Source organism: Galendromus occidentalis, unplaced genomic scaffold, assembly GCF_000255335.2.
Source record: "Galendromus occidentalis unplaced genomic scaffold, Mocc_1.1 scf7180000076951, whole genome shotgun sequence".
NCBI classification, from domain to species: domain Eukaryota; kingdom Metazoa; phylum Arthropoda; class Arachnida; order Mesostigmata; family Phytoseiidae; genus Galendromus; species Galendromus occidentalis.
Genome location: NW_003804940.1, coordinates 862495 through 933044, shown reverse-complemented (window position 1 = coordinate 933044; position 70550 = coordinate 862495). Strand labels below are relative to the sequence as shown.

The following is a 70550-nucleotide window of genomic DNA, read 5'->3' as shown; positions in this document are numbered from 1 at the left end:
GTGCTCCTTAGGTAAAGTGTAAAGCTCGGCATCCAACGATACAATGTGCTCCACAGAGTTTGGATATTTTTGGACACAGCGGTTTCGACCGGTCATGTGAATTTTTCCCTCGGCTGTGGGAGCCAAGGACTCCCTGTTAGGTTCTTGAGCCTCTAGTTCCGCCGTCTGGACTCGCTCAAGAAACTCCCGACCTCCCCAATGAGCTTACAACAATGATGTTCTGAATTTTTTAAGTAACAATAAATCTGAATCGGACTCCGAGGTGTCTCGTCGCTTGCCATTCAATTCTCCTAGTTCTCGGGAAGCTCGCCAATCGTTGTGAAGCCAAATTCTGAGCCGACGACGAATTCATGAGGGGATTTCAGCTCCAGTTGTGAGCAGAAGGGACCTCCGATCGAGGGGCAATCATCGATGATGCTGATCAAATCTCTCTGTTCTCTGATTGTGAACCGCAGTCGACCGGGAGTGATTCCATTTCCGAGTAAGTTCGGCTCCACTATCTTGTGTTGCGAGACATCTAGATCATGTCTCCACTTGAACTCCTTCTTCAATCCGAAGTTCCAGTCTCTCTTTTGAGCGAGCGACTCATCATGCGATTCATCTTGATTTCTGCACTGGATCTATCCTTATCGGAATTTTATCGAGCATCGATGTTTTCCCAGGTTTCGGGACGTGAACAAGCTCCCGTCAGATGCAAAGATTCATGCTCTCCGTAGAGCGCGGGTTTTCACCGGACAAGACGATCACAATTTCGAATACCCGAGGGGGACCCCTTCACCCCAGGGTGCCGGGGTCTGCAACCACACTTAGTGAGGTCCGAGTGAGGAGGAGAAAATGTGTTTTTTTCTGATGCGGGAGTATAGGTTCCTTCAGGATGAGTCCGTCGAGCACGTTCCGCCGCACCAGGCGTCCTCCGGGCTAGTTCTCCCGCCTGGTTCACTGCCCTTCCGTGCTGAAACAAGAGAGTACCGCCGTAAGCCCTTTCGAAAGATAAGGCATCTTCGAGGTCTTCCGCAAACTTCATTTGCAAACGTAAAGTCAGCCATCCTGTATGATCTCTTGCTAGTATAATCCCGAGCTTCCGACTCCCAGGTGGGCGGCCCGGCGTCAGCATCGCATCCTAGGGGTCCGAGGAGATATTTACATTTCACTTCTGTTATCAGAGAAACGAGCTCATCCATCTCATGCAATAGCGATACGAGTCATTCTCGGAACTATCCGTACACTTGAAGCTACCTCGAGGGGGAATTAAGAATCCACACGTAGTGGGTTTTGAGCAATGATTTGAATTGCCCGCCACGCTTCTGGAACAGGCGGTCAAAGCTCCGTGACTCCGCGCGGAGCGCTAGCCCCGGTTCCAGGTGCGCGTAAACATCGCGCCTCGATCAGAGTCGATCTTTTCTACCACTGTCACCTGGAGAATACGACAGGTTCGGCGGGGATTCGAGACCCCCACCGAACTGCGCAGTACGCGGCGTAATCGCATAGGGCTTTCGCCAAGACAGCTCTGCCGTTGGGGATTCGCCATGGCACCGTATAACCCCGAGTCCGGTTCGACGATTGTCAGCGTCGATAAATGCCCCAAACGCTGCGAAACGCGTTTTGAGGGCCTTAAACGCGATTCAAACTTTGGCTCTCGGGGCATCCCGCCGGGCCTAGCGGAGCGGGGAGGGCAGAGCGCTGTTCACGGGCCCCATGTGACTCGTAGCGGCCGCTTAGCGCATCGATCCTTCGAGTTTTTCCCGCTGGCGGGTGGCGTTTGTCGCGTTTTTCGTCACCCCCAAAAGATATTCTGACATTCTGAGTGGTGTCGAGTGTTCACGTAGAGCTGCCCCTCAGAATAGAGCGGCCTCAGCCCAGTGACCTACTTTTATGCGCTCAGCGTGGTCGGGCCCGTCTTGGAGACTGCTCCCTATACGCCGCTGCTGGTGGTGCTGCTGCTGCTGCTGCTGTTGGCACTGCCCGGCCAACGGAGTTAGCCAGCAAGCCAGCAGGCAGGCAGCGAGACGGCTGCTGTGAAAGCGGCCCACCGCGAAAGTGGGCAGCGTGAACGTTGAATTTCCACTAGCAAACGTGCCTCAGTTAGTGTTTTCTGTCAACTAGAAGTACTCGGTATGCTCTCGCTTGCGGGAGGTGCAGAACAAGCGGACTCTCCGGATTCTTTAATGCCCGCTCACCAGCGGAACGCGGATCGAGCAGCATCGAACGAAGAGCCGAACAAGTGTGTGGAGTCGACATCACCAACATCTCCTTCGACCACACTCACATCAACGACATCGTCGACGACGACGACAACAACAACGAGGACAGCAACACCTGGGGACAAATCGGATCGTCGTTCGTCGATTCGGAATCCTGTGACCCACGACCAGTTCTATCCAGGTAAGTCTTCGTTGACCAAGGAGAATATAGTCGCCTGGCGGACAGACATCGAGCGAGCTACCCCGACGTCTGTCTGTCTGTGTGTCTGTGTGTCGGTCTCCGCGGGGCAACCTGAAACTAGGTCGGGACCCATTTAGTATTTGAACGCTCACTTTGTGTGTGACAGTCTCGGTGTTCGACAGCGAGACATCTGAAACGATCCCGAGAGTGAATCCCCGATGAAAAAGGGCGATCGCCGCGCGTTATTGTAATTATATTGCCGGAAAACCGAGCGCCGTCCTTGGTGACCCTCGGAGACGACAACTTAACCCAGTCCGCCCGCCTGCCCGCTTGCCCGCATACTCTGCTGGCTCATGAGCTCGTCGCTCTGTCTGTGTGACCGACATAGTGACCAAGTGCCTTACGTACGAGGTTTGATACCTCCGAACGGGTTGAGTGAGGTCCGAGGGATCGATCTGGCCTCTGGTTTGTCGCTCCAGCCGCGACGTGGATGGGGCTAGCTCGGAGAATCGTGATGATTTTCACGAGCCTCGATGCCCCGGGAGCTCGCGCGAATATCCGAAGAGGATCGGAAGACAATAAAATCCCGAGGAAAAGGAAGCGACGCCGAACGAAGCTTTCCAGAAATTCCTGGAATTTATGACCGCTCGGCCGGTGATCGCTCGTGTCAAGTAACCTCAGAAATTTTTACTTTCATGATTACTTTCACCATCTGCGCGAGGGCTGAAATTTTGTTCGTACCATTCTGCCGAAACTATCGGGGCCACGTCTGAGTACGTCTGTTTTCTGGCGATGAGAGAGACGATTCGGACCACGGGGATCGACTTAAATCCCGGTTATAATTCGTTCTATCCTTTCGGGAAAGAATAATCGCTTGAAGAACGAAATCGATTACGGCTCATATACGGGTGATTCCTTCACGATACGCCAAGCATTACGGGCGATCTGCCAGTGAGGTCTACGAATTCCCGGGATGCGAACCTTCCTCGGTGTATTTTTAGAGACAATCGGAATTCGAATGGACAAAAACAATGCGCAATGAAAGTGTATCGCTTGTACGTATCGATAGAGTACGTACATACATAGGTATTTGACTTTTCTCCCTCGGCGGTCGCGCTCGAATTTTACAAGCGGAAGCTCCGTTGCAGAAGGGTCGATGTAGATTATTGATCGACCTGCTGCCTCCATAACACAATTCAGGTCTCTCGGCCGCGGTCCCTCTGCATCTAGGTCTGATTCTGGGTGTTTCGGAACTTCGGACGAATCATACTTCGGATCTCCTGCCCGTCTCCCCATTCAGTCGTTCCGGCTCAGGACCGGTATTTCCGGAGCTCCCGATTCCTCGGCAGGACCGCAAGCCTCTTCCGATCATCTGATTGTGAGATGCCTTGGGTCGGGGTGCCAGTGCCGACCAATGGGATAATTGTCCGGGGAGAAGAAATCCTGAGTTCTGCCGGACAAGATAAAAGACTGAGATATTCGGATGACGATCCTGAGTTTGAAGATCCCTCATGGCCCATCAAAGGTTCGCAACGCTGCAACTGCGTATCACTGTCCCGTGTCAATGGTCGTGTCGTTATCTCGGCGTCCTTGCGAGAGGTCGAAATTATCGTACTCGATTCGTTGTCAACTCGGTTATTATTGTTGCTAGTTGCTTCTGCTCTACGGCATCATCAATTTTAATGTTTCCATCGCAACGATTCCACTGCACAAACGAAACTTTCCATTCGAAACGTCAGACAGCTTGTTTCGGACACGCTCGGCGTAACCTTTTATTTTCGTTGTTGTTCCGTGCAGCCCGTCACGTCGTATTGCTAAGCAGTTATTTATTACAAAGGCATCTCATTATGTGGATCTCAGAGATTTTGCGAGCTCTGTATCTGCCGTCGGTAGAAGACATGCCGAGCGGTACCGGTCGATCATTCCGGGAACGCGGAGGGTCCGATTCCGTTTTTCCTCCATCGATTTTCTTGCGTCGCCCGTCTGCGAGCTAGACTCTGCCGCAAATTCACTTCTCACGTTTGACTCTCTGTCGATGCGTTTCCTATTGTTGGTACTGCTCTTGACTGTGTTTTCGCCTCGCCGCCGTCGACGTCTCCCTCTTTTTCTCATTCAACTCTTTCTGTCTCTCGCAGCGCGTAGATGTTGATGCTGCTTGTTTCTGGCTGTTTGGCTAACTCGCCCGCTCGGTCTCTCGCGTGTTCTCCTGCTCGCTTGCTTACTTGCCCGCTTGTTTGGCAGAGGCAACGGCATGCCGCAGTCGGTGCCGCCACCGTCTTCGTTTGTCTCCCTCCGACAGCTCTTCGGCGACGTCGACTTCTTCTTGTTCACCTTTTTTCTTAACTCGATGCCCCTCTCTCAGTTTCTGGTATGGTGACTGGCGACCGTCTGACAGGCGACCGTCAGACAGACAGAGCGAAGGGCCGGTCGGCCGGCCGGCCGGGCCGCCTGCTCGCTCGACGCAGCGACTGCCTGGTCGACTGTTGCCCGCTTGGCTCGCTCGCCGTCGGTGCTGCTGCAAGTCACAATTAAACTCCGTTGTTGCTGTCGTCGTCACCGCTCGCTCACCACTCACTCGATGCGGACTTGAAACGCTTGCTGCCAGCGGCAGCAACAACAAGCGATCGACCAGCCAGCTAGCCGGCGAACCAGCTCGCTTACCGCCGCCGTAGACTGCTGCTACGAGTGTGGGTCCCTCTGCGAGTCCGTCAATCAGCAGAACGAGCCGGAGAACGAACGCGGGGTCGGTCGGTCCGACCGCCTATCCGCGCGTCTGTCTACCGAAGAATAGGGCAATAACAGACTCGAAATGAGTCTGAGAGGTAGTCGAAGACCACGATGACCAAGATATCAACGAACGGTGAAAACTGCGGCGAGAGCGGTAACACGGTTCGCCGGGAACAGTCCCTATTATTCATCCGATCGGTCAGCCGATAGATCGGTTCGTTCGAACTACTCTGTCCTGGATTGGGACTGTCACGGAAAAATACTCCCTGCTCCAAGCCTTTCGGAGCGATTAAGGCTCCGACGGTAAACAACGGCCACGCAAACATCAACAACAACAACAGTGGCCGACCTGATAAGAGGGGCAAAACAGACAATCGGGTTGCCCCACTGCTCGCTTCGCTCGCTTGCAATTCGCCACCCTGTCAGCGCCGTCTGGTGGTCCTACCAGAAGAGTACCAGACTATCCCACACTCACGGAATACTTTCCGATACTAAGCTAACCCTCCTATACATTCACGGAATAGCAGTTCCCTCACTTGCAAGGATTTAAAAGAGTGGTATGGAAATTCCAGACGCTCAGCATGTAGGAAAGAAGGGGGAACTTCGAGTTCTGACGGGAATCGAGACGTTCCGGTGATCCGTGGGTGGAACCACGACAGGTTCGCTCCAAAATGTTTGGAATGAAATGCTCGATCGGATGGCACGGTATGGCGTTCTTTTCTTGCCCGGAGTCAGTTTCGCCATGTCTCCGCTCCTTAAGGACCAGGCTCGGTTCGAGGCTCGGAGCCATGAGAACGCCCTCATTTTCAAATTTCAGAGCTCCATTACGACACCTGCCTGACCTGGGTATTGTCCATGGATGTGTGTTTGTTTTTCTCCAAGCAAGGCAATCCACATGCGTAAGCATTGAATTTTCGGAGCTCGCCGAGACCGCGTCACCGAATTTAAGACCAGAATGCCTGCCGTTTATTTTATTTCATTACATCGACAGCTCCTCGATATTCAGAACAGAGGGCGAAGTCGGCCCGCTCCGGGAGCGGCGCTCCCCAAGCTACCACGGAACTTGTTCGCCATCGAATGAATGAGCGAGCGAACGAACATCGAGCTCGCCGAGCAACCGACGAACTCGGTGGCCGAGTTGGCCACCTGGTCAATATGGGTCAGCAGCCTGCGGCAATACGACAAATCAGCTGTTAGGCTTGTAGCACACGGAGATGTTTGTACAAGGGGAATGATACTCTGAGTCGATTTTGACGTACAACGCCAGAAAATCGAGGCTCGCTCCCTCGGGTTAGAGATAACGGGAGGGAGTCCCGATCGCGCCTCGTCTGCTTGTGTAATTAGAATGAAGGCCATCAAGAAGTCCGCTCGAACATCTGCCTCACGGAAGTGCGATCGAAGATGTACTGCTGTCCGGATCCAGACAAAGAGAGAGAGGAACAGTGTGTGATTCACTTAAGGTTGTTCGAGAGAAATGTCTCAGAGTCCGACAAAGTATCGCATTCGGCTCCGATGTCTGATCCTATTGATCTCAGAATTTACATTCCGTGACGCCCCGGAGAGCTCGGATTTTCACCAGAGACGACATCGGGCTGAGATCCGCGCGGCATGAGCCAACCGGGTATCCGATTCGCGTGCGGGGCAACGGGTACATCGCATTGCGATGTCAAGGCCGCGCTGAAATACGGGGCGTGACGCGCTGACGGCCCACTTTATGGATGGGGGTATTCTTTCGGGTGGGAATACTCGTGCGAAATAGAGGCTTGAAAGTATAACACATCATTATTGTGCAGTGCCGGTGAATACGATTCCGAGTATGGTTCAAGTGCCCTCGGGAACTCGTTCCCAAGTAGCACTGTCCTCTCTATTTCTCCCGTTTCTCGTTCCCCATGTTGACTACGATCGGACTTTGTGTCATGTTCCTCGCCCGGGCTGTACGACGAGTTCTAATTGATTGGGTATCTGAGCATCATCGTGTGTCCTCAGCTGTGGGAGCGCAGAACCAGGTCGGGGCTCCTCGCCCGGAATTGTGCGAAGAGCCGACAAGCAGGCAGTGTTCCCCAGCAGAAAAGTGGAGTCGGTTCGTATCTAGGTCGCGGTACTGCCGCATCCTAGAGTCCGCTCCCGTGGCCTAGTTTGCCTTCCCCTCATGGGAAAGGACATCTTGCTCACCGGAAGGATGTTCCTCGTTCCCGAGACGATCATTCGGTAGATCATTACTTAATTCTATCCTTCGGGGCAATTCGTTCATTAGTTCGTTTGTTTAGCCAACTAGATACTCTCAGACGTTCGACGAGTTGTGTTCCATACCCTAGCACGATCGCTCAGGAGAGGTTTCTGAAACCTCGCAATCGTCCACAGGATTCTTGCTCCTGAGCCAGGCAATTTCCTTCATTGTCATATCGAGCTGAACCCCGCCATCCCATATCGTCTCTTTGTTTCAGAGAGTGCTCTCTGATCGAGCGGCTCTGACACCAGCAATCGCCAGTTTTTTTTTTCCCAGATGTGCCTGATTGAGAGTAACTTATATTTTGCCGGTTTTTCTGCCGAAGTGTTCGATGCTTCGGAGCCATCTGTTGGCGTTGTATTGTATCGCAGGCAGGCTAGCAGGTACCTCTTCTTCTTTCGGGCCTCTGAGAACCCGAACGGTACACTCGGGAGGGGCTCGCGTTGAGGCGTGGAGGAGTGTGGGATAGGAAAGGCCTAGTTTGGGTTTCGTTCTGGAGCGCGGTTCTTCGCAAGATCCCCCAGATGTAACCCCTTGCGATTTGCGATGTGGCAATGCGATTGGTGCTAGCGAGTGTGCGGAACTTCGTAGGATCGAGGTCCTCTATTTCAGAAATGGGGGTATTCGAGAGTAAAGATTTAACATCATCATCAAAATTTATCGAATCCTCATCAGGTACTTGTCTCGAGTTTTCGATTCTCACCGAGTCCGAATTCAACATTCTACGAGGAATATAACCGGCGCCTAAATCCGATGATTTGATATTCTGTGTTATGCTGCTCATGAAACCTACCGAACTTGGAAGTCTCGAGTCTCCCGAAAGAGCTAGAGATTTAAAATTCTGTACTCCTCGGGCAAGCGAGATCCCTCTAATCAAATGGTTCTCGAGAACAGGAGCCGCCCGACTCAACCTGTACTTGGTTTTGGATCCAGAGGCAGACTGGTTGAGAACTGGGTCAAGACAGAGCATGGCGGCGCGGCGCACCAGGAAGAGAGAAGCTCGAGACTTCCTCGGCGCTGTTTTTTCTCGCTTTTCTCTTTGTTTGCTGAAAAAGCTACAGAGCCACAATCCATAAGGGAGTCCAAACCCCAGGAAAAGCTCATTCCGTTTCGGAATCGCTATTCTATCCGAATCCTCAGGGAAGCACAATTATCAAACCATATACTGATCGTAAGATGGCTTCGGAATCAGACGGGCCACCAGTGTCATACTTGACGTCAAGTGATTTGATAATTTACCCTAATCGAGGTTCATTCGGGTCTTCCGTCTCCGAGTTTCCGCAAGAAATCGACCGATTTCTCCAGTCTCGGTCTTTCGCAGACCAGGCTACGCTTTCTGATGTCTCTCAACGCAAATCCATCGGCCGGACCTCGTAAAATAATGGACGTCGGCGTTTCTCGCCACAATGCTGTTTTATTGCCTTTTCACATAAATGTCTAGATGCCTCGAGTTTACCCTTACGCATGATTCCGAATATTGGCATTCATTTCACCCCAGCATATCCATACGACAGGGACTTTGAAGAGGGCCGAATTTCTTTGATTCAACGGAAGGGATCGCTATTACGAGCCATCTCTCTCGTGGAGAATCCGAATCGGCTTCCCAAGGGCCTCACTCTCTGCTTAGTTTTCTGCCAATCTTGGCGGGAGTAACTCATTAATTCATTTCGGAGGAGAAATACTCGAGCAGGAGAAATAACACTTCTTTCGTCTTTGAGATCGAAAAAAAATATTCTTTCGGCTTGGGCTGTGAAATCCTCGGAAAAATATCATTGAAGCTTGTCGGCTCAGCTAAGCCTGATCGTGAGTCCGAAAGTCTCCGAAGTCACCGATGCTTTAAGGGAATAAGCTACAGGGGGCTCGGTTTGTCGGCGGTAGCACGTCCGACCCGGTTGTGTGTTCCCTTTCCACCGAGCCCCAGCAGCCCCGATGCCTTGAAAAGTAGGCCATGCTCGCAGCCGGACTCTGTGTCAGTAGTTCAAGATCACGGGGCGAAAGGCTCCCTCGGCACAGGACCATCGTGACGTCACCGCGACGTCACCGGGGCCTCCGCCGTTTCGGCGGTGGGGAGGGAAGAGCAGTCGGTGTTGTTGGAAAATAGGTCCAGATGCTTGCCCACCGCTACTCACCAGCACTGGCGCCTGGCCGCCTGCGAGGACTCTTACTTTCTCTGCCAGCACGGACCAGTCGGCGTCCGATTTAGAGAAGACACCGTCGTTATTAGATTGATTGTCAATCCTGCTATGAGTTCCTCATCCGTCATGTGGGATGACGTAAGAATGCCGGGATCTTCCTGCGAAGAGATCCGAATCCGTCACGAGTAGAAAACGCAAGAATCGTTTTCGCTGTCACTAGCGAATTCGATTGGAAATCGGGAACGCTTATGCAAAACAAATTGATTTCGAACACAACGTCTTCGATTCGGTCAAGTGTTCGACGAGTCGCGTTGAACCGAAAGAACCAGCGGAGAGGTTGCGTCACCTCAAGATGCTTTGAAAACGAGGAACGGATCTGAATAGAGTTAACCCGAAGGACGAACAGACCCCTAGAGGAATGCCTGGACGTTTGGAAATCAGGATGAGGTCTGACGACCTGACTTGTGAGCGCGTCGATTAGGGAGATCTTATCTACCATCGAGAATTGATAGGGAAAAATCTTTGAGGACGGATCGGAAATGAATGAATGGGAGCATGAACATACTGCATAGTCGTTTGCATACCCACAGAGTAACTGCTCCCCAAGACGTATCCGTCGCGACGGAAATATCAAAAGAAATCTTTTCTTGCTGCTCGATGTCCCAAAAGGCTGCGCCCAGACCGAACGCTCTTAGATTGACAGCTTGTGTACGTACGTAGATTGATAGACGGACGGTCCCCGCAGTTCGCCAAATCTTGCAAAAATTTACACCGATTCGCCGGAGCCGAGATGATCGAAGGCGACGCTACTGCGATTCATGAAGGAGTGAGCATGTTCATACGTCTTTCGACGATTAAGGGCGTACGCAAACAACAATGATATGACGCCCGGAAAAGCGCCCATTGGAAGATAATCATCTCAATCGCAATCGTTCATCGACTCGAAAACAATCTTGAGCAGCGGTCGAGAAAAGCTTGTTGCTCGAAACATGTCAAAAGGAAACTGCAGCATCGGATCTAGTCTACGCGGCGGAAATGGATGATGGCTTTTTCAAGTCCCATGTCGATCGATTCGCGAATATTCGAGCATCATTGAGCGTTCGACAAGTTCCTTCATGGTGGAAGCAGGTTTTCGAAGGACTATTCAATCGCGGAGGGCTCTCGCGAAATTCCCCTATCAGTCTGGTAATGTCGTTGCCGTGAAGGTGGTGGCGGTCGCCGTCATCCTAGCTGCTCTTGATACACATCAACTCTTTATTTCTCGATTCCTTTTCTCGCAGCGCCGCACACCTGTGGTGTGCCTAGAAAGTGTCGAAACTCAAGAGATTTCGCGATAAGGATGCGTAATGTCCTCCGAAGGGAAATAATGAAAACTGCGATAGTCGAGCCATTCCGATATGTTTTCGACAGAAAAACCGTGAGAGATCATCATCAGAGAAACCAATCTTCATCGAGAGGGATCTTCCCCGGTGAGTCCTCTCGGCCTTCCTGGCTCCGAGGCGCATCGCCAAAAATTATTCAACCGCTTTTGGGAGCCTCGCTGCAGTGTTCTTCTGAGTTTGTTTTTTCTCGTTTTCTCGAATCCATTCGAAATCATCGTCTGCGAAGCGGGATTCCACCGATCGCAATCCCTCTCCCTCTCTTTTCGATTTCCTCTGCCCCGCGCTGTCATGTTTTCCTCGATTGCGCCATTCCATTGTTGTGCTGCGGCGCTTGTGTGAGCCGGCCCCAATGATGCTGTCTATGGTAAGCCGAGCTGACGCGCCCGGCGCCAGAGGGCGCCACTGCATTTGACCAAGCGAGTGACCCACTCACGGAGCAACGCGCGCCTCACGTGAGCTGTTCTCCCAAGGTCACTTTCGGTGATTTTTTACAATTGCATGTTGTAGCTGCGGCCGCAGTCGTCGTGGTTGTTGATGTTATGTTATTGCTGTCGCAGAATTATTCGGGCCCTGGCATAAACTGCGGGACGTTTCGGGTGCATTGGATAGAGACGGGATCGCAAGGATCAAAAGGGCTGCCAGATGGAAATCAGGGACCCGGGGCTATCGGACCCATCATTCCGGAGAGCTCCTCGGCAGAGTCTGTCGCGAATCGGCGACAGAACGACAGAAGAGCGCCGTACGTCTCGGATTCCACGCAGACTTCCTAGAGGGTACGAAGATTCGGAGCTCTGCGCTGTCTGAATGGGCGGCCCGACGGGCTTTTCGGTCAGAAGAGTATCCGGAGCTGCATAAAATCTGTGGAACAGATGACGGCTGAGCGAACCCCGTTCCCATCGATACTGCTCCGGCTGCCCGCAGTACTTCACAAACGACAGATAGACGAGCAGTCACTTAGACAGACACCGCAGCCGCGCGATGACTGTGCCGCGGCGGCGGCTGCTGGTGCTGCTGTTGCCATCGTCGTTGCCGTTGCCAGTGGGCCAAGGCCATGTTGCAACATAGCTCACGATGGAATAGCGAACCAACAGCACTGCTAGCCGTTGCCGTGAGCGAGCGGGCAACGATGTAAAGAGCTAAGTCTGCGCCGAATTCTCTGAAAAATCACGTCGCCAGCTTCTAACGGGTTGCGAGAGCAGTAGCATTGTTGTTCCGACTCACTGCGAAAGCTCAGTAGCGGAGAACTCCGCCATGTCTTCCATCTAAACGTTGTTGCTGTTGTTGTCGTCCCCGTCTTCATCGTTGTCGTCGTGGGCATCAAATGCGAATGATAAGAGAAACGCAACGCAGAAAGTCATGAATTCAGGGATTCGAAAACAATTCGTTCGTGCCTGACTCACCTGAATGACCAATCGTTGTCAAATTGAAAAGGTTTCGTAAATGAGGATAACATTTTGAGTCATAACATAACGCAAGCCGGCTCCGTGAATTGGAGCTGGCTCGGATGAAAGACATTCATGACGACTACGACAAGTCCTCCCTTCGAAGAATCTACTCGCGAATGAGACTCGAACACCCCCCGGTCCCCTGTCGGTGGGTAGGGGGTTCGAGCGACTATTGATTTGAGGAAGGGCTTCTCGCATGATTGTATACGTCGCGTCGTTTCGGCTTCGGATATCAGAAGCAGGGGAACTTTCGTAGCACAGAAATCAGAGAAATAAACTTGTGTCATTCGATCTCATTTGAGGATGAGCTCTTGCGCACGATCCAGCTTGAAGCAACGGTGACGTAAGCGGTGAAACATCATAAGCCTGAAGCTCGGAATCAAGAACAAGGACCGGATCGATGCGGCAGCTTTTTGGAATCTCGCGCGCAGAGCCGAAGAGCGGCGTCCGGACGTCTATGTGTCTCACCGACAGTGATTCCTATTTTTCGTAAGATGCTTCTCCCGCTCGTTTCGCTAAGTCACCTGGCTTCCCGGAACAGAAGAGCCCACTGACCCAGTTTCGTTCTCGGAATGAAACTCTTTTTTTTTAAAATAAAACAGTATCCAGTGGTCTCCGCCAGAGCCATGTTTCGAGCGTGAAAGAGTCCGAGGAATGAAGCCTAAAGAAGAGCTCTCACGGTGTCACGCGATCCGCTCGCAATAATTGTGTCCGAGTTCGGCAATCGGGGATGTCGTTGACCGGAGGGTATCCGATCTCTACTCTCATTAGGAGCCTACCTGAATTCCGTACTGACTTTCTGGCGATACCAATGGATTTTCATCGCCCCAGGAACTGTGAGCAAGACGGCACTCACTCCGATTGGCACTATTTGACTTTGAAAATGTGGGTACAGCGTCGAAAATACGATGGAGGCGCTTCAAAGTGATTTTTTTCGCGGGTGATGCAACCCTTGTTGCACTTCATTACTCAAATCAACTTCGCCATCTTCAGCTGAAGCCACTTGTTCCACGTTTACGAGTCGTGTCTCGTCTCCCGTAGGATTTTCCTCTGATTTTCTGTCCTTCTCATCCCGTTGGTCATGCTGCGTCCCGCTGCCGCTCTGACCGCTAGAAATTGCTCTTTATGGTCGCAAAAAGCCGCTCGTGAAGGTGAACCCGTCGCTTCCAGCATTCTTTCTAGTCCCCGAAATCCCCGTCCACAAGCATACGAGCTCCCGAGCTTAGGGTCGTAGGACCTCGCTTAACCGGTCAGACTTCCGATGGTACTCCGAGGAAGACTCTCGTGGTGGTATGGCAGCCGAGAAGGTAGCCCGCACCGGAGAGCGGAACTGGAATCCCGACGCCCGGCGTTGTTGTTGTTGCTGCTGCTTCTACTGGTAGCGTTGTTCTGTCGAGATCAACCTGTGCCCCTTTAGTAGGGGTACACTTCCCGGAGCCAGAACTACGAGCTGACTGAGCTCCACCCTCAGAACTAGGTCACGGATAGATCTTGGACTGACTGACTGAGTGAGTAGATTTCGGCAGCGCGGCTCTAGTGCCGGCGTTCATTCGGTTGGTTAAACCATAAGCAGGCAGATCCAGGCGGACCAGCCGGTGGTTGAAAAAGAGAGCGATGCTGGCGGCGGCAGGTTGTGGGGTGAAGGCCGTAGAGAGAAGGCTCGAGTTCTTCCTCCTTGAGGAACGCGACCTACAACGGCAGACTGCTGGCTGGCTGGCTGCTTGCCTGCTTACCTGACTGCCATCCAGAAGGCGGAAGAAAGAGAAATCAGGAGTATAAAAAATTACAAAAGAAAAAGGAGAGAAAAATGAATACTTCTCAACTTGTGTCAGCTGGCTCCGAATTCGAACGCTGTCCGACGAAGCAATGCGATGAATCAGACAGACGCACCGATAAACGAAAACTAAGACTAACCGACAACTGGATAGGTCGTATGCGCTGCTCGTGAGACTCACTTCCGGCATCCCCTCATTTGTTCGTGTGACCACTTGATGTTGGTCTTACGCGCGCTCTCGCATCGGCTCTCGCTCTTCGGCAGTGTCTCCTTCTTCATTTCCGCGACCGAACGCGAATTGCGAGCTCCGGGAAACTGGAACAATATGGGGATTTTATTTCGAAAATCACGCAGCGTCCAGCCTCGGAGGGAATTCTATGGGGGATTTCGTGAGTCTGGAAGAGAAACCCCATCACGAACAGCACTTTGTAGCGGACGAAGTTTCATCGCTGACTGTCGCAACGCAGTGCGTGGATAGCGATGACGACGACAGCGGCGGCGGCTTATTATTGAAGTTTCAAACTCGCATGTAAGTGAGTCAAGCATTTTCTATCCTTTTGAAATGTGGGCCGGAGCGGATTGTCGTTATAGCTCATGCAACTGTGTTTCAAGCGGCGGCGGGAGCGGCTGCGTCTCGGGATTGATGATCAATCAAGTGCTTGAACACCGTTGGTGGCGACGACGGCGGCAGCGGCAAATGTGAAACTTTCAGAACCTGTCGTATCAAATTTCTTGGAACTTTGACTAAAATTCCCGCTTCGGAGAGAATAAAAAAATAGAGTCCAAAAGTCACAAGAGGTTCTCACCATCCTCAACAACCCTTACGCGAATTTCATGCGAAAATTTTCTTCGCTCCTCTAGATCAATGACTTCGTTTGTGTTCGCTGCAGGCTCCGATTGTCTCCAAGCCAGGAGAACAAGACTTCGAGGACGTATCGAGTTTCCAAGAAGAGAGAGAAAAGATGAGAAAAAAAATTACCTGGTCCAAGCCATTTGGCCGAGAATATTCAGAACCGTTAGATGGCTTGCTAGCTAGCTCTTTCGCTCGCATAGCGGTGAAAGAGGTGAACGAGTGAGTTTCGAGAGAACGGATATTCGCGAGAGAAGAAAAACGAGATTGAGAATGGGGCCCGAATTCTGTCGCTGTTTTTGAAAAGGATTTCGTGGAGATCCTGGTCTCGGCCGGCGGAAGACTCAAACAGCTGGTGTAGAATTTTGGGAGGTAAGGGTGAACCAACCACAGGAGGCGGCACGACCGGCGGCGGTGGTTCTCGGCTCCGGAAGTGAAGAACTTTCTCTCTTAGAAGGAGGCCTCAACAAATTGCTGAGCACCCGACGACGCACCGGATCGCGCGGCAGTACAACAGAGCAGCACGGCTCTCTCGATCCGGAGACGAGCGAAAGAAATAGGTTGCGAAAACAATAACTTTGTGTCATCATTATCGCATGTGGCGTCGGAGCTCCGAATTTCCTTCTCCGACTGTCTGAGTGGCCAAGATTTATGAGCTCACCGCTCCACTCGTGGTCGCCATCGCCGCCGCTGAAACTTAGCCCCGCCTAACGGTTCAGCGTCACTCGAAATGCATACCAGGCAGCCCACCGATTCGCCGGTGAATCGGTTCGGCAGCCAGCCAACCAACCCTTTGATCGATCTGTCTCCCGACCGTCCGTCCGTCTGTCTGCCCGTTCATCGATCCGTCGGTCCGGAAATCCATCTGCCCACGAATTCGCCCTCACTAGCCTCTCGTCTTGCGAGCTCGCATGTGGATCCAAGACTCGTCTCCTGGAGTCGCATGGTAGTTGCCGTCCTGACCGACTGAGGCGGTCGGTCGGGCCTCGGAGCAGGTCAGAAACACTGTAGACCATAACTCGAAAGCGCAGTGTATTAAGTGGGCCAATCCGTTGCTCTAACCAACGGCTGCTTGTCGCGCAAAACAAGCTGGAACCAAATGCCAACCTGTACGCCATCTGTGTGACCCCAGAGCACGGCAGAGTAGCAGCAGCAGTCGGTTGGGCAGGTAGCTCGTAAGGAGTAGCTCCAAGGGACGAGTTCAGTTTTCACATTGGCCTTCCTCCTCTGCAACATGCGAAGGTGTCGTCTGACCCATTTCTGATCATCTGCTATGAGCCTGATCCAGAATGGTTAGATCCTCTCACCGGCTCACTCGCCTGCCTTGCATAAGATTCGGAGTTCTACGCTTCTTTCACGAAGAGAGAGAGAGAGACAAGATGAGGAAGCGAGACGCAGACGAAGAGAGTCGGGGATAGTGGACTCTCGGAACGACTCGCCAGACCGCCACTTGTTGATGTAGGTCAGACGACCTCTTCAGAGGGAGTGCCGAGAAATGCCATCGTGTACTCCCTCCGTTCGTGCCTCCCCCAGATAAGACGCTACAGCTGCATCTTCGGAAATATCCTCTCAATAACCCAGTGGAATAAGGCTCGGGTCGGCGAGAAGTCAGCTGTGAGAATTTTGACAGTCTCTTCTTCGCTTGGAAGAAGACGCGCTTGCGCAAGCAGCTACGGAACCGATTCAATTTGAAGCGCAGTCTTCCTCAGCCGGTGATTGACGGGTTGATCTCGTCGGCTGTGTCTTCTACGATGCTTGTCCAGCTGCGTGTGCTCGCAGGTTGGCTGGCTAGCTGTCGTGGTCAGACCTCGTCGTAGTCGATGCAACACTGGCACTCGTTGACTGGATTGCCCCACCGCGTAAAGTTGACCCGCGAGCAAGGTCATGAGGTGCCAATAAGCTCACCGCTCGACGCCGCGGTCGGCGGAACCCTTTTCTCAGTGCACAGTGCAGAACCCTTTTCTCAGTGCACAGTCCACACGTGCCTACGTTGTATCACGCCGCTGCTACTCCGCCACCGCCGCGTCGCTCATTCACTTACCGGCGTTTGCCGTGTAATTGCCCCTTGAATGGCGAGCTTGGACGCGAGAAGAATAATTGCTGACCGCGGGGGAAAAAATTCGATCCAATTTTTATGCTAGCGTTTAAAAGCCGTATCGTGAAAGTCTGTATTTCACACGATGACGCTCGCACTCTCGACATGAGACCCATGGTATCCGCATCGACGGCTCGCAGCTCCTTAATTCCATCTGATATCTTCAGTAATAATTTCCTTCGGTTTTTCTCGGGTGCCTCGACTGCGGACGGATCCGCCTCACCCTATCGTGCGCTAGTCTGAGGAAGAGATCGTCTTGCTTCGAGACTTCGATGAGACCATTCAGTCCCACGCTGGCTGAGGTCGTGGTTTGGTGCACCGATGCCTCAGACGGGTTGGGGCTCCAAAAGGGGAGGTGCTAAACTGTCTGAAGATGAAAAAACCCAAAGAAGCCAGGATCGACTTTGTACTCGTTTCGAAAAATCTTCTGCACGGGTCGGCTCAGTGGCCGAGGAGAGGGATTTGAATGTTTCATTTAATGGAACACGACCGATTACTCTCTATCAGCGGTCTCCGTCCGTGCTCCCCGTCGAGCTCGATCCTTTCCCGGTTTCGGCGTCAAGAAATCCGACCCCACACGGTTGAACCACCGAACCTTTCGCAATTTTCCTCCTTCCGAGTTCAGGAAAGCTGAAGCCAAGGGCAGGTATCGACGCCCGAGCGTCGCAATCCCGCGTTCGACCCGAGCTGGAAGTTCCGGAAGAAAATCTAGCATACTGGGGTGCCATCAGCGCTCCGAGCGAAGCGGTCATTTCGAATAGGTCACGCATTTGACTCTGAATCGTGGAGTGTCGACTCTTCCTCTATCCTGCGATCGAAACGTACGGCACACAGAACGGGATCGCTGCGCGGCCGTTTTGCTTGCCCGCGCTTGCGCCGGTCAGCATCGGAACGAACGGCATCGACTGCCGCGGCTGAAGCACCACCGGATCCGGACCAGTGTTTCAAAACTCTCCTGCAGTGTCTGTCGGTCCATGTGTCTGTGTGCGAAGCTGCCCACCATGCGAAAAAGGGTCGAGCAAGCGACCAACCAACCGAACAGTCGAGCGTCTTGTGCTGCGAAGGCTTTAACGGACGAAATTTGTTAACACACACAGCAGTCATTGCTCAACAAGGGTTTCCCCTTTGAATCACCGTGGCGACGACAGAGCGAACGATAGCGTCTTTGTATCACGAATCCTGTATTCGTGCGTTTTCCTTCACGGAATCCGCGGCGCTGTCCGGCCCCTCGACAAGTGGTGTCATCAAAACTCGAACTCTTCCTAGAGTTGGCGAAAGTCTCAAAACGTCCCACGCGGCTTTCGTATTCAAGCTTCTTCCTTATCTTGTGATAGAGTTTTTCAAGACCAAGCACAAGTTCCTCGATCTCCTCTTTCCTGCCGGCTGACGAACTTTTTCGCGAGATCGCTATTCTAATGATTCTTGAGAACATTACGCTCGCAGATCCATGTCGTTGCTCTCGTACGGATCCGTAGGTAGACAGCGAGAGAGGCTGAGCAAAACGCAATTGAGCGACGAAGATTCTAACGGAAGAAGGTATCATATAGTGGTAGTGGATTCGTTCAGAATAATAAGCGAAATTTGCATTTTCGTAATGATATCATCAGCAGCAGCGGCAGTGGTGGAGGTGGCGGCAGCACTACCGCCACTCCACCCCACGATTGAAGCCACGACTAACCTTGCGTGACCTTGAAGGCAAGAAACCACGGCAAGGGTGGAGGGTCGCCGGCCTGCTCCTTCGATCGAAAGAAACAGGGAATCCGTTATCTTCTTTTGGCATGAAGATAAATACTTTCCCATCGAACCGGGGCTCCTATGGCGGACCCGGAGGCGCAACGAGACGGCGCGGCGCCAACTGGGAGCCGACGGAGAGGAACTTCGACCTGCCGCCTGTCCGTGCGCCGACAGAAGAGTCGCGACCTTGTTCGCTTCTCGCGCACCAGATCACCTGCTGCGGATTGATTATTGTCAGACCCGTTTCCACGTCGATTTCGACAACTTTCTGGATTCCTTTGCTACTACTTCTAAAGTCGGTCGCTTTGACTCTGCCCGAATATCTGCCTCCGCATGCTCTCTTGTCATCGTCTTACCACAAGCTTTCTCTTTTCCTCTCGGCTGCTCTCGGGTATGCTGGTGCGTGCGCGCTCATTCCCTGGAGAGCGCGCCCTCGTCGGCAAAGTGGGTCTCGGTCACCGGCGAGAGATCTTGAAAAGAAAAAAGGTCGTTCCCATCTTTCGAAATGACCACGAGACATGCATGTATGGCGAGGCGAGTCTTTAGACGTCGAGGAAAGCGATATGTAAGAACGTTAGAAAACAAGGTTTTCTCCGGGGCCAACTCAGTCAGCAGAATCCTCCGGGATCGCCTCTCTAACATTCGCGAGCACTCGTTCAATTCCTGCATCTTCAGAGTCTGTTTATGAAAATTCATCTGGGTTCAAGGCTGAGCGTTCCTGCCCCTCTCGGCGTGTTCGCTCCGAGCAGTTTTCCGTTAGGTAATCTATCACATGCAGGAGCTCTATTCCGATTTACGTTCAGAACACACTTCCACTGGACGTGGGCTCCGACCTTGACCCTCACGCTTTTTGAAAGCGAAAAACTCGTCCTCTTATCGTTGTTGTCGCTCTTGTTACCATTGCTTTCGATGCGGCCGTTGTTGCTGTGGTCGGTCGGCATCGCTGCTCCGGTAACGTGCATCTCGAGGGCCGACCGACGTCATCTTTGGATGAGCGAGCGGTTTGTATAACGGCGGCGGAAGCGTATAATACTGGCAAGTTCATTGCTTCTGCTGCTGCGGCATTAAAACCACGACAATAGGAAACGATGGCCGGAACACTTGGGTGTTCGCTCGAATTGAATGTCTCACGATACTTCATCTGAACGGTGTGTGTCACAATTTGCATTTGCTTGAGCGCATCTGATCGAAGCTCTTATTTGACGACTTCACTGTTGCCCCACCGGGGCTTCGCTGGCGCGCTCATGGTTATCTGATTCATCGTCGACATGGTCCCTTCGAGACGAGAGGTGGAGCCGTACCGAAAAAAAAATAAGCATCTGCCCCGAGTGAGTCCACGTGGTCCTTGTCTCGCGGAACGACAGTCTTTTCCACGGAGGAATGCTTAATAGTGCATATTGTTTGAACAACAAGTTGGTGACATCGTTTCTTGGATCTGATCTCGAGCAATGTCATTTGCAAAACGGGCCGAGGCCACTATGAATGCGCCGTAGCTCCTCAAAGTTCGCTCCCGCCGCCGCTGCTCCTTAACGAGACGTTAGGTGAATCACCCTTCCACCGTGGTAGAGGTGGTTGTGGTCGACGTCGTCTTTGGTGAGTATATCCTCAAGGGCGACCTTGTCCTGCTGTCGCTGGTTTGTCACCGGTGTCCTCGAGCTTACTCTATCTGCTCTCATAGGGGGCTTCATCGCAATGGGTCACTAGGTCAGGGTCTAACCTATTTAGAGAAACTGCCTGTTCGTCCGTCAGTCCTCGCGTCTGACTGACTGACTGACTGAGTGTAACTGTATAGGATACGGAAGCAGTTGTTTTCGATGGCCCCGTCCGTATCTCATTGCTACGCTCCATCGACACTGAAGTACAGACCACAGCTTAAGTACCAGCGGGAAGAGTTCGGAACCTGACGTACGATTCCGAGAAATTCATCCCCTCATGACGGGGACTTCGATGTGAGCGACTGCAACCGGACTCAAAGTTTAAAGGCTATGGCCGTTGTTTCGACAAGTCGACCAAGAACACGATCCCTGGTTTTTCTCGACGAATTGGTCCTCGACATTGATACGGTGACCCTCAGACAGATTCCCCGCGAATGAGGTTCAACGGACAGAATTAGTTTTTTTTACGGATGCAGTTCATCAGCTCTCGTCTCTCTGACTGAGAGCCCCAGTCAGAAATTCGTAGGGAAGGCTCGACTTGGCTTTTGAGGAAATTTCTAGAAACGATTCCTCGATCGCAATCTGAGAGGGTGGCGCATTCGTCGCCGAGAGTAACGGTTGAGAAAGAGTAAAAAGCGGAAAAGGCGGGTCCTCATTGGACAGTACGTGCGCGAGCCTGTCGAGAACGGATTCCAGCATTGATTGAAATTGGAAGCTTTCGTTCGGCGACGCGACCTGTCGATCCATTCACCTTTCATCGCCAGCGCCCCCTCGAACGAGTGAAGTCCTATTGATGCTGCTGTACCATCGGGCTGCGGAACGTACTTCCGAAATGAGAGATGTCGCACATACTACGTCTGTCTTCCGCGGCTGATCGATGAAGTCGTAGAGGGCTTCCTCAAGATGCGCCTCTGATGCAAGTCCGCTCCCGGTGTCGGGGAAACCCCATGGTGGGAGTTGCCTCCGCTCCGTACGCCCCCGACGAATCTGATCGTTCACGATTTGGAAAATGATTAAATTCATCATCCAACGTGGAGAGAAAACAAATTTTTCAGCCAACCGAAACAGGGAGTTCCTGCAGCCGACGGATCCGTGCGTGGACGTCTCTGTGAATTGTATGATATGACTTGAGATCGAAGCCTCGAGCTCAGCTCGACGGCGTAGCGGAGCAACAGAGGTACAAACTGAAGTCTGCGAAGAAGCTCCAACGATTAACGACCGGCGATTGAGCGAGATCATGGGAAGAAAATGACGTGTTTGGATTCGATAAAGATAATCGCGAACGGGGTAATTCCTGCGCGCACGGCAAAACCAAAAGGGTGGCTTTTCCGTGCCGAAACCCCGAGGCCTCGGCGCCGGATTTCAGCGCTGACCTTGCTGTTGCGGTGGCAGACCCGTAAAGCGGAACAACTGCTTTTTAGAAGCAACCGCTGCAAACAAAATGACGTCAACAACAATGCTGTGCTCGCGTTCGTTTCGACCATTGTTGCGACGTTGAGCCAGCCGCTGTTAGAATCGAGCTTCACCTCAGAAAGCATGAAGTGCTCCGCTGATTACTCGACTCAAAGCGAGCGTTCACTACAGAGATATTTTCTTTTGCCCCTGGTATGCCATTAGCATCTTTTTTTATGTCACTCCCCAAAACCGATCCGAAGTACCCAGCGGGAGGGCTCACACGTAACAACTGTCACACAGTTTCTGCCGCTGCGGTGTTCGCGCATATGACGGGCACATGATATCGTCGTGCGTAGAAATTGCTTGCGATCAATCGGCCCACTGAAACCGATGCGCGGCGTGTTCCAGCGCACACCCACTCACTCACTCACAGGGAATGTTCGTGGTCCAAAAACCATTTTGCCCCGCTGCCAGCTGGAAATATTCTGTGAGGAGCCGACCGGGATGTGTTACTATTATCAGAATTTTCTAATTTTCTTCCGCTCTCCGCCGCGCAAAGCCATCGGCACGACCCTCTTCATCGCAGAGTCCACGCAAAGTCCGCGATAATCGAAGCGACCTCTCCGGAAGAGACACATACGTACATATATCGAATGCTGATGGTCCAGCCCCCACCCCACCCCTATTTTCTTTGGATAAGGAAAGAAGACTCGACTCCAAGCTTGACCGAATGAAAAATTCCACTTCGTCGTGGATATATTCCAGCCGTCCAATAGTCAATGATGACATCAGCGACAGTAGCCGGACGGCGACCACGAAAGACTACGGACAATGCTGATTGCTCATTCGGATGTTGTTCTTTCGTTTGTTTCCACCATCAGTCCTTAACGAGCACTCAGTGTGCGACTTTGCATTTGTCAAGTACTCCTTTGCTTGCCCATTTGCTCGCCCGTCCGTCAGTCAGTCTGCAAGCCTCCCTCCCTCCCCCCGCCGTTCGTCAATCCATCCGGTTGTTAGTGGTGGTGGGATGGCCTTGCTCCGGTGCTCTGATGTGCATTTGGATTCTTGCTCGGTGGCTTGTTGCTTTCTTAGCCAGGGACCGGGATAGGCCGACTGGGTGGCTGACTGGAAGGCTGGCATTTGACGACGGACACAGCATTACGCAAGGCGCTCGGTACCTCATGGATGGCGTGGAACCTCGATTCGCAATTTCGAGTTCGAACGGAACACACCGCCGTGGGGGTCGATTTCCCCCCGGCCTGACTTTGCTCTACCCTCGCGGACCTTTCTGAAGTCTTTGAGCGCCTATGTTCAGGCAAGCGGTTCCGCTCGTCATTTTTTTGCTACCAGAACCCCATCAGAACTCCACGGAATGCGGGTGGAACTCTGTGGAGCATTTTCGGTTTTCCGTTTGAGCAGAGCTTGGCCAGAGAGCTCGACATGAATCAGCTGAGTGCGTCCAGAAAAGCTCGATCGGTTTTTATCTACTGGTCGTCTTAGTTAGGTCCTTATTCTGCGATGGTGATGCTGGTGCCACAGTCACAGCCGCTCGCAGTCGGTGCTGTTGTCAGTCGCTGGCACCAGCCGTGAGCCAGGCTGCGCAGCTCGAATTGTGTCAAGGTTGGCGAGGCTTGTCTCGGCCCAACCGCACGGAACCAGCGTTGCCGATGCAAGTACCGCAAGAAGCAGTAAGAATACATTATTGGAAGCGAACAATCACACAGACACGCGCGCACGCTTACTACTTAGCCATCATGTGTTTGATTGAAACAACAAAGCACTCATCAGAGCCTTTATCAATACTGAACACTGATGCTGGACGCCGCCGTCACGCTTCGTGCTGGGGTCGAATGAAGAGCAACCTTCGCTCGAAATTCCTCAGGATGTCTCCTGAGCCAACGGTCAGAAACCGGGCCAAGTAAGCGCTGCTGAGCTTGTAATCCGGTGTTGGAAGCGGCGTTCCGGCTGCGAAACTCGTCCTGGAGCTCGAGAGCTCCAGCTTCTGGGAATAGGATAGCCATCCCGTTTGTCGTCAAATGACCTCGACGGAAGTGATGAATGACGGAATTCGAAGTCGATGATTTGAGCAACGGTGCCGTTGGGTAAGCTCTCATCCAAAATCAGGAAGAAATAGAACGAGCTAGCTAGCGATCCCATCGACGCTCGACGGAAAAAACGTGAGAGTGAAAAATTCAATTCATTGGGAAATCTCGACACGGCGTGACAAAATGGCTCGGATGGAAGGCAGGATCCCCATTCAAATATTCGTAGAAGACACGGTGAAAACCGTCGCGTCGGGTCATAGCCGTGCCATCAGTGGAGAGGGTCGTGTACCTAATCGGAAACCTCAGCGGACTCTGGGAATTATCGACGATAATTCCGCTCAGTCTATGGACGGCTCCATGTACGGCACCCGTTGGTGAACCTGTCATCCGTTGAAGAGCCAATACGAGTGGCCAGAGGCAAAGCAGGAGTAGTGGGAATCACTCCTTGAACGACAGAATTATTCTGCACGACGGATGTGCTGTTGCCGTTGTCCACGAATCGATGCGTGACGTTTCTAATCATCTGGAGTTGAGAAGAAACTCACTAACAATGATCCAAGACGAAAATTATCGGCCAAGGTCACAGAGATGCGACAATACGGGCGGGCTGTTGTCGGGTGAGACACAAGAACCGACGGACGGCCGAACGGATGGCCGTAGGGCTGGCTAACTGACTGGCCGTAGGGCTGGCTGGCTAGTTGACTGGCCGGTGGGGCACTTTCGGACGGGCAACAAAATTCGGTAGTCGCATCCGAGGAGCCGGTGACAACGTTTCAGAAGCGACTCTTATCTCGAGGCTCTGGCACTGATGAACAAGCTGTGGGTCAGTTCATCAGGACCGTTAGTTTGACAGTTGAAGTTTTTCATTCCTTTGTGCGATGATGATTCGTGCAGACAACTGAGCACGATCCTTTCAAGCAAGGTCACCCTATGTCAATGTTGCTCCGGCAGCAGCAGCAGCAGCGGCCAAAGAAGCCTTCTTCTCCTGGTTTCTCATCCTCTCATTTGGTTTCTAAGACCAGCGACGGATCTTAAAGTATAATCCGGCAAGTCCGCGAGTGAGACAACAGACTTGTCATTGTAATACAGATGAAGTCGAAACACAGACGCACCGACCCTTAGGCTAACTACGATCCAGACAGGGATCGAAAGCTGTCCGAGTGCCGTCGTCGCCAACTGGAAGCTCGTCCGAGCGTTTGATCTCGACGAGAGGCTGAGAGTCTTTCATTAGACGCGGTGGGGACGGAAATCATCGAGAAACGAAACGAACGACAAGTGATGTATAGCGCAGAGAGTGCGGGTGCCCGAAATAAGTTTCGTCCAAAGTAGAGCCGAACAGACCGAAAAACGATTCCTCTGGCGTCGTCTAACCGCGAGTATATCTGACGTGAACGGAAATTGAATTCCAGAGTCCATACCCATATGGTCGTAAATGCTTTCGGGCAAACAGAGCGAAGGGAACCCGGAGCGAGCTCGCCGCCGACAGCGATCTACCTCGACTTTCTCTGTCTGGCGCATCCTCAACTAGCACAGGCTACCTTGACCCAGGCCGGCAGGCGGCTCGGCGGGCCGGCCCGCCGGCCGGTCGGTCGCTAGTAACTCAGACTCGCAAGCGAGCGCCAACGAGTAGTAGGTACTCTTAACGTGCAAGGCTAGCACCGTTATACCGGCGCGGCGGTGGCATCATCATCGCTGCGATCGCTCTGACCGACTGCCACCGCCGCCTGTGGTGGTCTCGGCCACGCTCTACCCAGCTTGCCCTCCACAAGGTCGGACCGGGCCGCTCTACGCTCTGCGTCGACCAAGGCTGGCTGGTCAGCCTGGCGCGCGCTTGTGGCCACCGAAAGCAGACTGGCGGGAACAGAGACGCTCCGCAGAGCATTGAGTAGGCATTCGAGCAGGCCGTCGGCGTTAGCGCCCGCCTACGGAGCCGCCGCCGGCCGGTAGCTTGACCGACTGAGTAAAGATCTCGCAGTACTGCGGTAAGCCTAGCCTGCTTTATCCTCCTTCCCGACGTACACTGTCTAGGTCAAGGACACTCAGTCACTTGATCATTGGTTGCCAGTTCCGATTGGCGACCGCTTTAGCTCAATTTGAGCACCGGCATACCGCCTGGCGGCTCGAGAGCGCGGACAAGGGCCGCGAGCGCTTTCCGCGCTTACAAATCCCGAGCCCGAGCGACATAGAGCCAGAATGACTTGTCAAACTGTGAGGGTTCGGTTCGAATCTCTGAACAAGAATTCCCCGGGCTTGAAGTCCGTGGAATCCCACGGCCCTTTCCAGAAGTTGAAATCGTTGCTTTTTTAGGCACGTTGCCCCCCGTGATGACCCGAATCTGGATCGTCTGGGCGCTCGATCGCCTGTTCACATCAGAACGGCAACCAGAGGTGGTTCGTTAGTTCTCTGGTTAGTCAAGCAGTCAGTCAGTCAGTCAGGCTGTGGAAATTCCCTTTCCCTCTATGGTTGTTCGGGCCCTCCATATCCTCTCCGACCTTGGCCCACATCCCTATGGGCTCTGGTGCTGTGACGGCGGCGGCGGCGGCGGCAACAGCGAGTGCTTACATCACGCTGCTTGCTCGGTGTCGGCCGCTAGCTCGCTAGGGAGCAAGAGAGACAGCAACAACAACGGCTGCCACAGCAGCAAGCAATGGTGCTGGTTCTCTCTCTCATTTGATTCCCTTCCCCGTCTCTCGCGCAATAGCCGGCGCGCGGCGGAGAAATCGCATGCTTTTGCAGAAGTGCCTCGATATTCAAAGAGACTGTCACGCCGTCCATCCGTCCGTTCGTTTTTTGGTTCGTTTACCGTGCTCGTTCGTCTGGCGTACTTCAGTCAGCTCGCCCGCCGCTTGCCCGCCCGTCTGTCCGTCCGTCCGATCGTCCGAAAGGATTGTCAGTGAGGGAGACTTATCAGACGGAGATCGTGAATCCGGTAGCCGGGGCGCAGTCTCTAGTGAACTTTCATCTGACACCGGATCTTGGTTCACGAAATCGATTCACATTCCGAGTTCGAACGTGTACGAGTGAAAAGTGTCTGAACGGATACGAGTCGCACACAGGTGTCATCACAGCAGTTTGAGAGTGAGACGACCACTCGACATCCTCGAGGAGTACACTAGAGAACTGACGTGAAGTCAAAGGCTGCGACGCAGAGCGCGGCCCGCCGCCATCGACCAGAGGCGAACAAATCGACGAATATAGACGAACGCTCTCGGTCGCTATCAATGTGAAGCGTCGGTCTGTCAATTGACAGCTGATCTATGAGTGGAGTGGTGATGAGAGACCATAATGTTTAATGTGCCGGTGCCTGTTGTGGACTATCCCTATGGCTGACAGCAACTTGAACCCGATCACCTTCACTCCACACCAATATCACCATCTCAGACCGAAAACGCGACCGAATACGGCGGATATATCTTGTACCTGATTTTGACCGCCACCATAATCAACGCGACCGCCACCAAGTCTGCCGTGAAGAACTTGGTGTGAAAAAGAATATTTTCCAAGTAGCAGTTTAATTCGACCAAACGACCGACCGACTGACTGACCAACCGGCCGGCCGGCCGACCGACCTATCTACTCACCGACAAAGCGACCGACCGACAAAATAAGCTACCGACCGACCGTCGGGCGACCAATCGACTTTCTGTGATTGTCACACAAAACAAAGTGTTGTGTTCATGAATAGTTGTAGTGTACAGTTTAGGAGAAAAAGAAAACAGACAGCCCCCGTTGATGGACAAGACGATTGTGTGAGAAGACGGAGAACTGCGCTCTCCGATACTTTTTTCTCGTGACTACCTCATTGGATTACGTGAACCGTCCCATCGGCTAGGATAATCCTAGCTGTCTAGTGCTCATTGTCCGTGCTTCCATTTTCACTGCCAGGGTTTACTGTGCAGTTGTTGCCTTCGTCCCCTGCTCTGTCAACGCCGTCGTGGCTGTCGTCTCCGTCCTCGAGAGCTCTCGCGTGTGATTTGCCTCCCCCTGCTCCAACGTCGTCGTCATCGTCAGAGCCGAGAGTTCATTCTCTCGAAAATCGCACTCATGGCCTCATTCATGGACAATTTCTACTTTCCCACAGGGACGGGTCAGTACGTACCGAACGACACGTACCAACCTCCGGTCAACGTCATGGCCGTGAACGGGGTTTCGGTGTCTGCGCCTCCGGGTGTGGTGCACAACCCCTCGCTCGAGTTGGCTGTTATCTCACCTGGAAACTCGGCCCTGGTCAGCTCAGCCGATTCGAAAGACGGCATCGAAGAGCTGTGTCCCGTGTGCGGCGACAAAGTTTCCGGGTACCACTATGGCTTGCTAACGTGTGAGTCGTGCAAAGGATTCTTCAAGAGGACGGTTCAGAACAAGAAAGTCTACCAGTGCGTGGCTGAACGGTCGTGTCACATCGATAAGTCGCAGAGGAAAAGATGTCCCTTCTGCCGCTTCCAGAAGTGCCTCAACGTCGGGATGAAACTCGAAGGTGAGTGTCGACTCCTCAGTATCTGCAACTTGCCCTCCCTCTCTCTCTCTCTGTGTATTCACGCTCCTTTTGATCAACGCCATTCCGATGGCGCGACTCCCTCAGACGCTTTGATCGCACGTACTTTTCCCTTTTCCCGTCTGTACTCATCTTCATCGCGTGTAGGATCAGTGAAGTATTATAGGTATATCATTTCGTTATAGAAGGTTTATCCGTGCAAGCCGAATTCTTCCGGGAAGTCCAGATTCCGCGCCGCCATCCAAATCTTATACAATATATCGAATGAGGAACACGGGAGCTCCGAGCAGGATCACCGTAGCTCTCAGAAATTCTTCCTCACGTGGAATGTACGTGAACTTGAGACAGAGTTTGCAAATTCTCTCGTTCGACGCCATGTTACTCCAACTCGACGGCGACTTGTATCTCGCCCGGCTAGCCAACCGACTGACTGTCTAGCTAGCTGGTTTATTGTTCAGAGGAGCCGAAATGTTTGAATTGAAGTCTTGAGGCGCTCTGGAAGCACGCCAGACGAATGGACTGGTGGTCTTCCACCACTCGCTCCTCCGACGAGCGGCTCAGCTTGTGGCCGTCCGACTGAACGTTTGCCGACATCGCGTCGTGGCTGCCGCCGCTGGAGAAACAGCCCGGACCAGAAGCAGCTGGCCAATCCTTGCCGCCTTGCGCTAGAGCTAGCTGGACTTCGAGTTCACTATGGGACACTTCAGTCCGAAAAGACGCGCGCCCCTCAAGCGTCTGATACGATTTCAGAAGGCAAACGTTTCCGTCCAGCCAGCCGTCGGAATGTTTTCGCAATGCTGTCGTGACGATTGCGCCAGAATGATTGAGCCAGCTCGCCAGCAAGCTACATGAGGCTTAGACCCCTGGCTTGACCCAATGCGATTTTCCGGCTGACAAACGAGTGCTCGGAGACGAGCGAGCGAATGTTAACGTAATAATGACAGTGTTGGAGTCGTTTGTCTGCTTTGAAACGCCAGAGAACAATACCAGCGCGCTCCAAACGTCTCAGGAACCCATCTCGAGGTTTCGCTGGAGGCTCTCGCTCATCAGTTGGCTTCACTGGAGAGCGGTAGAACAAGAGCCAGTCGTCCACGTGAAATTTAACTGCAATCTCTTCCAGACTATTCGTATGACCAAAACGAAGTGAAGAGGGATGCCGCGATGTGTACCAGGGAAGGAGCGGAAAGCACAAAGACTTTCCACGCAGCTAGAGCCAATCGAATCAAAAACAGATTCAACTACCGCCCTTTTTATTGGGATATCCGATTCGAGCGCGTTGAGCGTGTGGACACTCGCACAGCTTGCTGGCAAAGCACAACAGCCACATCGGTCGCGATTAACTGCATCTGACTAAAATCGTCCATCGCGAAAGCACTGATCCCTATTTTGATTGAGGAGATCCTCTTCTCTGAACGTTAGACTTGCTCGTCTGTTGTCGCTATCACTATGACATCCGCCACCTCGCACCCGACTCGAGTGACAAGGTTTTAGGCTCTAATGCGAGGGTAACTTGGATCTCGGGATCCCGTTGAAAGAGATGGCGGAGCGGAATGGTATTTCCCTGGCCACAGAGGGCTCATGGATGACGGGAAGAGCTTTCGACGCGAGAGCTGCCGGGTATCGGTCCCAATCAATGAAATCAAAATAGCAATCCTTTCGTAGTCCATCCGCTTGACACGATGGCGACGCAGTTGCAGCAGGCAAAGTCATCATCAACGACAAGTCGCCGCCTCACCGTCGGCGCTCTAGCGTGGCGAGTTACGACATACAACTCGGCACACAATGAAATGACAACATACCTGCGGATTCACGCACTGACATGACAGCTTAGCTCGGTAATTTCGGCACTTTCAGAAGTTCGCACGGGGCATACCGCGACATTCTCCGGATGGGTCGTAAAGGCGGGAAAAATCAGCGGGGAAGAAGAGTAGGGGGTCTATTGACGAAACTCAGTACGCTAGATTTCATTGCTGATACATCGTGATCATTTCCTCGATGCTCGGTGCGTTTCATCCGACTGCCGTAGTGAAAGGCAGTTTATTCTCCGAGCTTCCCATGTACGCCTAGGTAGTTGGCGTTACAAACGACCGCTCAGTTGCCCCGACCCCGCATTCGAGTTGCCGTCGTAGCCGCGGAGAAAGTGTACGGCATGGATTGGTTTCCTGCGGGGGAATTTCCCTCAGAAGTGGTGATCGGAAGGCCTATCGGACCTCGACCCGGCAAATTTTCGTCCGCTATCATTTGCTTTCGGCTCGCATCGCTATACTATCGTAGTTCGTCGATATCGCTCCGACGGCGAGGGCTCCTCCCGTTTAACACTCACGCCGTTGACGACTGCCCCTGAATAGCGTCTCTGGGCCGAATTTTCGGTTACTTGGCTCCTGTTTAGACCTGAGATTAGTGCTCAAGGGATACGGAGCTCGATATGTATAAGATCCGAGATAGAGGACAGACTCATTCCCGCGAAGAGAGAATTCGGGACGCTTCTCCCCTTCCTGGTGGCCAGGGCCGAATCCTCAAGAGCTGGAACGCTTCTCCATCGAGCCTCGATAGCCTTTTGACCTCCTCCACCTTCTCGGCGGTTCAATACCGAGGCCACGACGTCCACCATTCACGGTGAGAGACAATACGTCGTACCAGCGCCAAAACGCTGGAATGACGATGCCTTCTAGTCATCGTAAAATCTAAATTCTCCTCTCGGGTTTGATCGCGTGCTGAGGTTATCTCCCCACAGCCCGAGCTGTGCTTGGAGAATTTGCAAAATCGGAAGATCTCCGTAGTGGAACCTCGATCTGGAACATCAAGGAAATGTCTAGCTCGTCTTGGCGGATAGAGAGGCTGAGTAGATTTCGCTAGATACACTCGGACGGAATGGACTATCTTGTTTCGAAGAGTCTCGTCTCCACGGACGCTGTCTGGATATATGAACGTCGTCATACATCGTCGCCGCCGACGCCACGGTCGTCGCCTCCATCTCTTTCTCACAACAACGCGTCTTTATGATCTAAGTTCCCAATGGAAGGAAGAAAAACTTTCGAATAGTCGAATTCGATTGTAAATCAAACATCGAAGCAAGTCGGAGAGTCCGCGGAACAGCGGTGGCGGGGGCGACGACGGAGATAGCGTTCTTTAGAACAGATGTGATTCTGCCTAAACGTAGACTGGCTGGCTCGGCGGCAAGCGTTCAGCGTGTCTCATTTTCTTCTCTGAGAGAGGTCTCGGTGTCAAGTTTAACTCGTTTCCTCTCCTCGCTCTGCACGGCCTCATCTTGGTCAAGCAGACTGCCGTTCGGCCCGCCAGCTCGCTCGAACGACAGACGAGACATTTATCCTCAGCTTACCTAGCTTTCAAATAGGCAAGCGGGAAGACAGACCGAGTGGGCATACGGGCAGGAGATCAAGCAGTCGAGTATCGTCGACGGGGTCTTCTTCCTTGCCAGTGTCTCGCGGACTCAAAGGAATCCCTCTCTGTCTCGGAGGAGGAACATCACGCTTATAAAGGCTCGCACGACGGTCGCTCCTGCTGGAAACACATTCACGCAGCTAGGCATCCGTCTGCTGTGGAGTGCGTGCATCGAACCCTCATCAAAGCAGGCAGCTCACGTGAAACTCGAGAGGAATCATGGCTCTGAAGGAAGCTCGTCTCGAGATTCTAGATGAATTCTTGCGTCTTGCATAAATCTTTTTACCGAACCCTGTGTTGTGGCTCGGGGGGAAGATGAACCGACGACCGAGACCCCAGAGGAAGAGATAACTTCCGAAATTTCTACGGCTTCCGATGTGCACGTCCCTTGATTCGCGTGCCAGCTTGGAGCTCACCGGCTAGGACGCTTAGACAAACACCATCGTGCAAGTATAGTGAGTGAGAAGTACGGGAGATGAAGTATGATTATCGACCCGCGGACCCTGCAGGACCCTTCACGAAGCCGGGGCTTGATCAATGAGCTGCGAAGCGCCTCAAGAGGAAATGGAACATCTTTCGTCTCGTGATTTCAGATTCGGAGACAGCTCCTTGCGCTTCTCCCTCGGTACGAGGAGGAGAGGAGATCAGCTCGTGCCTTAGTTCGTTTCGATTACGGTATCGCTTCCGAATCGTGAAAAGGGAAATATTCTTGAGGAATTCTTTCGCTGATTCATCCCACTGGCTGTGGCAGCGGCACCAGCGAGCGGTGCTAGTGGCATCGTCATCGTCGTTGGCGATGTGGTGTTGCTTGGCCGTCAATTGCGCAACTGCAGAAGTGGGTCAGGGCTCCGGCGCTAGCACCACCACCAGCCGCCGTTGCCGACACAGCACCGCCATTACAACCATTACCATTCGCCCCGGCTGCTACGTAAGGACCATTCGCTGCTGAGGAGCTATACCTAGACCGACGAAGGGACGAACGAGCGGACGCTGAGACGACTGACAAAATTCAACGACGACGCTAACCTCTTCAACAAGTCTAATTCTCAACCGAAGAACAACAATTCTGGATCCGAAGCGTTCTTACTATTGACGTTCGGCGTTTCCGAAGAGCCTTTGCAACGGATTCACACGGCGGCCAGCCGAAGGCGAAATTTCGGTACTTGCGCAATTTAGAACCAGTTGTTGCCACGAGTGGTGTTACCGCAAGCTTCGGCTAATGTACATTTCATGAACGTTTACCGTGATACATGCGGTGACGTGGACGCCACGAAAGTTCATACAGCGCTTGAAAAATCAATTAGTGCGGATTTGTTTCAGATTTGACCTGAGAGAGTTATCAGCAGTTCCAAACGTCCGCTCCGTCAATTCACTCAGTCTCGACGATCATCTCGTACACATATCTTCCTGAAGCGTACAGCTTTCCGGGGAAAATTGCTTTACTCGCGTTGAAGTGAATAGCGATCGGAATCGCGTTCAATGAAGTTTCGTGAATCAATCGAATGGAAGCCCCATCAAAATTTCCGTCTGCGCATCTGTCGTGCCCGTTCAGCCGATCGGGATGGAGCGTGCGTCCAACGATCCGTCCGCTCCGGCCGTCAGTCAGTCAGTCATAAGCCAGCAGTGACGCGATGTCCCGATGAAGCGCTTTGAAAATTTGCTTTCGCAACGGCAGTGCTCTGGAATTTTTTTCCGAAACTCGAGCTGCGGCTGAAGCCTTTTCTTTCACCATTTAGCTAATCATCTTCCCACTGCGGAGGAGGAAACGGAACAAGGAGGAAATCTGCTCGATGATGTCAGCAGTGTCTGATATTCGGATTCCACTGAACAACTGCACAGTGTTCGATTGGGCCTCAGGAGGTGCGAGTCTCGTCGACTTCTTCTCATTATTCCGTTTCGAGAGAGCGAGTCAAATCAAGGGACGTAAAACGATCATTTCTAGCGTTGGGGACCGGAGCTCTGGACGAGGAGGATTCCAAATGGTCATCTGGATCGATGGGATCTCGGAGGTAGAACTCCCGTGACAAAATAAAGCAGTTGCAGCTCGAATCCGAACATTCGGTTTCGGCAGTCGAAAACTCGATCCCTCGACGGAAGTTGTCGGAATCCATAGCGGTTCTGATTTATGGATTGAGATTTGAGGATTGTTGTTGGAGTGGTAGAGGCAAAGAGTCGATTGAAGCTTGCCAGGCTGCTAGCCAGGGCGTTCGTAGGCAGCAGCCGCAGCTACGACGACAAGGACAACAGTAGTTGAGTCGCCTTATTGCAATGCCGGTCTGTGCGCGCTGTCGGGAGGCTAACCTACATCGAAAGTAGGTTAAGCTACGGCACTCACTGGGCTCACTCCGGATGTCCACGGTTACGACACATGTATGAGTTATGCTATGAAAACGTTCGGTTACCGTTTTGCTCAGGCACGACTCCTGGCAGAGGCAAGACGCCGCGCCTAGCGCATTCATGCGCCCATCCGTCCCTGTCGTACAGCCACCCAGTCTCCATTCAACCTGACTATGAGCCATCGAGCCTCGTCGGACTTATCTCCCTCAGTTACGAAGTCATCGTGGCTCCGACAACGTCTTATCTCCGGAGGGTCTGCCAAAATAATATGTGCGTCTATAGCTGGTCGTACAATGTGCCGGGTGAGGTCGATTAGAGCGAGAAGGGATGATTCCGGAGGTTTTCGAATACGAATTCGGAAAGAGAGCTTGCAAAACCTGGGAAAGAGGCGTCGGCTCTGCCGCTCCGCTCGGGGTATGGGCAAAGAAAAAATGCCCCGTCTGGTGACGATCGAGCGACGATTCCAGTCACGACTATTCCATGGGAGCTTTTTTTGCGCCGCCGAGTCATCGCGTGACGTCAGCCGCGGCCACCGAGGTTTGAAGTCCGAAGTCTCGCCGAAGAGAGAATCGGGGCAAACGCAAGCAATGCTTTATGTTAGCACCGCTACACGTACTCTGTAGGGTGCTTTGGGAGCGAGCGGGCTGTCAGTCGGCTCACTCGCCCATTCGCTGGCGAACCAAGCAGCAACTTGGCCCGTCCACTCACGCCAATGAACCACTCTTGTTGTTGTCCGTGCACCTTCGCAATCGGTGTGTGCGAGCCCTTCCTCGCTTCCCCTCCGGTGACGTCGACGAGTCGGCGCTTTCCATACCCGAGAACGAAGCTACCCAGACCTGTATGGACCACGATTTGGAAAAGAAGGCTTGGCGAATAAAATCAGGCGCACAAACACTATCCATTCGACGCAGATGGCAGGAATACACTCGGTCGTCCCCGAACACAGCAAGCGGCTCTCCCTCGAGCTCTGTCATGCGGATATTCCAACGTTCGGACCATGAACGCTGGGGGTGTTCGGCGAAAACGCTGTCAGGCTATCTTGGAATTTCCGCTCACTCAGAGGTAGAACTCTCCGGATTGATTTTCGCCGGAAGAGAATCGACCCATCGACGGTGAGCGACGAGGAGATGAAGCTCAATCCGAGCTCTGGATCGGCGACCGCAATCGCAAATCCGAATATCGATTTTCCTGTTGTCGATGATTCCGATACCAACCGCCCGCGTTGTTGTCGTCGTCGCCGTTGTCGCTCCATCCGAAGGGAACGGGGAGGAGATGTTTGTTTGGCGGCGAAGTCGACGACGTCGCTGGTTCCTGTGGCAGAATCGTAAGCCTCTTCTGTTTCTGGTTTGGTATCGTTACGTTAGCTGTTCGAGTAGTGGATGGTCCAAGCAGCCGGCTGGCTCGGCCGGTCGCCCGTCCCTTTGCCAGTCGCCCGGCCGGGCAAAGGATCGTCTAAGCAAGGAGAAACCGAACCGGCGAGCGTCCCGGCTCGTATGCGTGATGGCGGTGGTAAAGATGCTGTTGTGGCAGGCCAGTCGCTCGTGTTGGTGTCGAGTCTACGGTTGTCGAGCGCTTTCGTTGTCTGCTCAAGCGCTCACGGGCCGCTTCGGCGGTTGGGCATGCGTACTGGAGAAGTGAACTAGGAGCGATGCCATCAAGCGGGAGGCGGAGAACCAGCAGCTAGTCTACCGAGCGAGCTACGAGGTGGCTTGCCAGTGTTCTGACTGACTGACTGACTGACTGACATCTCGCTACATCGAACGTCACACATGCAATCGAGGGTCAACTACCTCACTCGGGTGGGCTCTCGAAAATGCGCCGTCGTCCATCCTCTCGACAATGGCGACTCGATCAAGATCATCGTTGCCCCGGCATATATGATGAATCATTCAGTCACTTACTTAATAAATATCGAATGCAATATTTCAAAACGGGAGCGATTCCGGTGATGCAACAGCGACCCAACGAAAGCTCTTACAAACCTGGGACAGCAAAAGCTCCCAGGTTCGAATCGAATCGCCATCGCGTGTGACGCTCCATATTTCCCTGATTCCTCGTTCGGCTTCCACATTCATGAAGCGTCCCGGTTTCACTGATTTCGAGTCGAGACTCGCCGCGACTAACGCACGAGGTTTTTCGCGCAGGACCGTCTCAATGACCAGCGGACTCCTGTTTTGGTTCCTTACTGATAGACACCTCAGCTTGGTAACTCGACTAGATGATTGACAGACTTATCATCGACCGTATGGCTACAGTTGAACTAAATCGACCAACGGACAGCAGCAGCATGGAGGGTACAGGCGTAACCCACTTACCAGCCCGCTGCAGTAAGATTATTCTTGTCGGACGTAGTACGTGTGATTGTCAAAGTAGTTGCAGTCCGCCCGTCGGTCGGGCCGCCCAGTCGCCGGTCTGCCTGTCTGCCCGCCCGCCCGAGCAAACCTTTGGAGCAACACTGTTTCGTACAGTTTCTTGACTTGCCGCGTGACCATGTTGGCGATTTGAACGGGCGACGTTATCTCCGTATCGATGCATGTATGTAAATATGAAGCGTGGCAGTAGCAGCGGCAATCGTGGCCGGCGGAGGCATCGGAGGCTAGGGCAATATTTGTGCTATTTTTCGGCCAGGCCTTGGCCGCTAGGCGGCCTAGAGAACTGGAGAGCTCTGCTGACCCACTTTCTGGCTCGGGCCCAGTGAGTGCGACGTTTGTCTGACCTGTTTCGGGAATGGGGTTTAGAATTGAGCAGCCTACCGTTAGGCTCTCGGACCCTCAGTCGGCAACGCTGTTGGACTGGTTCCGGGCCGCGTGGGCAAACCCAAGAATCGAATTCGACGAATTGAAACTTTAAGCGGAATTCGGGTCACTTGACACACTCGAACGCAAATCGAATCGAGACACCGATTCCGGGGGTTCATGCGCCTTGCGTGTGTTTCTTTCGTGTCGACGATGCTTCCGGAACGCCAAGGTAGAGCTATACGGCTCTCTCGCAGCTCTCTCTCTGTGAAGCAAAGTTCGAGTTCCGAGCTCCGTCTGGCAGTCGCCGCAAGGGGCGAGACGTCATTCGCCCCACCTTCGAGGTCCATTCCGTGTTGTCGGGCCGCTCAGTGGCCACTTGCTTGCCGGTCGGTCAAATCTTTATCCGGTCGTTGCGCAACTTGGACCCCGAGGATCTGGGCGGGCGGGTGGCAACAGAGTTCCAGCGGGAGCGACAGAGATCCAGGTTAGAGCCGTGAATTGAAGCGGGGTGCCATGCGAGCTTGAGGAGAGAACTCTAGGAGCGATTCTATCTCCTTTGTCTAATTGACGCTCGGGCTCGATCCTACTTTGGCTCGAGGCTATTTCCGTGTTTAATCCTCATAGTTGAGTTGTCGTCGGGCGAGAAGAAGACCCAGGTCGAAGCTTTTGGCGGGAAAAGAGACGGCGTGTGAGCGAGCGGATGGACGCAGCTTCGCCGACAACAGCAAACCAGATGACCTTGTCGCTGTTCTAATCACTCACTTACAAGGAGCTTACGGCCCACTCTGAGTAGATTCGAAGGTTCAAAGTTAATTGTGGCACAAATTAACCCTAGGTAATATCACACATAACGGAACTTCTCTCCCTCCTCCTCTTCCTGTTCTCAGCAGCTTTCTTCTTTGTTAATTGGCTTGCGATGACGGAGCAGAACGCTGGACGATGATCTGAGTGTTGATTTCTTATTTTTCAGCGGTCCGAGCGGATCGAATGCGCGGTGGTCGAAACAAATTCGGGCCAATGTACAAGAGGGACCGTGCGAAGAAGCTTCAGATGCTCCGGCAGAAGCAACTCGCATTGCAGTGCGGAGACTCCATGTCCCAAAGTACACTGGTCGCCATCACCGCCAATCCGTACTCCATTCCAACCGCTTCGGTAAGTGTTCTTGATTCAGGATTTATTGTTTGTTGAAAGCGATAAAGGGATCCTGCTGATGATTCGCCCTCGGTGGCAATTTCCGGGAAAAGTCTCCCGCACGATGGAGGAAATTCACCGTTCGAATCGAACCCGCTCTGCGGCTCCTCGTCGGAGCGACCCATGTGCTCCATCAGTCTCAAAAGTCCCGCTGCTGCCGTCAGAACGGAGTACTTTGGCGAGTTTCGCCTTTCCCGTAGCAAGAACTCTGTTTGCCTGTTATGTTGCTGCCGGTTGCTATTCGAGCCGATCGTAGTAAGGCATGTCATCGCGCGGCGCCAGTATACGGCGCGTTTTTGGCAACGGCTCAACTCCTACCGGTTTGTGGCTTGCCTCAGACATTGCGAGTGGAAGCGGTCCTTCGACCAGAATTGTTCGCGGGTCGCCTAAGGCACCATCCGCTCTTCAGTGGATGCGAGAAGATAGTTCGGACTGGATGTCGAGCCGGACCCACGGACGGAGGGATGGACGCACGAACGGATGGACTGGCAGGCAGTGAGGCAAAAACAGCCGCGCGTGCAAACAGCTGAACAGCCAGAAGTTTCTATCGAGACAATGTGCACCGCTTTCCCGCAGTTCGACGTCGATCTCGTTTTCTGGACGGAGTAACAACTTCCGAAAGTTTCTGACTCCTCTTAGTTATTCTGGAAAACTTGTTCGCCGGCCAACCCTCAGACGGGAATCTCCGGAGAAAGCCGCAATGCGCAAGAGAACGAGGAGCCGACCGAAAAACTCGAGATTTTTATGTACCTGATTCCGTGCTGATAACCAAAAAGAGAATTCCTCTCTTGGTTTCTCCTTTCTGAATCAGTTTTCCTGTCTTGCAGGTTTCATCGCCAGGCATGTATGACACCAACGGGGGAGTGAAACAAGAGATTCAGATCCCCCAGTTGAGTTCTTCAACGTCCTCTCCTGATTCGTCTCCATCACCTCTCCAAACGACCCTCTCGAGTCTCAGTATTACAACGGTAAGTAGACCGAAGCGTAAGTCACTTTCGTCACTTCACCTCGCTTCTCGCGAACTTCTGATCTTCTCGCAGGCGGGGCGTGCCCTGCGAGGAGAGGGAGAGACAACTCGGGATTCCGAGAAGAAAATCTATGATCGGAGGGAAATTCCGTTAGCTCAAGCCTCATGTGTCCGCTGTCTATTCCGCAGGTGACTCCTTTGAACCCACAAGGCCATTTCGAAACACCAAAAGCATCAGCTCCGAACGGCGGCAACAACAACAACAACAGTACCAACAACAACAACAATAACACCAACAACAATAATAATAACAACAACAACAACCAAGTTAATTGGGCGCCTCAACAGGCGACAGCCGCCAGCGGAAAGCAGAACATCGTCCCATTCCAGAACTTCGAGGGTGGTCTCTCGTCGTCGCAGTCTCCATTGCCGCTGGTTATCACCTCGCAGTCGCAACAATCTCCACAATCGAAGGTGCCTTCCCTCGTGCGGGAGCTACTGAGGAACATGACCGACGAGAAGGAATGGCAGTCGCTGCTGTTCCAGCTGTTGCAGTCACAAACGTACAACCAATGCGAAGTGGATCTCTTCGAGCTCATGTGCAAAGTCATCGACCAAGCACTCTTCGCGCAGGTGGACTGGGCGCGGTCTACGATATACTTCAAGGAACTCAAGGTGAGTCTTCTTTTGTTGACAGTCGCGAGCGGTGCCCGAGCTCAACCTTACAGAACTCAGATACTCACCAGCGTTTTCATTCCGAGCGTCAGTCATCTGCTCGACTTCTCGCCCCCGTTCGTACTTCTGTGATAACACCGAACCGAAAAGAAAGACTGTTACGCAAGCGAACGGCTCTAATGTATGAGACCGCTCTCATATTTTCCACTGATGGTCTTATGTATTTTAAATGATGTCTTCCACTGCGAGTCCGGAGAAAACAAGGAGGGGAGTTGCATTGTCGTCGGGAAAACATTGTATCCATTCAAAGCCGTAGCAAACGACGATAGCAGAGGCGATGCTGAATGAACAGACGGAGGAAGCCGACGTATGACGCGACCAAGCTTCGCTGGTGTTGCGTAGCCGGCGGCCCTTGCGCGGATTTGTGTCCTTGGTTCGCTTTCGATCTTCCATTATTCGCCTCACCGCCCGCCAGGTGGCGTGGAATTGCTTTCCGAAACGAGCGGGCAACCGCCGCCGCCGCACGGGTTGCCTTGACACAATTGCAGCGCCGACTGGCGGTCGGATGGAAAGACAGCTCCAAGCTGACTGCTTCACCGACTGACTGACGTCTAGCTTGGACGTCAAGCGAGCTACCACTCCGACCGACTGCTCGTTCGTCTGTCCGTCTGTTTGCCCGTGCGTCGGTACGTCAGTCCGCCCGTCAGTCGGTTGGCTCAACTGAGCTGACTGTTACTGCATTGGCCAAGCGGCGTCGACCCCATTACAACAATGAAGTCCGCTTGCCGCTGAAGGCTACGGGCAAGAAGGATCTATTGGGAAACAACAAACGTCAATCGGGCGAAGGGGATTTCAAGCTGACGGACCGAGTAGCCGCCGCCGCTGCTGCCACCGCAACTACAGCAACGACGACGGTGGCGCACACGACCGCGTAGACTAACAGTGGATCGTGCGAGATAATGATGATGGTTGCGCGCATGTGGAAGGTAGGCGGGTCAAGGATCAAGGTTAAGAAGACCAGCGAGCTTAGCAAAAAAGAATTCGGTCTGACCACAGCTACCAAAACTATTGCCGCAGCGATGGCCGGCTCCTTTGGCAGCCATTGGTAGAAGACGAACGAATGAATTCGAACAGCAGCGCGAAACCCGACGACAATCCTTTGTCTTGGATGAACGATTCGTAATTGCTCTCGTGGCCTTTCTCCCTGGCCTGCAGTCAGTCCGACAGTCATCTAGTCAGTCAGTCGGTCGCTTGGTGGCCCTCTTGCCGGCTGGCTGGCTGAGTGTCTTCCTCCCGCTACTTCCGTTGATTTCCGACTTCTATTGCTCGACGGCTCCACCAGGTCTATTCGCCTTCGTAGGGAGGAGCGATGAGAGTGCACTCGGAAGACTCGAGCGGCGAGCATGCAGAGACATGTGTAGAATCGGAATGAAGAGAGGCGGAAGGCTGGAACGGGTAGTGAACGGTAGAACATGGCAGGGGCAGAACAGACACGGGGGCCCCCTGAGATTTATTCCTACTCAAACTGGAATAGACCGACCGGTTGGAAGAGCAAGAAGAAAAAGCTTCTCGCTCCGAGTATTCATGGAAACACGACCTGGAATCGCTTTTCCAAACGTTTCCGTTCTGCCGAAATGCTCTCACCGTTCCCTTCGCCGCACTTATCATTGACTTTTCAGCTGCTCGCTCAGACCTCCACTCTCGTTCTCCAGCTTGATGACTCGACGGGCGGCCCGGACTCCTGCCGCTTATTATTCTAGCTGAGAGGAATCAGAGTCACTCCATCCAGAAACAGAGAATCCCGATTCGGTATTCATGGATCCCTCAACGAGAAAGAAGGGCGGAAATTTTCCTTGTTCGAGGATCGAACCCCACTGGCCACTGGCCAGCGAACAGACAAATCCCGGAGAAGAAAGATTCGGAACGAAATCTGAAGAAATCAAACGCGCTCGTTGTCGGGTACCTGACCGACGGTTCCTGAGGACCGTGGAATCGCGTAAACCTTGGACGATCCACTGAAGTCCACCAGTAGCACGCAGCTTGAGCTTTACGAACTCGATGCGTCCGTCATTTCCGCCACGGTGCAGGATACATAGTACGATTGACGGAAAGGTCAGGGCGGCATTCCAGGGAGAGCGCTCCGGCGGACTCGTTCTCATTCCTAGAAACAGGTCAATCATATGCGGAGTCCCGAATCAACATGAAGCATCAAGTTCCCTGCATTTTTTTTTGGGCATAGCGAGGGGACGGAGTGCTCTCTCGCCGTACGCGAGAGGATCCTTCAGAGGTCGCGACTCATACGCGTAATCATCACATTGATCTTCGGCTAGAGCTATCCGTCTCCCGACTCGGAAAGTCTGCGCAAACTCCGCAACTTGGCAGTCTAGTTTGCTCAGGTGTGGAGGTGAACGCTCTTGGAAAGACAGCCTTGAGAACGCGTCGTGATTTGCCCGCTCTGGGAGCCGTCACTGATATTTCCTCTTCGAGAGAAAAAACAGAGCTCCCCGAAATTTCCTCCGAGGTTTATCTCGAGGCTAGAGCAATTGATGTGAGCTCCCATCTTGAACAAAACGTCGCTCCGGCTAAGATTCCGACTCTGGACTCTGAAGAACGAGGAACGGGAAGTGGGGCGAATGATTCATATCCACAAGACCACCGCGTGTCGGGTAACAGTTCGCCGTTTGTAGCTTCCGAGCTGAGGCCTTGAAATCAACCCCAGCGTATCCCACAATCAGCCATTTGGTGGCTGACTGTAGTGCCCGCTCCGTCTATCCGCAGCAACGGCAATCATTTACGAAACATCGAACCGAAGATAAATCCGTCCCTCTCAAGTCTTTTTCATTAAATCATGGTTGCACATTGTTACCGTTACTCGAGCCCAGTGTCGGGTGATAGTTTTTTCCGAGATTAGACCGTTTCGTGCATGTTCATCGACGAGGGCTTCTGAGAGAACAAGGAAACCCCAAGCCAACCTCATGAGGAGCAGTCGCTCGAATTATCTCCGGGGTTCGTCATTACGAATGGGCTTACGTAATATCGCCGCTTACGAAACTCGAATGAGAGGATGATGCTCTTCCGAGGGTCCTGCCTCGTGTGGCGTCCAGAGCATCGGAAGCGCAGGACAGCCGGCGCCAGGCTCGAGATCGGGGCAATCTATACAATCGGTCATAGCGGTAAAAAGACACATTACATAGTTGCTATCCCAGGCTACTTGATTGATTGCAGCATGTGTATAACCAGCGAACATTTCAGGTTGACGATCAAATGAAGTTGCTGCAGCAATCGTGGTCAGACATGTTGATACTGGATCACATACATCAGCGGATGCACCATAATCTCCCGGACGAAGCGGGGCTTCCGAATGGACAAAAGTTCGATCTTGTGTCGCTCTGCCTACTGGGAATGCCGACTATGGCCGATCAGTTGCATGCAGTCACCCAAAAGCTTTCCGATCTCCGTTTCGACCAAGTTGATTACGCCTGTCTCAAATTCCTCATGCTGCTCAATCCTGGTGAGACCTTGTTCCTCTGTAAGGGAGTCGCATATACGAGTACCCCAAAAGGGAAGCGATTCCTGCTGTTTCTAATTGCTTTCTACTGCAGATCCATCGTCACCCGAAGTGCGTATGCTGTCGAATCCTCGACTAGTTACCGACGCCCAAGAGCAAACAAAACAGGTTCTCCTCGAATACTGCACCAGCAATTATCCCAACATCGCCGTAAGTTTCCCGCCGTATCCGCTCGTTCCCATGATCCGTAGCCATTCTCGATGGAGCTAGAAGAAGAACATCATCGACATTCACACCTCACAGATCAAGCATGCGAAGCAGCTCACGCGAACTCCTCTCGAATTTCAGGACAAGTTCAGCCAGCTGATGGCGATCCTGCCGGAGATCAAGGCAATGTCGTCGCGCGGAGAAGAGTTCCTCTACTTCAAACACGTGAACGGTAACGCGCCCACGCAAACATTGCTCATGGAAATGCTGCACACCAGACGGAGACCGTGAGCCAACACCCAAAGAAAGCTAGAAGAAAGAGAGAAGGAGAGAGTGAGAAAAGCCGAGGAAGACGACAAAATACCGCAACAGCACGCGAACGTAAAGGCCTTCATCCCTCCCTGTACATAATCGCCACTCACCAGTGAACCATCGACTGCAACGCTGCGTTCTCACTTCAAAGGAGGAGTTGTCTGTCACGCCGTGGAAAGCTGTGAACGAGACTTGGAATGGACGGCTTTGAGAACACTGCCATGTAGAGAAGTTTCGGAGGCCGCGAGGAACTGCAAAGCGAGATTGGCGTGCGGGCCGCGACCATTGAACAACACAAACACACACTTTTGGAGGAAGATTCGGTCGCGTGTCCGTTCGTGAGGGTCGGAACCGGTGCTACGCCGTGCCCCGAGACCAGTGTTCGTTGTGATACCGAAGAATAGGAACCGAGACGAGGCGAGCGTCGTGAGCATTGGACGAGAAGAAGAAGTTCTCCGGGAGGATTTCCCGGGGGGACGGAGGGAAACGGAGGAATCAGCGCGTCGTGTTCGAAAGACATCGTTCGATCAAGTGGACGGTGATTACCACGATGATGTTCGATCGAGCGATCGGTTTCGTCGTCGTTGTTCTTGAGTCCCATCCCCCGATGAAGGTGCTGTTGCGCAATCGCGCGCTTAAGCAGAGAGCTAACTCAGCGTAATATATATACTTACACGGATATTCTGGAAAACGAGGACACATGAAGACTAGAAACAGGAAAGAGCAGAGCCAGTGTTCTCTCCTGATGCTCGAGTCGAACGGATCCCTCCTCCAATCGCCCGCGAACCGAGTGAACCTGTCATCTTGAGGAGGGATTACGGAGAAGATCGCGAGTCGGGGGTGGACGCTGAGAGGAGGCGGTCAGCGCGATTGCTCGGATTCAGAGAGCTCTATTTTTATTTTTGGTATGAAGTCCCTGTTGAAGACATCTCTAACACAACAACCACCTCCATCCCTCCCTGTGAGGGCTAAGCGAGTGAGCAAGCAAGCTTGTCGCGCGATCGCCTCACTTTAGCGCTCCGAGACTCAGAACGCCTTAGCTGTCAGAAGTGAACGCCCGGCGGACGAAACTGAGGACAGCTTATAGAACGTAATGTAACGTTTCGAATATCATCTATGATCATTATTATTCAAATTACTGCGATTATTCCTATCGATCGACCGATATCATCTCGACAATTATGAATTTTTACATTCAGATATGTACGTAGCGTAAAAAGCGAGCGAGCAAGCAACCCAACACAGCAACTTCATACGATTAGTTCATCAAAAACAACGGGACGGCTGATAAGATCACGCTAAAGCGACCAGATTCATGACCGATCCTCCCAATTATTGATCGCTTCGCTTCGCTAGCGACGTCGCAACATTTTTGGACATTTGAAAGCGTAGGAGAGCCGAATGAATTTTATCTTGACAATATTACTATTACTACGACAACAACAACAATAACTATAACAACCATTATTTTTATTTACTTTTGTCATCGAGCGACACATTAAGACAACTTAGGCACGGAGGAGAACGAAATGCGCTTCGGAAGAAGAAGGCAAACATATTATAGTTATATACATATATAAATATATATATTATCATACATACTACATATATTATATAATTATTATGGCTAGAAAGACTATTTTATTCTGTACACAAGACTCTCTGCAGCCGTTGTCTAGACTGTCGGGCAATTTGTTTTCTTTTTTTTCTCCCTCGATCGACTTCGCATCGTCCTCGTCTCCGAATTCGGTTATCATTCATAGGTTGATTGATTGATTGCTCGATAGTTTCATCGATTCATCGATTTGATGTCCGATCCGCGCGGATCCATTAGTCCGAGTCCTCTCCGTTTTAGACTCAGCCCATCGTTGAAAATAGTCTCTTCTTCAGAGACGATCTGACTTCGTTCAATGATGAACACGGTCGATTTTGATAACGAGAACGACGATGAAGACAATGATGCTGATTCTGGTGTTTACGAGGACGGTCATGATGATCGAAATACATGACGTACGACTCGCCCGATTGTTTCATTATCTAATAATTATTCCTAATTATTTGTTACTTTTTCCCTCTCATCACCGCATGAACTTTATGCGACGATTAGCTTGACGAAAATCGTAGAGGAGGCTATTGGAATCATTATTATTTTGTTGATCGTGAGATAAGGACCCAAACGTAAAACCACACCAAAAGCAGTGGCAAAAACAGAAATTTCCCAAATTGAAATCGCCTACACGCGCGTCAACCGTTACATTTGTACAGAATTTGTATTCAGTTCTCCCCCCCCAACTTTCACGGAAGGTGGTTCTAAGATCGGAACGCCGCAAATGCAGCGATATAACCTCTCGACTCAGACTACCGGAATTCAGCACGAAAAACTATTTCCGGTCTCCCTGATTTCTGTGGTCAAATCTCTCGATAATCGAGGGTCTCAAACCTCGGATGATCATCGCGGAATTCCGGAAGTCCTAAGGACGGGCAGAATCGCTTGCTTTGTATAGAATACACAGCAACCTCTCCATTTACTTCATCAACACAGCAGCAACTGATAGGTAAAAACTTCGGTCCACAGATGAAGAGAAAGTTCTCCTGGTAGTTAGAGCGGACTACAACCTATGAGACCGGCTCAAGCGCCGTCATTAATCGAACCCACTTGAATAATCACTGACTCCCGACTGCCGAGCGACGATTACATGCGACTGTTCTCGATGATTGTTGATCAGCGTTAGATCGCTGAAAGTCCCTCCAAAACCAAATATGTTACATTTGAACACATTCTATCTCCTGTGGAAATTCCGCGAACCCGTTGAATTTTCTCGCGCAACGCTCGCGTTCATCCTGTCGAAACCGTGTGAGGTGAAAATCTCTCAAGTGATGTCGTTGTAATCGTAGAGAGACATGCCGAAACTTGTGCTCCTCTCGCTACCAATTTGCTTTGCTCCAAGCTCTCCGGACAAAAAGAAGAATGTGGCTCTAGGGCTCGAAGAGTCCCCCAAAAGTATTTCATTCGCCTGCGATTGATGGGCTCGAAAACCCTCCTCACTCCTCACTCACGAAGTGAGATGAGCTCAACGGACTTCACGGAGTACTTTGACCTGCAGCCGGGATTTTTCTGGGGATGCCGACCTCCTCCTACAATTCAGCGATTCGCGTCCCGGACCGGAGTTTCCCCATCCGGGAACGTAACAGACGTTGATGCAGATATGATACCTCTAATTGCTATGCTACCAGGATGATTCGGACCTGTTCATCCGTTTCTGATCCGAAGTGGGCCCGGTCTTTTTTTTTCCAATTTTATCCCAAGAGAGATAGCTTCAGATGAGCGAATGTATTGATCGGGATCGTGGTCGAACGTTCTTCAGTCAGAGCCTGTGATCCGATTTAGCTTAGGCGTCGGGTCGTTGTTGACAGCATAGAAAACGGCCTCGACAAACAACTTTCAAAAAATACATAACGTCTCGACCTCTTGTCCAGGCATTTCTAGTTTTGATTTCGATGCTACGAACGAGTTGTTATGATACTTCGACCATGGTCTTCAGAACACGATGAATGTGATAAACCAAACAACATTTTCACCAACGGAGCTGTCAACGAGTCGTTGGCGGATGGAACGATGATGGTGATGAAGACGACGATTACCATAACGACAATAACGTGTTAAGCAGGGAGACGGAGACGTGACACTTGGTACCGAAGTCCACGAATGAGGAAAAACAAATCCGGTCTCTTCTTAGAGATTTTGTATTTCCGTCGTGTAGATCGATTCCGGTAGATCGAACCGCACGTTCAATCCCAGCAGCATGTGTTGTGTTCATTTGAGTCGTTCGCAGGAGAACGATTATTATTACCGACACATCTGCCATTCTCCAAGTTGCTTTGAGAACACGTACTAAGTGTGATGAAAGGCACGTTGACCACGATGACATCAATGGTGGAAATTTTCGAATGAACGAACCATCAATCACTTCGTAACCGCTTGTTTGAATACAAAACTGAGATGAAAAATGATGACGACTTCGACACCAGGTTGCTTTCTTCATAATGTAAATATGACAAAATAAACGACATTGTTGAACTTCAAGAAAAATTGTTCGCTCATTTCTGATCGGTGAGACATGACTCTTATCCTTTGTAATCTCGGACTTGACTAGAATCTCAGTCAGGCACAGGAAGGGGAGACTTCCGACCCGTGTTCTCCCGAAACAGCTGCGACATTCCTCTTATTGAGGGCGAATCCTCTCTCTCTCTCTGAGACCGATCTCGGAGAAATACATGGAAACGTGGGGCTCGATGGACACGAGAAGCTCTCGACGAGTATGCTTCTCCGCTTGTCTTTTGTTGGTTCGAGATCGGGATCTGTGGCTACAGACCAAATAAATATCCACCCATACGATTTCTGGAACTTCTTCGTTTATTCTGTCTCCTGGGAAGTCTAAAAAGGCCAATTTTTATGTACACGTTTCACGGTCAATACTGGAACCAGTTCTCAAGATTATTACATCGCAGCGGGCCTAGGACCAGGGTGACCAGGATTAACCGCCGAAACCGTAGAGGGTGCGACCTTGTCTCTTCAGGGCATACACCACGTCCATGGCTGTCACGGTCTTCCTTTTGGCGTGCTCGGTGTATGTGACCGCGTCACGGATCACGTTCTCGAGGAATACTTTCAGCACTCCGCGGGTTTCTTCGTAAATCAGACCCGAGATACGCTTGACACCTCCACGGCGAGCGAGACGTCGGATGGCGGGTTTCGTGATACCTGGAAACGGGAACCCTCGATCGATCAGAGTGAGCTTCGTTACGTAGATATCGGCGCGCTGAGATCGCGGAATCGAAGATCAAATTTCGTCGATATGAATCGGTTCTCTCCTGAAATCATGCCGTCGGACTGCGGAAGTTCCCGAGGCATTGTATTTTCTCGCCTTACGAACTCGTCATATAGCCTTAACATGCAGCTCAGCGGACAACGGGCAGTCCACTCCAAGGCTCGGGTAGTGGAAATCCGTAATATCCAGCTCCCTTGGCACTCGAGAACGCATCGGTTTCTTTCGACTTATGGGTCCACGCATTGTTCGCGGAAAGTCGTCGGTTCGACAATTTTGGTGCGTCAATGAATTACTGAATCAGGGTTCGCCGACTCCAGTGCACAAAACCACACAAACCTTGAATGTTATCACGCAGAACTTTCCTGTGACGCTTGGCGCCTCCCTTTCCAAGACCTTTTCCTCCTTTTCCGCGTCCAGACATGTTTTGATTCTATTTCAGTCGGATTGCTTCTCTCAAAGCGAGACGATCACGGTGCTTGGTTCTACTGCATATTCAGGACAATATGGCTGACGACGACGGAAGGTCCAGCTGGAGGGAGAGGGTCGGCGAAGGTATCAAAAGCAGCGCCAACGTCAAGACTTTTCCCCGAAAGATCGATCTCGATTGCCTATTCCGGTTCCAGATCTCATTATTGCCCTCAGCTATACCGTGGCATCGCTATGACTCCGAGTTATCATCCGCCACCTTGATGCCTTCGTCGGCAATCATCGCGAATTCCGATTCCGATGCGGGGGCCCGTAGAGCGAGCAGGGCGGTCTTTTTCAAATGCCGCCGGCCATGGCGGGCTTTTCGAAAGCCAAATCGAACAACATAACAGTGCGCGCTCGCTCGCTTGCCACTCGTGGAGAGGGTTGCTGTAGCGCCAGAGCGTCTCTCCGCAGACCACTATCGGAGGTGTCTCTCGAGAAAGCTCTCCATTCCTGGACGCCGGACTCGAAATGTTTTCTTCTTTGAACTCGGTAATTGCTGACCTAGAATAGATAGATTATTCACTTGACGGATCCAATACGGCAGCAGGGCGTGGTGGTCGGTCCAGACCGTATCCGCGCGCTCTATGGCTGTTCGCCTTATTGGGGAGTGTCTGTTCTCGGCTGCTCACTGGCAGGTCAGGCACCGTCGTGCTCGTCGTCTCTTAATTGGGCGATGGTGCTGGGCCATGAACCCTCCTCCGCAGCACGTCACGGCAGACGTTCTCAAAGTGGACCACACGACAAGGAGTTCGGCGCACGGCGACGAATCCAGATCCACTCATTTATTGTGAGCACACACTGTGAGCGGAGAGAACACACAGCGCGGCTGTTCGCGCACTCCTTGTCTATTCGGTTCGTCACGCGGCGCGGGATCCATCTGTGAAAAATGTTCGCTGCGTTCAGCCTAAAGGTTTGCCATCATTATCGAATGACACTTGTTGAAGTGATCATTCAGCTAATTAATCAGTGTCGACAAGATCTCGCTCCGTATTCATTGCGCTGATTCTAGAGCGTGTCGTCTAGCCAAAACTGCGAGGAATGTCCTCGATCCCCCTGCGACCGCTTGGTCTAGACTCTACCGGGAGTTTCCGGAGAGGTGCTTTCATTTGTTTTCTTCCCAGCCGTGCCGGCCTGAGCGGAAACACCCGTCGCGGCTTACGGAAATTTTCACTCAGTCTAACATCTCGAAACGATTCGAGAGGAGCAGAGACTGCTCCTGGAAGATCTCGAGTGCTTTATCTACTCAGGTGTTTGATTACTTTAGGAAACTTCCAACCGACTGTTTGTCGAGACGGTCCAGCTTTCTCGTGTCAGCAATTCGGTCAGTTGCGGAACTTCATGATAAATGATCCCCTTGAACCGTTCGGAAGAGATTCCCGATGCAAAGCTCCGGGAGTATCAATCGAGAAGCTTGGATTGTTCTTCCTGGTCGAAAAAAGGGCTGTTCCCCGCGAGGTCTCTTCCCTGCTTGCAGTGACTTCTCGCGTGACGGACCTCAGCACATCGTTCGGGAAAGTCGATGTCTCGCTCCGAAATTAGTACCGTCTCGTAGTGATCTAGGCGGCGTACGCCTCCTATTCCTCCCTCATATCCCGTAACCACTGAGATTATGTACGGCAGAGCTGCTCTATGCCGGGAGATCTTCGGATCGATACTCTATGCGCGACTGGGATTCGAGCCTTTCGCGACTGATTTTCGAGGGTTTCATCTCGCTCCTGAGACGAGATGAAACCCTACGCATCGAATCCATGCCTCATTCCGCATAATCGGTTTTAAGACCTGTTTGATGAGGGTGGCAAATTATATATGGACCTTGACGAGCAAGCCTTGGGAAGCGGCTTGATCGTATCTGCCTCTTGATTCTGAATTTTAGATCCGATGATGATCCGGAGAGAAATCGATACCTATCCTTGAAGAGCAGAATCAGATCCGGATCCCGAACTCAAACACGGGTGCGCTCCGGGCACCGCTCCTGTAGCGAGCGATCGGAATAACCGAGGGAGCTCAAGCTCGATAGGACCGGGAGTTTCTCCAGGAGCCTGTCCCGCTCCTATGCGAAACGCCGACTCGAGTCGGGACTTCGAGAACCGGATGTTTGCGGAACGCAGTCACCGGGAAAATGACTCTACTCACTTGAGCTCGAGATCGTACATACAACCACGGATTCTGGCAGTATGAAGAGACTCGAAATAGCTTGAATCCGCTGGGTTGATTCCTTTTCGAGCGATACACAGCAGTTTTTTCCGACTTCGTCAAAATGATTCAAATTTTTGTTCCAGCCGACGACACCGTCGACCGGCAGTTTCTCTCAACACCTGCACTCGGGCTATTTCATGCAAACCCTCAGGTGCTGGCAGCAGAGCAACACAGAATTGCATCCCGAGAACCTGATGTGGCCTCTGTTTGTCACCGACTCCCCCGATGGCATAGAAACCGTGCCGAGCATGCCAGGCGTCTACCGTTACGGCGTTAACAAGTGAGTGTAATTTTCTTGAGTTTTTCAGAAGCCTCAGACGTAAGCAATCTTCGAGAGGATCGTAGGACTTCGTCTCGAAGAAAGACGAAGAAATGGAAGGCTCTGCTGAGTGAGCTCTAATAAGCTTCAGATAAAGTCGGCTCAAATCTATGTCTCTCGGGTATTCAAAGCGGATATGTGGCGTTTGGTTCCGAGAACGAAAAACTACCCCTGGAGAGAACATCCGAGGCACCCGAGGAGTATCTATGGCTATACCCTTCGGTCCCACAAGTGTGTTCCCTTGGAAATTCGAGCTCCGCGAACGGAAATTCGGCGGGAAGCAGCAATGAGATTGGGAGCAGACGGAGGCTCAGAAATAGTAATCTCGAAAAGGTTCTCCTACGCGCTAGTCGCAGCAGCTCCCGACTCGGCGAATCGATTCCTGTGCGAAGATGGAAGCTTATACGCTCTGAAGTATCTTCAAGGCTCCAACGCCTGTCATTTCTCTCTTATCCCTGGTCGACTAGGGTATCGACGAGACGTCGCGCTCGCTTACGAGAAACTTGGTCTCGGGAATACTGTGTTCGCTCTCCGTCGCTGTCACAAAAACAAGGCGATGTTCCTCGGAGGAAGATTGAGTAAGGCAAGTGAAGTGAGTTCTTCGCTTCTTCGGAGCCCTCTGCTCTTGGCCGTTGTGTTGTTCTCCCCTGTTGCTAACTTATTGTTGCTCTCAATCTCCCTCAATTGCTTGTCCTGCAACGAAAGATTTAGCTGGATACTCGACTAGAAGGATGTTTCCGAAAGTAACTAATGAAACAGGCGCCGGGAAGAGACTTCCCGGAGGGCTCAACACGTTCGGCTGCCATAGGTCCCCAGCTTCACAAAAGTTACGATCGTGAGGGGAAACCCTTAGATGTGCGAACTCGAGATTTGGTTCCATATTTTCGGGGAGAGCGGATGGACTCATCTGAGCTATAGTAAATTGCGAAACAGTCGACTTCTCCTAAGAGATCTAGACAAGAAAGCGCATTCTCTGCGAAGCGCGCTCGAATGGGCTGGATGATAGTCTGGATGATACCAAACCGTTCACGTAACTCAGAGTGTTCCTAGGGCGAGGAGGCGGGGTGGAAGAGGTCCGCTCCTGAGGCCACCGTGAGTAGGTTCGCAGCGGAAGTGGTTCACGAGGTTGAAAGTCGGTTGTCGCAATGTTCTACCGCTGTTATCTCTGAGAGAACGAAGAGACGACCTTGACGCTTTCCGTGGGCGAGGCTCCCCACTGCGATGTCATGGGGAACCACCGGCTGAGCAAAGAGAAAGAGCCCTGGTGGTCGCTGTCGCCGTCAGCCGACCACGAAAACTGTCTCTGCAAATTAATGGCGACTGGACACAGCGCTGAAGTATCGTGCGGCCTCCACTTCCAGCGAGTCAAGGCTTTCCCGTCGAGTCGTTATGCGTGGGCGTCCATTGTGTATTCCTGGCTTTTGTGATTTCCTTCAGCGTATCCGGGAGAGGGCTGAGGTACGCTCGGCAGAATCCGACCGACTAACCAACCGACTCACCGACGACCAAGAGTCCAGGAAGGGGACGAAGGTAGCCAGCTATGTCGGGGAAATAAGTAGGGGTGTTAGGGGCTCGTGTTCGTTGAATGAACGGACGCCACTCCACCTTCGAATTCGACCATCGATCGATCGTTCGTTCCGCGAGGCCGCAAAAGTTCGCCTCTCTGCGATTCTAAAAATCGACAGGGTCACTCACGAGTTGCCGGCGAAGTCACCTATATATATTTGCCAGGTCGAATCCTCTCCGATCTCAGGCTGGATGACTCCTTCGCGGGGCTGGGAAATCACTCGAGCATCTGGAAACTACCCAATCTCCTCCAGCGCCGTGGAGCGCTCTAAGAGATCCTATAGGACGCCGCGCCGTCGGGACTGCTGATGCACATACAATATCGTCAACCACTTGACATCACATAACTCGTCCGAGCTCATCGAGAATGCCCCACAGAGCAAGCGCAGAGAGAAAACGGACCCAGACGCAGTATAACCCAATATTGTTGTCGAGCTCATGTCGCCCAAGGGAGTCGGATATCGGTACGAAGCCAATTATTTGATCTTTCCTGTATGCGGGCCGGGCCGCGGCTCTCGGCCGAAGTCACGGGTGTGGCGGAACACGGAGGTCTTCAACGACACCTCGGGGACTAAACTCGAGAGCTCTCGCATTCGGCTCGGAAAAGGAGTATCATTGCGATGCTCCTGTCTTTTCTGGAGCAACGATCGGCGTCGCGATTGTTCGCGGAACTTTGTTTCAATCGATTGGCTATTATATGGCGTACAAACACGCGTTCTTGCGTACCTGAATACATTCAATAGGGGTAAGCATTGACTGACGATCGATCGCTATGCATTGTAAGCCGCATTTCGATTTTCCCTCTTTGCTGCGCGTCGTAACCTCCAATTGATCCGATCTCCCGTCAAAGGGGTTCTCATCTCTTGAGCCCGATGCGTTCCTATTGAGGAAAGCCCCATTGAAGGTTCCGATAGCTCGACGATTCCCTGACTATTCTGTGCCCAGCTTTTCCTAGGACATCGGATTTGTTCTGATGCTTTTATGCCGGGAAAATTCGAGGCAGGGTTCAACGTCTGCGATGGGAGCGACCTTCGATATAATTGAGTTTATACCAGATGAGTGGAGCGGCGAGGCATCCGATCCGGATGAGCCCTTACCCCGATCAGATACGTTAGGTCTGATTGACTTGTCGATATAAACTGCGGAAAAGTCTCGTCTCCCGATGGGGCAACGAGCGACCACAGCGGCGGGAACCGAAAGAGAAAGCGCTCCTTCACGTCGATGACAGGCTTGAAACTCCGATAAGAGGTGTATTATTAAACCGAGATATTTGCCTATCGGGCGTCGACCATCGTGACGGGTGGCATAGAAGGATGGAGACAGAGGAAATGTTTGCTTTGTCGCAGGCTATCACAGGGAACTTTGAAACGAAGAATTCCCCAGGGTTTATTTATCTCAGCTATCTGAGTGATAGATTCGGGACCACTCTCAACACCATCCGGCAGGGAGCGCAGCTTTCGAAACTGTGGATGCATGAGGTTTTTCTCCAAAGCCGCTTCTATTTCAGGATCGCTGACGCCATCAGGCCGGTCTATGAATTGGGCTTGAAGTCTGTTCTCCTGTTTGGAGTTATTTCGGAAGGAAAAGATCTCGAAGCTTCGGTTAGCTCGGACCCTGATCGCAATCCCGTACACGGGGCCATTCGTGTAATCAGATCATCATTTCCCGACCTGGTTGTGACATGCGATGTTTGTCTGTGTGCCTATACGTCGCACGGTCATTGCGGAATTCTCAACCAGCAAGGAATCATCGATATGGAAAAAAGTGACCAGAGACTTGCGCAAATGGCTCTGAGCTTCGCCAGAGCGGGGGCCCACGTGGTGGCCCCGAGCGACATGATGGTAAAGTAGAAATCTCTCATTATAGCCTACCGATATCGCTTGCTAAATATATCGACCTCGTGCAGCGCTACTCCCAGTCGTAGACGCAGGCGGATATCGGAGGAATCCGACAATTCCGAATGAGCATAATCTAATCTCAAGCTCCTGAGAGAAAAAAGAACGCGTTCTAACTTCTGTTTATCTTCCTTTCTCGGGTCGAATAGGACGGCCGGATCCTGGCAATAAAAGATGCCTTATTTAAGGCCCACCTCGGGAATACGGTTTCTGTTCTCTCGTATTCCGCCAAATTCGCCTCCTGCTTCTACGGACCTTTCCGAGACGCGGCGAAAAGCGCACCCTGTATGGGAGACCGCAAATGCTATCAGCTACCACCTGGTGCCAACGGGCTCGCGATGCGAGCCGTGCAAAGAGATATTGAACAGGGTACGTGAATTCCTCGGAATGTGCAGGAAAGCCGTCTAGGGCGTTGCTCGCAATCGCTTTGGATGATCCTCAGAAAGTTATACGTAGCTGGACTCCACTATCCAATCTTCTCCATGAAATAGGAATGTTCCCCCAATTCCCGCCCGCGACAGAATTTTTCACGAACTTGAACGGAGCCTCGATCTTACAGGTGCCGATATGATAATGGTGAAACCAGGAATGCCTTATCTGGACCTCATTCGTCAGCTGAAGGACAAGTTCCCCAACTACCCGATGTTTGCTTATCAAGTTTCCGGCGAGTTCGCTATGCTGTACCACGCTGCGCGGAACGGTGCGCTCGATCTCCGGAGTTCTGTGCTTGAAAGTATGACGAGCTTCCGAAGAGCGGGAACCGACGTCATCATCACCTACTTCACCCCTGAGATCCTGAAGTGGCTTAAAGAGTCTGAATAGCTGAAGGCTCCGCCGTCATTGACTGTAACGCCTGTAGAACGATGGGAAAGCTAGATTGTGCGACTCGACCGACGAGACTTTCGGGAGACGCTGCACCCGGCCGGGAGTGTAGACATCGCATCGCGCCGTGTGCATTAACGATTTTTACACCAAACATTTAGGCCGTAATTTTCCACGTCGCATGAATGTGAAATCGATCCGTGGCATTGTGAGGAGGAACCTATTGCAGATGGCTTATGGTTTAGGAATTCGTGTGATGGATCGTCTGACGATTGACTATTTGAGTGAATGTATTAGAGTGATCTTTATAGGACATTGGATTCGGAGATCCGGACTACGCCTGCGATCCAGAGGTTGTTCGCCGGAGAGCGAGTGGTAATGGTTTACTATATACACAGAACATTTTTCATATACACACGTACTATATGGAACTGTGTCTCACACATATTCCGTAGAAAACTTCCCTCTGGAGGGCATGTCTCCGCAGGGAGTTCATGGGGGTAGGCGATCGATATCCCCCGATTGTTTGTATCCATGGAACCACTTCACAAGTTCCACGGGATTCGATAGAAAATCTCGTGGAAGCTGTGAACTTCATCCGTTGTTTAGCTTCCCCGATCCCGCTCTGATGTCTCTAGTTGCGTGAGGGCAACGCGTGGTGCGATTTGACATGGAATTATGAATCAACATAATGCGAACTGGAGCAGCTTCGCGGACGCCTGGGTGTGGCTCAGGTCGAGATCGTGATCGGGAGGATCAGAAATGCTATTCCAACGCCTGCAATACTAACAATAAGCTAGATATTCCGGTCTCCTCAACATCGACTGAATAAGACGCTATCAAGCAGTTGGAGAGGAACAAGCGCCGAGATGAGGGGGGAATCGAAATCGTAGCCGCGGATGCAGCTCGTTGGGAATGTATAATCTAGGTATCGAATCAAAAGTTCCTCCAGATGCAGCGGTTGAAGATTTATCCCCGATTCGTATTCGGGGGGCACCACGAGAAAACTTCGTCCCAAGTAGTCTCATTCTCTTTTCTCGCAGCCCGCCTCCCGCAACCGATAATGAACTTCCCTCTCGGGCACGCGCGAACTTCGGACGGGTAGGGAGGCTCAGTCCTTATAAGAGGTAGGATCGATCGAATGAACAGTCAACCAAAGGGTACGCTACGTATTATCTGCATTATTCGGCCGAATTCATGGCCAAAGAGAGTTCGGACGCGCAAGGCAGCATCGCGGCTCGGTGAGCGAGGGGCTTTCCCTTCCAATCCCGCCCAATCTACGTATCTTATCCCGGAGGCGCCGTTCATTCCACTCGGAGACCTCCCTCCCTCAGTTGAACTGCTCGCAGACTTCGCCCTAGTCTCAGCAGATTGGTATCGACCGAGCACACACATATCGGTGGTAGAATCGAATGCATTTTGTACTCTTTCCAAGACGTTCGATCGATAGCATTTAGAAATGTCGAGATCGGTGGATAACTGCTGTGTTCCAAGAGCTTTAGATGATCCGCGAAGTCGAAATCTTCGGGATCACTCGAACTGACTACGTGACGCGATTCCTCGGTCCATGTATCTCTGAAATCGTATCCATCGAAGCGACGATGCGACCTAATCCTAATTGGAGTCATGTAAGAACACCGGCCGAGAAACACTGAAGAAATAAACAGTCGAATCGTCACAAGCAACTCATGACGGAAGCTCACTCTATTCCAAATCGATGGCTTCGGTCCCGTGCGACGTGCGATCCTTTCAGGAACCTGACTTGATGGACTTTAGTTGGTCTGTTCTCTCTGCTGAGGCTGCGGAGGACGGGGACTGGATCAAGGATCGCCCGTCCACCCGCCTCTGGTCCGCTATCATATCGGACATGTCCACCGTATTCAGCCGTGAGATCGATAGCCAAAAGATATCGTTGACTGATAGGAGCAATCCGTCACGATTGAGAAAATCGTTTTCATCGGAAGACAACGCTTCCAACTATACGATGAGCACTTTCGAAGAGGTTGTGCTGCGCTTGATAGGACAAGCGAATTCCCTGTGGGTCGAGCTTGCGCCATCCAACTCTCTGGACTCTGGCGAAGCTCTTTCGAGCAATGTGGCGGCTCTCCAGATACTGAACCGAGCTCTGGCGCTCACCCATCGAAAGCTACGGAAAATACGTGCGCGACAGAAGCTAGGTGAGCCGGACCGTTGGAACAGCCTCTTCACGTATTCGATGTCGTGGGAGTTAATTAGGGGCCTGCACAGTACACGACATTCCTTCACACCATTCGACGCCGATAAAAGCGGGAACGCTCTGGAATCCGTTTTGAGATCTGAAACTTATACTTTGCTCATCGGGGACAATGGTCAAGGGAAAACCTTGATGGCCCGGTACATCACGATGAAGCTCTTCCGTCCGACAGTTTACGTCGATTGCCGCCAATCGGCCAATTCTTCGGAACTAGCGAATCTACTTTCTGAGTTGTCAAAAACCATCATCGTACTAGATGAGCCTAATAGCGGGACTATCGGCTTCGTCGAGGACCTCATGTCGAGATTCCCTTCAACGAATTCGTTTCTTGTGATAAGTCCGCCCGGGAATCTTTGTTTGGCGAGTCTCCCGATGCGAATGACTGAGATTCATTTGGACAAACCTTCCGAGTCCGAAATATGGCGGATACGTCAGCGTTTCGCGGCGAGCTTCCGCAGCTCCTACTTGGACCTTCCGGCGTGCGAGGAGAAGAACAGGGAAGTCGTCGTCAAGAACGTACAGAGGTTCATACTGCAGTCGATGGCAACGCTCGGAAAAAGACAGACAATGGATCGTCACGACCCTGTGAATACGACACATGGTGAGGAGAAATTCGCGAAGCCTTGAACGGATGGTATTGAGGAAGACTAATCGTGCTTGGGAATGAATTGACGGATTTAACAGGCGACAACAGCTCTCATCATTGAGACGCCCGCCACAAGCGACTCGAGCTCGCTCGTGTGAACTTTGCTGCGCTTCTTGATTTTCTCATTTCCCCCTCGTGATCATTCAAATAATCTCCTCCTCTGTCGCAATCGAGATCTTCTGGTGGATTGATCACGGGAGAACTTGTGCTTGGAACGCGTAGCAGCGTGGGCAGCATAAGGGGGAGTGTCTGAGTAACTCCGGAGCAGAGGGGATTTCATGCGTTGGTATGAGTCAGAGACACTTGAGAAATTAGGTTCTTTGCAACCGGAGGCGTTGAGGAGATCTACCAAGGTCGTCGGAGGCACTTCCCCTCTGCTTCCGTGAGCTTCGCTTCGCTATTCGGCGTCCCAAGGCTTGGAATGTTCGTCAGAAACTCCGGAATCCGGACCCATCGTGAGAAGGGGGCAGACATTTTTTATACATTTCCTCGAGCAGAAACCACATCCCCTCCCAATCGAATCGTGATTGGATAGTTGTCCCCCAGGACGAGCGTCTGGTAAGAATCGAAGCTGGTGTTTATTATATTTCCTAAAATTATACCTCCATTATATTTCCTATTATAGCCGAGAAGAGCAAGTACATACCTACTCATATTTCTCCGTTGGCAATCCGAACTCTCGCGTAGTCGCCAGCGATAACTCCCCTGTCCGGACGAGTTTGGGACGAGAATGCTTCCGGAAGTATGCGGACAAATCTCTCTGCGAGGCTGCCAGCTCGCGACCATCGCCGGAGCGGCCATTGGAATCGATGACTCTTTTTAGCGGAACAATCTTGCGATAAATTATCGCAAGTTTAGTTTCCAGTTCACGCTGTGTCTGCCGTCTATGCACCCGCTGCTGACGCGAGTGCAGACGCTCCGTCAGTGTCTTTCCCGTCCTCCTCCCGTTGTTTCACTTCTTGACCACAGAAGCCGATAATTCCTGCTGCTTCGCCCTGCTGACAGCGGCAAGCGAGTTTCCCGAGGAGCGTGTAGGATGTCAGCTGCTCCCCAACAGAATCAAGTCAGACTGACCGGTTTGTCTATCGGTAACGAACCAAGGAACTCGACTACATTTGCCGCCGTTGAAAGCGAATTGCTCGCAAGCGGGAGGTGCTCTTCTGTATGAGAGTCCACTCGGTATCTCGTCTGAACATGCTCAGGCACGCCTCGTTCTTATCATCCATCCATTGGTCTTCCGTCCGCGTCGATAATTAAGCCGCGGCAGCAGCAGAAACGATGAACGAAGGGTCGGACGAACGCTCAGAGAGAGTACACATACTCACACGAGTTCCCTCGATTTCATGGCCGCCGCCGCCCTCCCGTGCTGTCGGTGAGGGCACGCGCATCGGCATACAAACCAGATCATCCGCACAGCTGAACGTTGCGCTTGACGTCAGGCAAGCCGAGGGCGACAGCCAGGAAGACGATCGAGCATGACCTCGATGCTTCTGTTGCGGATACAGAAGCGAGACGGAGGAGACGGACGACTCTGAGAAACGCCGTCGACACCGTTCGTTCTCCGACAAGACCGTCGGGGATGAGATTCTCACGGATGGAGAAACCCGCGAGAATACCGAAACTATCGCTGCCGATGCCACTGTTTCCTTCAAACATCTTCGAGGCCAGGGACATCGGATGACCATGCCTTCCTCCAACGACGTTCGTTGAGCCCGCACGGAGACGTGGCCTCGCGCAGCGGGTCGAGCGATAGATCCATCAGCGGGTCGGTCAATTCGTCAGTTCATCAATCAATGAATTTAGTTCTAGCGACGCGACGGAATCCTCCTCGATGACACGCTCCAGCGAGCACCTTTTGAATGGGCGCCGCTGGGAGAGACTAGTGGGCGAACTTCTCATCCAGCCGAACCAGGCAAGCAGAAGCTAAGAAGCACATCCCGAACAAAGAAATAAAAAAATAAGAGGCGCCGAAGGTAGAAGTGCAGTGGCGCAAGCGAGACGGCGGGGCCAACGATGATCGCGGAGCGGAGAACGAAAGGCTTCGGGAGTACTGCCGAAGCAGAAGCGAGAGGGACCGAAAATATAAGAAGATATCACTTCTCTATTTTCTCTTAATTCTCACTGAATGGCCGACTTCCATCGCATGGCAAGCTTCCCATCCACTAGCTCCGACGGTCCTCTTCTTTTGAAGGAGACGACGCCGAGGGTATGAGTTCTGCATCCGCTCTATTAGACCAAAATGGATGACGAGCTGAAAAAAAACCTTACCGGCACAAGTAAAGTTTCTACCGCGCTATATCGTTCCCTTTAGTGTCTCCTCTCTCGCGTCTTTGCTTCCGACCGATATCGCTATTGCAGCTCAGCTGCCATAGAACGAACGGGGGATCGCGGGACCATGATGGTAGCACTTAGGGACAGGGAACACCAGGAGAAGGAGGCCAGGAGAAATGCTGCTTGGCTCGTTTGCTTCATGGTGTTCGTCTCTTTTTTGAAGTTTGTGATTCGCCTCATTTGAGTCGAGTATGCCGTTTCTGAAGTGAACTCCGATCCAGGCCGAGATTCTCCGCTCCCGCTGGAACCCCTTCACCTCACTGATGTCTTTTTCCTCTCTTCGCAGCATCACCACCAGGAATTTCGGAAAATATCTGTTGAAGCTGTCATTGCATGGAAGTTTCACTCCGGATCTGATATTCGGGAACTTGGTGCAGGTTTGTGACGGTGCCGAGGGTGATATCGAAACCCGCTCGACTTCCAAATGCGCAAAAAACACTGAATTCATGATTTCGATTCTCTCCGGAGCCGCAAATCGCTGAGAATCGATGGAGGAGTCGAGGGCGCAACCGGGGGTTCATACATATTCGTCTCCCATTCGCAGTGTATGGGAAGTTGAGACCCGCGAAGAGGCTTCCGAATGTCCCCTCTCTCCACCCATCTCCCTTGTCTCAGGCGTCTCGCTCAGTGACCAAGGATCCACCGAGTTGTGTCTGGAATCCTCCCGAAGCATCTGCAAGGGAAGGCCAGCATAAGAAGAGTTGACAAATGAGACCTCACGGATGTTTCCCCACGTCTTCCAATGTTTTCTCTATCGAACTAAAGGTGGCTGCAGTGAAAGTGCTCGTCTGCCCCCAGAGCTTCGACCGGGCGCGGAGCCGACTCCGAACGATTCTGTCCCGCCTCTACTTTGCGAGCTGATGTTCGATGTTGGATGGCTCCGCGCCTTCTTTGAAAGCCGTAATCTTTACAGCCTTCCCACTCCACTCTGAGTCCTGCTCCTCCTCCTTATCCATGGTCGAACCCCTGTTCCCCGTCCGCGGTCCGTGAGGTTCTACCGCGATCGTAGCATTCGGAGCACTCGAAACGTCAACGGTCGTGAAGCGAACCCTATCGTAGATGAATGCGTTGTATGAAAACGGAGGAAACTAGAGTACGCCATTCGATATCGTTCCTGTTGCGCCCAGTCTTCGGTTTCTATCCGGTAGCGTACCCCGTACGTCGGGACGTATATCACAAGCAGACTTGGAAGAACATGCAAGAAATGCGGTGAACTTATGCGCGACAGTTTATAGCCTCCTCTTTACGACGCTTCATTTTTTTTTATGAAGCTGATGGTGGCCCTCGGAAAAACTGACTTCATTGTGCTCTTGCATGAAGCCAACGCTCCGCTGACTTGACAATCATCGTCAGGTAAGTGGATCTGCCTCAACCCACGGAAATAACAACCAATGTATCGTCCCGTGGAGAATATGATGATAGGAACAGTCAAATAGACGACCGAATGACGGGAAGACAGCAGACACACTCAGCAGAAGCCAGTAAATAGCGAGAATGACAATGATAGAAGAGAGAAGCTGCCGACGTCGGATCGCAGAGAGTGGATTCCTTCGAGGCTCTAGGGAACGCTGATGAAGCCTTGATTTAGATTCAAACCAAATCCGCCCGCCCGGCGCGGCTTCAAGCCGAAAGAGGAGCTCCGGTTCTCATTGAGTGTTCCTTTCATTCGACAAAGCCAAGTTAACCATGCGCTTGGCTTGCTTCGCATGCCGACCGACTGGCCGCCTGCCTGCCAGCCCGTACGGCCTTCTTCGCCGTCGTCTCTGTCTCGTCTCGAATCGGAACTCTCCCCGGGAAAAACGAATCGAGCAAAAACTTGCCAACAAACAACGGGCTCCGGACCGAGCGACCCACCACGAGAATGTATTCACTTCGAACGCAACCGCTGTTCCGACAAAATCATTTGCGCATTCGATGGATCTCGCCCCGGAGCTCGTCCTCCTCACGGTTATATCTTGTTCGCTTCTTCTTATTCGGAGTGAATTAATTCCCACTTAGCGTACGAATCGAAATCTATTGAAGTCGGCATGCGAACGCGGATTCGAAAACTCCGCTGAGGAATCCACGAATTGAAACTTTTCAATCCCGGTCGACGGCAGTCCGAATGGAATATACGGAGCAGGATCAGCTCAGACAGAGGAATCGAGGGGGGGGTTCAGGCTCCGGCGTTCGGAATCCCAATCAACACTATGGAAGCGGGCTCCTGCGACGGTTTCATTCGCTGTGAGCGGATTTGATCTCCGGAGGAGCTTCGCTACCTCGAAAGCGTGCTCGAGCATTCCCCATTGGAATACGAAATCATTCCCAAGGAATAGTCGAAGAGCAGAACGCTCGCCAGAAGGGTGTCTCCATCGAACTCACGTGACGGAGTCGGGACCTCACTCGTATCGAGTTCCAAACCATCCGCTCATCGTGGTCTCTATTCACGAACATTCTGTTGAATCGTGATCAGCCGGGATATTCTTCAACATGCTTCTGGTGCCACTCAGATTGTCTGCAGTATGCAGGATTATCGACGACGTAGTCGTTGAGAGGCGCGCGAGACATATGTTTTTCGGGCGTTGGCATCTTTTTACGAGAATCGTTGGCTCTAGCTGGAGCACCACTTGCCACCAATGCAGCGGCGAGATCACTGCGGCCACGAGCGGGACTCGCCGCAAACGAGAGTAGAGGGAACAAGCTCTCGTTCAGCGACAAAATGATATTTGACGCTCGTTCGGCATCGGTTCGTATCGCGTCCGCCTTTATGTTTATAGCCGCAGCTTCCCTCTGAGATTGGAGTATGTTCTCCCTTTTTCCATTCCTCGCCCAGCGAGCCCACGCAGGAAGCCAACGTGAATCTGCCTCTCTAGTAGTGCACTTCACCCGTGGAACTACTCTCGGAACGCCTTCTTTTCCCCGCGAGGTCGAGGGACGAAGATGGAAAGAAGGGAAAAAGGAAGAAACTAAGAAGACGATGACGAAGACGAGACGTTGCAATGCGAAGGCTATGCTGCTGGTGCGAGAAGTGAATTGCCAGCCAATGTCAAAGGCGGTGGGGAAGGAGAGGGGTTTTTAGACTCCTTCGTTCGCCTGGCCGTTCGGCTGCCGACCGGCGCGGGCGGGCGGCTTGCGGCCAACGCCGCGTCACTGCGAGAGAGGACGCATTCAAGAGAGACTTCTGCCGACGTACCCTTTTCCCCCTTATCTCTCCTGTGTCATTTTCTTCCTCTTCCTCTGAGTGAGGGAGGAGACTCATTGCTCGCAGCGAGCCCTTCTCGCCCCTCGGCGTGGGAGAAGAGCAGATTTTTTCCGCGCTCCCTACCGTTGCGAACTCCAAGTGTACGGTGAATGAGACATGGCTAATGCTTCTCTTCAAAGTTCGGCCGACTGCACGTCCGGCGTGCCCGTACGGCTGAGCGTTTGCTCAGAGGCTACGCAGCCAGACGATGAGCCAATCCACGATCCGCACTGCTCTTCTGAAGCGAAACACAGCAAGAGTTCAGCGATCGGGACCGCGAGCGAGCGATACGCACTCTGGGCGAATGAACGAAGATGCGTGCTGTCGAGATGTTGGAGTTTAGTCTGGTGATGAGCGATTGTGACGGACAAGAGCCGGATGCACAAACCCACCACGGTGGATGGACGGGCGTATGGACGGGCGTGCGGACGGACGGACGGACGGACGGACGACCGAGCGATTCCTTAGCGCAGTATAGCGAGCTGCGTGAAAGCTCCCGAGCCGTCACAACGACTGGAGGATCGAAGCGGAGCCCCGTCGTGGCCGTCGTTGCTATCCAGGCTTCTTCAGCGAAGAAAAGGGAGGGATTCCGCGTGTATCGTCGCGGTCTAAATCGGAAACGGGATCTCACAGGTCGGCTATCTCTATTGTCCCACCGCCGATTCGTCGAGGTTCTTTTGGGCAAACCGGATTTTCTCCCCTCTGATACAAGATCAGATCGAGTGAGAGAAAGATTGCAACGTCAGATCGTCCGACACGGATGCCGCGCCAGCGGCTTGCGACCGACAGGCCCACTCAATTGAGATTTTACACGGTGGTTTTAGGAGTAGATTTGCGCTTGTTGCAGATGAGAGCTTGAGCCTAGGGTCCGTTGGAGAGCGAACGGACTTTATGATTATTATCGACTCGAACGCTTCGTCGAAGTCATCGGATAAACGTATGCGCGGATTAATAAATCAATTGAGTTTCCTCCAATCGGTCGTTCGGATCGAACGACGATGGCGACTTACCTAGGATGAAGTTGCCGCCGATAGCGCGGATATTCATTCATCCATCTATTCATCCACTCGATCCGTCGAGCTGTCCAGGTCGTGAGAGTCAGCTATAAGCTCGATAATAGCCACCTGGTGGCTTGTGGAAGCCTTGCGTGCGAAAGGATGCATCACGTCCGCGGTGATATTGTTCACCTTTTCGCCGACACTCAAGCGGTACCTAAACACGTTCCTTTGTGCCGTCTCGCCCCATTTCCTCAGCGATCGCGTTCGGCGACTAGAAAGAGAAAACTGTCGATAAGAGCTTTTCGAATGAGATCGAGCGGCCCTAACTGGCACAATTATCGCCATTTCAGGCTCGTTTCGCTTTATCTCGGTCGGAATCGCTGGTCCGTGCTGAATGATCACGTGTTATTCTTCGCGATCCCGAATCTCGCTGCTCTTGCCGTGATCGACCGCGCTCTCCTTCCTTGGGCGGTGGAATCGTCACGGTGTATAGAGTTTAAGATTTCCTGCTTCAGAATAACTCCGCGTGGATCGAGAGAGCAAATCTCAACCGAGAACTTCAAAGAGAGAACGGCGATAAAAGTTCCGCGGGAGCACTCGGTGCCCTCGGCTCTCATTCAATTGCAGCGTTGATTGCTTCCGATGGAAGTGCTGCGGCGCGCGCAGTGTCAATCCGTAAGAGCTGGAGCGCTGAATGCTCTCGAATACTGCTGGGCCTCACCTCCGTGCGGAGGCCGACCTGCTCGACTACCTGACTCGCCGTGCATCTCCTGCGGTTGTTCGAAGGGGCAATCTCCGTTCCTCCTTCATCCACTTCCGCTTCCGGTTAACTTGACGGAGGGAAATTCAAGCGGACGCTTTAACAGTCACTCCCGAGCAAGAAAGTACGCGGCAAGCTGTCACTTTCGAAGGAGCGAAAAGAAAATGATTTATCAATGACCGACAATCGATTGACTGACTGCGCGGCTCCGCACTCATCGAGCTATCAACAAAGGGAATGGAGTTCAATACGACGCGACGCGCTCATCTTTTTAATTACATCAGCTGAGACTTTATTGCTGGACGATGCTTTCGTCTTTCTCGGAGCCTCCTTTCATTCGGCAATCACTCGACGTGTCGACAAAAGAGCCCATTGATCACCGGCTTGAAGAATGGAGTTAGCCGCAATGGAGCTATCGGGGCTTCCGATCTTGCATCAGCATAAGATGATCACGAATGTGATGGAACATTCATATTGGGCTGCGCATCGATAGAATTCCGTACGAGGAAGCGATTTTCCTCTGAACAAATAATAATTCATATGATCATCCTATCTACTCTAGAGTCATGATCATAGCTTCTATCGCCTACTAGTCAGGCATCGGGAACCCCACCTTTTCATCTCCTTGGCCGCTGACGGAAATTTCAGTAGACGTGGCGAATCGGGCGCGGAACGACCATTTTGTCTCTAAAGGTCTCGCTCGAAAAGTCTCCGGCACCTGGGATCAGCTCCGGCACATGGCACTAAGCCGAGGCTCTCGTTGAAAGACGCTGTTTCTTCCTCGGGACACGGTCAAGTCGGGAGGGATAATCTGTTGCACGATAAAAATTTTATTCCGAGTTATCTGCTGATGGCTCGGCCACATTTCCATAGCCTTTGTTGGAGTGTGCGCGGCCGGTCCTTCGGTGAGCCGCGGCGATTCGTATTATAAACGATTGTCAAACGTCACGGCAGTGATTTGTTCAAAGAGCACAGCGACGTATATTGCCTCACTCCGAAGGAGACAATACTCCGCTTTGTGATGTAGATCGCGTCCATCGCCGACAAACTTAAGTTTCTTCGTAGGATGTGCATTCGTGCTACACGATCGCCGTCTCCGTTCGCGCGTTCCAAGTAGACGAAGGCCATCCCGAACGCTAGCGAAACATTCGAGAAGTCAATGCACGTTTTTGCGAATGCAATAAAGACGACGAACCGTGGAAGATGATACAGAGCCTGTTCGGATTCTGTACCGTGCGTATTGCCGTGCAGGAGCCATTTCGGAACATCAAGTGCATCAAGCACCGGCCCGACTAGAAACAAAAGCCGTCTCCTCGGCGAACCGAGGGGACGAACAGACAGACATACTGGACGAGCGGAAGAAGACGGCTCGCGTCAATCTCATGAGCAGACATTCTGAAATCGGATCATGGAACGAGAGTTCGATTTTTCTCGGCGTGATCGACCGATTCCGCCTTTGCTCCCGAGCCCCGATAATTCGAAACCACGCTGACCGCTTCCACAACATGTTGATTTTCCCATAGGGCTCAGAATTATGCGCGAGCCGTTCTCGCAATCGTATCGCGTATCTACGTGAGACTAAACGTGACCCACAAACACTCTCCGCACTCGGGGCCACAGCGTCTGATGGAGAGCTCGTTTTGCTCCTCCGACGAGCTGCGTGACATTCTGAGACGGCGACGTTGGTCTCCGCCGCCGCGCTTTCCGACGCCTAATGACTCAAGGAGGGAGAAGCCTGCTAAGATTTTGCTCCGACGGCGGACAAAAAAAAACTGATCTCCAGCCCCGCTCTCGAGATGGTGTGACTTTGGCTCGACAATATGATACGCCCACTTGACTTCAGTCTTTTCGTTTTGTCTGCAGTTTGGGTCCGTGCTCCCTTCCTACTCTCCCCGTCGAGACCGCTCTCTAGCTTCTCCAACGTCACCACCACGACCACCACCACCGCTTCCATCATCTGAGACCGGCGTCGATTCCCCCCTCCTTCGCGGACCAATGGAGAAGCAGGTGGAGCTTTGCGTCGACGCGGGTACTCATTGTCGGTCCTCTCACGCCACCTGGCAATTATCGCATTCGCAATAATTATTATCAAGTGAAACTCTCGAGGCGGATCAGCGATGGCCGCCCGCGACGTCGTCGTGAATCGTCGGTATATCGAAGCTCATAACACACGAGCTGCCCATAATGGCAAATGTTTCCGTACAATAAACCGACCATTGGGACACGGATCGGAGAAATCGATGCTACGCTGCCGTAACGCACGGTGACCCCATAACTTTGCTACGCGTTCGGCCGCGCGCAGCTGCTGCATATGAGTGAGGCGGCAGAGTATCGGTATCATTGGGATGGCCGTTTTCCGGTACGAGTAGATTGTTTGTCTTTCCAGAGTTGTCGCATCAGAGTGACGCGATACAGACGATAGTGCGAAACACCGCTCGAGGCGAATTTGTTTCCTCCGAAGCTGGCGATTTCGGGATACAGCGATGCAAGCGAGCACTAGTTGGGTCGCCGAACTTCGGGGCCGCGTGCATAAGGAACGGAAGGATGTGGGAACATGCTCTGACTGAGAGATGACGCACCTCCTTGCCCGAGTAATATACGCGATGAAAACCTCGTCGGGCGATTTTCTCGGTAGGGACGCGATTCCCCCCTGGCTTTGGAGAATAAAAGAAGAGGTCCGTGAGGCGGTCCGAATCATTGAAGGTCCCATGATTCGTGCGCATAAACTCATGGCCAGGTGTCAACATATCATTGTCGCTGCCGCATTGCATCGTGTTACGGATATTGTGAAGACGTGGACGACGATGACGGTGGATGCAAGGTATCCATTCCTTTAGTAGAATCGGTCTCTGTCGTATGGAGCTGGAATTATCAGGGTAAAATCATTGGAACCTGGGAGGCGACATCCCCAGGACGCCGGCGACTTACGTGTCTCGGTAGAACGTAGCCGCTCTCCAGTTTTTACTCTCCGTACTAACGCGCTGATACCGATTCATTTCCACGTACTGGGTTTCTGATGGATAAGGAGCTTTCAATCATGTTCCGAAGTCCTGGAACAAGTATCAATCTGCTCGGTTCTCCATTCGACTCCGAAGCTCAGTCAGATCCGCTATCGGGCTGGACCAAGTTGCCGCTGCGAACACCACCTCCGTCATCCGCATGCAAACCGATCGGAGATATCAATACATGCAGACTCTCTGTTCGTAACAAGAACAAGCCATGTTTGAAAGCAGTTCGTAGTCCCTAATTGCGTCCGGTGGAGTTTGTAAGGGCGGAAACGGACGCCGCGCCTTGCATCCACCGTCATCGTCGTTCGCGCTCCCCAAGAGTGCCACTTAACTGACTGAGTCTCTGGGTGGTTCTCTAGCGGACGGACGGACGGGCGGGCGAGCGAGTGGGCTGACTGGATGGGTCGGCGTCGACCTGGTGGGTGAGTGGGTGGGGTGACGTTCCCGAAGAGAAAAGTCGCAGATAAGGCGACCACGCATGCAGACTCGACAAAACGACAGACAAAGAGAGAAAACGAGAATACGACGGCTCTCCACTCCGGACGGAACCCCGCGGCTACCCCGCAACGCCCACCCCGGCGGACGGGCGGGCCGCCGGATGGGCAAGAAAAGCTCAAAAGGTAACTAAAGATAAATTCCCAAGAGAGTTCGAAGCGCAGACGGGGAAACGTGAAAGCCGCACGGGCTCGAAACGGTCGGCTATGCAAAAGTCGAGCTGGCACCTAAACCCACGTTCAGGCAGCGGGAGAAGCGCTTGAAGTGATCCGAGCGCCGGAGCGAGACGTTCATCCGATGGTCTCACTGTCTGCCGGCTGTTCCGTAGGAATGATGCCCCTTCGGAGAGTGGGTGGCGTCGTCGTCGTGGTGGGTCTTGACGGCGGCGTTGGCGGCGGCGGTATGATTCAGCAAATGCTCGATATTATCAAGATTGCGGGAGAGAACGAGAAGGCGACCGGCAACTGCAGCGAAATGAGGAGAATAGATCGAGCGGAAGGCTGTCGAACTGGCTGCCCAGCTTGACTGGTGGGCAAGCTGGACGCACCAGCGTAATTTAGCTTTTTCTCCTCCACAGCAATATCGCGTTTTTGCACATCGGCCTCCGGACGGAGTAGATGCAGCCTCGCTCGTAAGAGATCCACCAGCAGTGTCGCACGCGGAACAAAGCGATGCAGATGGAAACAGCTGAGAGGAGAAATACCGCCGCTCTTCATTCCGGACCTCTCCCGGCTCACGATGACGGAATCTCTGTGAATCTCGGGAGAAACTCGTGAAAGCCGCTTGGAGGTTCTTGCGTGTAACTTGTCGAAATCGAATCGACGGCGAAATAGGAGCGAATACTCTCGGCAGGGACAAGGTGTCACAAGGATTCAGGCGAATTCGGCAAGACGAGGCTCATCATTGAAGACTATTTATTAGAAAACATTCTCCTCTCTCGGTCTCATCATCAGGAGGTAAAAAAATACCTACATATATCTCTCACACTGTTCAACGTTTGTTCTCCATTTTCAGGCTCGATTTTGTTTTCTTCCAAAGATACGCGCTCGGAAACATATTCGAGTAGCACCGAGTTTCCTCCCGAAC

The 70550-nt window shown here is 52.3% G+C and overlaps 4 protein-coding genes across 4 annotated transcripts in view; 2 read left to right on the top strand and 2 right to left on the bottom strand.

Annotated features, from left to right (window-relative positions):
- Positions 1-28088: 28088 nt before the first annotated feature.
- On the top strand, positions 28089-43654 carry LOC100905083 (ftz transcription factor 1). Its single transcript, XM_018638417.1, has 7 exons — positions 28089-28320; positions 37786-37917; positions 38847-38978; positions 39302-39648; positions 42901-43159; positions 43269-43366; positions 43505-43654. Exons 1-7 carry the CDS (start codon positions 28308-28310, stop codon positions 43652-43654), a joined length of 1131 nt encoding a protein of 376 aa, XP_018493933.1. The 5' UTR covers positions 28089-28307.
- A 4417-nt stretch (positions 43655-48071) lies between these two features.
- LOC100897621 (histone H4) lies at positions 48072-49041 on the bottom strand. Its single transcript, XM_003740467.2, has 2 exons — positions 48841-49041; positions 48072-48437 (listed from the first exon to the last, which is right to left on the bottom strand). Exons 1-2 carry the CDS (start codon positions 48923-48925, stop codon positions 48211-48213), a joined length of 312 nt encoding a protein of 103 aa, XP_003740515.1. The 5' UTR covers positions 48926-49041; the 3' UTR covers positions 48072-48210.
- A 364-nt stretch (positions 49042-49405) lies between these two features.
- Pbgs (Porphobilinogen synthase) lies at positions 49406-56120 on the top strand. The gene is made up of 5 exons (XM_003740466.2): positions 49406-49464; positions 51255-51451; positions 54564-54897; positions 55101-55320; positions 55511-56120. Exons 1-5 carry the CDS (start codon positions 49444-49446, stop codon positions 55771-55773), a joined length of 1035 nt encoding a protein of 344 aa, XP_003740514.1. The 5' UTR covers positions 49406-49443; the 3' UTR covers positions 55774-56120.
- A 14246-nt stretch (positions 56121-70366) lies between these two features.
- LOC100904938 (nose resistant to fluoxetine protein 6) overlaps positions 70367-70550 on the bottom strand; it is a 49899-nt gene continuing 49715 nt past the window's right edge. Inside the window, exon 14 of the mRNA XM_003740514.1 lies at positions 70367-70550. This exon is cut by the window's right edge and continues 626 nt beyond it. The gene's annotated coding sequence lies outside the window, so the exon portion shown is untranslated.

Excerpts from the sequence above, each read along its gene's own strand:
- LOC100905083 (XM_018638417.1), top strand. Across the intron at positions 38,979-39,301 it reads TCTCAGTATTACAACGGTAA|TTAATTGGGCGCCTCAACAG; the intron begins GTAGACCGAAGC and ends ACAACAACCAAG. Across the intron at positions 43,160-43,268 it reads CCTCATGCTGCTCAATCCTG|TGCGTATGCTGTCGAATCCT; the intron begins GTGAGACCTTGT and ends CGTCACCCGAAG.
- LOC100897621 (XM_003740467.2), bottom strand. The coding sequence starts at position 48,925 with ATGTCTGGACGCGGAAAAGGAGGAAAAGGTCTTGGAAAGGGAGGCGCC. Across the intron at positions 48,438-48,840 it reads TCTGCGTGATAACATTCAAG|GTATCACGAAACCCGCCATC; the intron begins GTTTGTGTGGTT and ends TCCCGTTTCCAG.
- Pbgs (XM_003740466.2), top strand. The coding sequence starts at position 49,444 with ATGTTTTCTTCTTTGAACTCG. Across the intron at positions 49,465-51,254 it reads TGTTTTCTTCTTTGAACTCG|CCGACGACACCGTCGACCGG; the intron begins GTAATTGCTGAC and ends TTTTTGTTCCAG. Across the intron at positions 54,898-55,100 it reads TGGCCCCGAGCGACATGATG|GACGGCCGGATCCTGGCAAT; the intron begins GTAAAGTAGAAA and ends CGGGTCGAATAG.